Below are 67,148 nucleotides of genomic sequence, written 5' to 3' on the forward strand. Positions count from 1 at the left end.
GACAGTGGCCAGCTCTGCGGCCAAGTGGGACCCAGAAGCTGGGGCCAGGAGCCCAGGCCCAGCCTCCTGGCTTCCCGGGAGGCTTGGTGGAGGCAGCTGCTAAGCTAAGAACGACCTCAGGGTGTTGTCAGGTCAGGCCCAGCATGGCTGAGACCAGAGTGGGCCCAGGCGAGCCCTCTGGGCCTGGCGGGGTGAGCTGGGCAGCAGACCCGGGAACACCTGGGCCCGGGGTGGAAGGCAGCCAGGGTTAATCATTTCCAGGTGGCCTTGACCCCACCTGCTCTGGCCACTCTGCTCCTGACTTCTGCTGCCCCTCGGACCAGGTCAGGAGGAACCATGGGGCGCTGGGCCTGGGTCCCCAGCCCCTTCCCCCTGCCTGGGCTGTTCTTGCTCCTGCTGCTGCTGGCACCTCTCACGGCCCAACCCCAGGGGGGCAGGGTGAGCACTGACCCCATCTCAGTGACCTTGGCTCCCGGTGCCCCCTCTGGGTCCTGCAGCCGAGGCCAGGGCAGGGTGTGGAGGGGCGAGGGGCCCACTGCGGTGACAGCTGGCCTTTGGGGGTGAGATGGACATGCTGGGCCGGCCCGGGGGCGGGTCGCCTGGGGGTCCAGTTTAAGGGCTCGCACCCAGCGGCCGGGGGGCCCCTCCCCTCTCTTAGGCCCTCTGCTGGGTCTGAGCGTTGGAGGTGGGGTGAGGGGTGGGGAATGGAGGCCTCTGAGGGCCTCCACGCTGCTCCCGTCCGGGGACCGAGCTGGGGGCGCTGTGCCCTGCCGGGCGTACCCTGAACCAACTCTAACCCCTGGGCTCAGCGGGCGGAGGTCGGGACAGGCCTAGCTGAAGCTTCAGAATATTCAGGGTCCCCTGGTCCCTACTGCAAAAATGGAGGGCCCAAGTATGGAATCTGAGGCCCAGGGCTGCAACCAGCCACCCAGTGGGGCCCCAGAGTGAGGGGTCACAGCCCCCTCGGCTCCTCCTAGAACCATACGAAGCCCCCAGAACCTAATGCCACAGTGACCTCTGGGACCCCTACGGTTCTGGTAACCTCAGTGACCTCCATGACTTCACCCACGAGGGCTCCCGAGACAGAGGATCCCCGTGGTGGGGGGCTCACCTCCCCACCCAGAGCGACCCCCTCCAGCAGCAGCCCTGGCGGCTCAGGTCAGTCAGGGAGGGCTTCCTGGAAGAGGTGGCGAACTGCCCCTGGGCAGTGGGGGGCCCGGGATGGGGGCAGCACGGGAGTCCTGTGACGCCGGCTGCCTCCCCGGCAGTACTCACCGAGAGCGGGCAGCCCTGCCGGTTCCCCTTCCGCTTTGGCGGCCGTCTGCTCCACTCCTGCACTTCGGAGGGAAGCGCACAGAGGAAGTGGTGGGTGCTGGCTGGGGCCCGTCTCCCCTCCCCTGGCCTCCACGCCCCTCCCACCCTGCTCCGGGCACAGCTGGCACTCGGCAGGTGTAGTGAATAGATGAATGAATGATTGAGCGGTGAGTGGGTGAGTGAAACGGAGAGGACTCAGCAACCCCGGGGCTGGGATGGCCGGGTCTCCGGTCTGGGACCCCTCACGTCACCGCACACTTCACCCTAGGTGTGCCACGACTCACAACTATGACCGTGACCGGGCCTGGGGCTACTGCATGCAGGCCTCCGAGTCCCGGGAGGGTCCAGGTAGGTACCTAGGGGCTTGGGAGGCGGGAGCCAAGGCGAGGAGGGTTCCGGGGTTGATTCCACTGTAGGCCTGGGGGCCAGGTGGGGGCGCCCACTGCAGGGTCCACCCCTCCGCGGCAGGCCCCTGCTCTTGGGGGCGCCCACTCCAGGATCCCCCGGAATGCAGAGGGAAGAATCCCTCCGCGGCAGGCCCCTGTTCTTGGCTGCTTTGGCCATTGCTGGGACATAGGCACCCCCTGGTGGTCAGGCCGGGCCCTGCGGCGACACAGCCAAGCCCTGGATGGGTGAGGGCCGCCCCTCCTACGAGGGTCCCAGAGCCCAAGGGAGGAGACTGTGCTGCCTGACCTGGGAAGGGGGGTGGGGGCCGGGCTTGCAGGGTGCTGGGTGCAGAGCCAGGCACCCACCTGCCCAACGTCTGAGGGTTCAGTGGAGCCGTGGGGAGGAGGAGGAGGCCTGCATCCCCTCCGAGGGTAGCTGCACCCCAGTGACCCCAAAGGGGGCATCTTGAAGGCGGCGGGCCCGACAGAAGCAAGCAGCAAGGCAGCAGAGTTGGGGGGGTAGACTGGCTGGGCTCTCAGACCGCCCCACCCTCCTGCATGCTGCCAGAGGCTCTGGATCCCTGTGCCTCCAGCCCCTGCCTCAACGGGGGCTCCTGCACCAACACCCAGGACCCCGGGTCGTACCACTGCACCTGCCCTGTGGCCTTCACTGGCAAGCACTGTGGAACGGGTGAGCAGGGCTGGGGGCTGGAGGGGCCAGGCCAGGTCCCGGGAGGAGCGGGCGCCTGCCGCATGCCGTGGGGTGGGGGTGGGGGGGACGAGGCGCATGGGGCAGCGGTGTGCAGAGAGCAAGGGACTCACGGTGTGGCCCCCAGAGAAATGCTTTGACGAGACCCGCTACGAGCACCTGGAGGTGGGTGATCGCTGGGCCCGCGTGCACCAGGGCCACGTGGAGCAGTGCGAGTGTTCGGGGGGCCGGGTCCAGTGTGAGGACACACGCCATACAGGTACACCATGCTGGGCGGGGCGGGGGGCCTGTCAGGAGCCTCCCCGCTGGCTGTCCCCACCCCCAGTTCCCACCCAGCCGTGGGCACCTGGCCCCACCCATGCGTCCAGACCCTTGCGGCCCGAGACCTAGCTTCTGAGCCTTCCCCCAGCTTGCCTGAGCAGCCCGTGCCTGAATGGGGGCACCTGCCACCTGATTGTGGCCACGGGGACCACCGTGTGCGCCTGTCCCCCGGGCCACGCCGGCAGGCTCTGCAACATCGGTGAGTCGCTGGGCGGTGAGCCGCGTGGGCTGGCCTCCTGGACCTGGGTCGGGCGGATGCCGCCATGAGCCCAGGCTCAGCGCCCGCTGCTGCCCACAGAGCCAGCCCAGAGCTGCTTCCTGGGGAACGGCACCGAGTACCGGGGTGTGGCCAGCACGGCGGCCTCGGGCCTCAGCTGCCTGGCCTGGAACTCCGACCTGCTGTACCAGGAGCTGCACGTGGACTCGGTGGGCGCCGCGGCCCTGCTTGGCCTCGGCCCCCATGCCTACTGCCGGTCAGCACTGGCCTGCCCCGCCCAAGGCCGCCTCCTCCATGTTGGACAGGGTCTGTCCCGGGGGAAGTCTTCCTGACCTGGCCTGCCCCGAGGGCTCCTGACCCCCCTGCCTGGGAGGCTGCCCCAGTGAGAAGAGCCGGCACAGGGGTCCAGCCCGCAGGCCCAAGGCCACTGTGTCCATCAGCAGACTGAGCAGAGGCTGCTCTAGGGGTCCCACTCTGCTAGGTGTCCCCATGTTCTTCTCCCCGCTTCCCTCCCTGAGGGGCCGGATGACTCCCTCCCACCGGCCCCCCTGCACGCCAGGAACCCGGACAAGGACGAGAGGCCCTGGTGCTACGTGGTGAAGGACCAAGCCCTCTCCTGGGAGTACTGCCACCTGGTGGCCTGCGAGGCACAAGGCTCGTGGTGGGGTGGGGAGAAGCGGGGTGGGTGGTGCCTGCCCCACTCTAGGGCAGAGATGGTCCAAGGCCATGCAGTGGGTTGGTACCAGTGCTCAGAGCAGGAAGGCCAGTCGTCAGGTCCTCTGGTTGGCTCTTGCCCACCTGAACCATGCAGGGAGGGCCCCCAGAGGTGAGGATGTGTCAGTGAGGTGGACAGCATGGGTGAGGCCCAGCAGGTGCCCCCAGAGGTGAGGATGTGTCAGTGAGGTGGACAGCATGGGTGAGGCCCAGCAGGGGCCCCCAGAGGTGAGGATGTGTCAGTGAGGTGGACAGCATGGGTGAGGCCCAGCAGGTGCCCCCAGAGGCAGATGCTGGGGGTGGGCAGCTCCAGGAGGCCAGCTCCCTCTCTGGCCCCTGTGCCAGTGCTCTCTGACCATCCTGGGCTTGCCTTTGGGGTCTCAGGCCGCTGGGAGGGGCGTGCACACCTGCCAGGTGTGCCAGGTCACTTTGGTTCCCCCAAAGCCTGTGACTCAGTTCTCCTTCTACAGATGAAACAGGTTCAGAGAGTAAATCCAGGGCCCAGGAGGGCAGAGCTGGGCCAGAGCCCTGTGCCCTTTTCCAGAGGGGCTGCCGGGCGTGGGGGTGGGAGGCAGGTGAACCTCCAGAGGGCCTGAGGGCAGTGAAAGTGGGTGCAGCCGGGGGCCTGTGTAACCAGCCATCTGTGCCTCCAGAATCCCTCGCCAGAATCGAGCCACGCACCCAGGCCCTGCAGACCCTGTCCGATCCCGCCCCAGCTGGACGCCAGACCTGCGGCCGGCGGCACAAGAAGAGGAGCTTCCTCCGGCCACGCATCATTGGGGGTTCCTCCTCGCTGCCTGGCTCCCACCCCTGGCTGGCCGCCATCTACATCGGGAACAGCTTCTGTGCCGGGAGCCTTGTCCACACCTGCTGGGTGGTGTCTGCCGCCCACTGCTTCTCCAACAGGTGGGCGGCTCTGGCCCCAGCCCCTGACCCCTCACATCCCTCAAACCACCCATGCGTCCACCCCCACCCCCCACGCAGGCACACACCCACCCGAACACCTGTCCCCTACCCGTCTCCCCACCTCTGCCTGTTCACACACCCTACCGAACCATCACCCACGTATCCACACGTGTCCCACCTACCCGTGTGACCTCCACCCTTTGGTCCCCGTTCCCCGTCGCCCTTCTGACTCGGGTGGGACTGGCGCTCAGCCAGACGCTGGGCCCAGGGGCCGCAGAGACCCGTCTCGTCCCTGCCCTGATGGTTGTCCCTGCACGGTCCCAGACCCGGGATCTGGACCGTCTGACGCTCTGCCAAGGGCGGGGCGGGAGCTAGCCCGCATGCGCAGTAGGGGTGGTAGGCGGGGCCGGGCCACCCAGTGGGCGGGGCCACCCAGTGCAGACTCCACCTGGGCCCCGCCTCCCTCCGGGGCTGCGTCGGTGGCACCGGGTGGCGCTGCGACTCCACAGCCCCCGCACTGGTCACCTCACGGGACTTGGTAGGGCGGGCGGGCTGGGGCTGGCCGCTGGAGGTGGGAGGCTCAGGGGTGCAGAGGACCCACCACCACACCCTCAGCGAGCTCAGACCGGGAAAGGTCAGCTCCGCCCCTGCTCCAACTGCCGTGATGGGGACAGAGCCTGCCATGGGGCGCTGGGGTCTGGGGGTTCAGGTGGAAGGGGCTTGGCCTGACGGTGGCGACTCGGGCTGGATCAGGGGCTGGGGGGAGGTCTAGGGGGCTTGGCAGTGAGCCCCCCAGGGACTTCAGTGAGAGGGGACAGCACGCACAAGTCACACACGTCGTGGGCTGACGGCTGCTTTGCCTCAGTAGGCTGGCTGCCTGCTGGGCCTGTGCAGTGGGACCCCTGCTGGGCCTGTGCACCTCCCCAGGATGGAATGGGGGTGGTTAACAGGCCGCAGAAGGGGAGCAGGCCTCTACTCTCACATCCAGGGAGGTGCTGGGAGGGGTTGAGTGGGGACCCCAGCATACTGGTCACAGGTCTGGGCCCAGCAGGACTAGTGGACAGAAAAGGACAAATGTGGCCAGGACGGAAGGAGGTTGAGGGGGTGGCCCGGACCCCTGGCCCCAACATGGTCTCACAGGAAGAGCCTGCTTCTTAGCAGACACAAAAGGCAGATCTGGGGATCCCCTATGTCCTCAAGGCCTGAGTGTGTCCAGCTCTGAGCTTACTGGCCACCCATCCTGAGAGGCTACCTGAGCAAGACCATGAGCCCCCAGCTCTGGCCCTGGACTGATGTTGCAGGCCTGCTCAGGGCACGGGGTCACTGAGCCAGACCGTGTGCTGGGCATTGGCTGCCCTCAACCTGGGACCCCGTTTTCCAGAAGGGCCTAAGGCCTGGGAGGGCTGCGTGGCCGAGGTCCCTCCGTAGCCTAGAGGTGGAGTCCAAAGCAGGAGGGCCGAGCCAGGGTGGGAGGGACCCCCATACATGGCAGAGGGTGGGAGGGACCCCCATACACGGCCGATGGGCAAACGGAGGCTCTGTTGTGGGACAGAGGGGTGGGCTGAGGGGGCTGGACCTGTGCCCAGCAGTAGTCCCTCACGGTGTTGCCGCTGGAGCTGTCCCTGTCTCTGGGATGCTTGGCCTCCGTGGGTGGGGGCAGAGCCCACCTCAGTGGCCTGAGGGAAGGCTATGGTCCTGCCGCCACCAGCCCCCCCACCCCAATCCCTGCACAGTCCCTCCAGGGAAAGTATCTCAGTGGTCCTGGGCCAGCACTTCTTCAACCTCACGACGGATGTGACGCAGACATTTCTCATCGAGAAGTACATCCCGTACCCCCTGTACTCGGTGTTCAATCCCAGTGACCATGACCTCGGTGAGGCTCAGGGCAGGCTGGGGTGTAGCAGGGCGAAGGATGCGTGCTCTGGCTCCCTGGGCCTGGGCCCAGAGGGGGCCGGGGGTGGGCACCAAAGGATCCTGGGAGAGCCCTCAGGTAGGTGAGCGTGAGGTGAAGTCGACAGGAGGGACAGAGGGGAGGAGGAGGGAGGGGGGAGGGGGCCGGTCTAGGGCAGGGCGGCAGGGTGCCTGGCCTGCACCTGGTATAACTCTGGCCCCACCCTATCCATCATGGACCCTGCACTGCGGGCTGACCCCTGGCCTCTCTCCCACCCAGTACTGATCCGGCTAAAAAAGAAGGGGGACCGCTGTGCCGTCCGCTCCCAGTTCGTCCAGCCCATCTGCCTGCCCGAGCCCGGCAGCCCCTTCCCCACTGGACACAAGTGCCAGATCGCAGGCTGGGGCCACCAGGATGAGAGTGAGTGGCCGTGGGGGCAGCCGGCCAGGGTGGTGCTGGGAAGCGGTGTCCCCCCTGACAATGCCGTCCCTGTCGGCAGACGAGAGTGGCTACTCGAGCACCTTGCGGGAGGCGCTGGTGCCGCTGGTGGCCGACCACAAGTGCAGCAGCCCCGAGGTCTACGGGGCTGATATCAGCCCCAACATGCTGTGTGCTGGCTACTTCGACTGCAAGTCGGATGCCTGCCAGGTGAGCCCAGCCCCAGACCCGCCGCCTCGGGGAAAGGGACCCCGACCCCCAGGGCCAGCAGGGCGCCAGGGCAGACAGTGTACCCCCCTCCCCCGCCACCGCTGCAAGTCCCCGGCATGAGGCAGAGACACCCTCCTCACACAGACGGGGAAACTGAGGCCCAGGGAGGGGCTGGATCACAACGCCTGACACGTCCTGGTTGTTCAAGGGCACGGTTGTCCGTGTGACCCCAAAGGCCAAACCTTTCTTATCCAGAGTTCTTCCCGTGGGCTCAGGCCGTCAGCCGGTCCCAACAGCTCACGGCCAGCCAGGGCTCCACAGACAGGGCCTTGTTTAGGCATCCCTGAGGTGAAAGGGCTGCTTCTTCCCCATGTTAGAGTTGGGGAGACTGCAGCCCAGAGAGGTCCAGCCACGCAGGTAGGGCAGGGGTAGGGCTTGACACTGGACCCTTGAGGGAAATCAAGGGTAGCTTCATGGAGGAGGAGGCATTTCCACTGGTCCTGAGGGGTGAATAGGAGTTTGCCAGGAGGGGAGGAGAGTCAAGTTGGACCTGTGCCCAGCAGTAGTCCCTCACGGTGTTGCCGCTGGGGCTGTCCCTGTCTCTGGGATGCTTGGCCTCCGTGGGTGGGGGCAGAGCCCACCTCAGTGGCCTGAGGGAAGGCTATGGTCCTGCCGCCACCAGCCCCCCACCCCAATCCCTGCACAGTCCCTCCAGGGAAAGTATCTCAGTGGTCCTGGGCCAGCACTTCTTCAACCTCACGACGGATGTGACGCAGGCAGTAGTCCAGAGTGGGGGTTGGGGGAGCCAGAACTCAGGGGCGGCTGCTCCCCGTGGGCCTTGCTGGTGGGGGGGGGGGGGCAGACAGAGAAGCGCATTGCTGTCCGTGGAGGAGAGAGGCAGCCCGGGCAGGATTTCACAGACCAGGATGACTGGCCAGACCCTGTCACAGCAGCTGGGAATGGGAGGACTTCCTGTCATGAGGTTCAGGGAAAGTTGGACAACATGCTTACTTGGAAACAAATATCATCGCCATCTGTGCCCACACTGTCAGGAAGTCCTCCGAGAGGCCCCAGGGGGTTCTGCATCACGGGGGGGCATCGGGGATACGCTTAGGGCTGTCCTCAGGTTGGGGTGAGGGAGGCCAGGGGACAGAGGGGGTGGTTGGGCTGTTTCCAGGGTGCTGCCGAGCTGAGCCAGGGGGTGGCCCGAGCTGGCTTCCGGCTCCGACAGGCGGCTCTGCTTCAGGGGGATTCGGGCGGGCCCCTGGTCTGTGAGAAGAACGGTGTGGCCTACCTGTACGGCATCATCAGCTGGGGCGACGGCTGTGGGCGGCTCAACAAGCCCGGTGTCTACACTCGCGTGGCCAATTACGTGGACTGGATCAACGACCGGATTCGGCCCCCTAAGCGGCCTGCGAAAGCTTCCTGAGAAGACCTGGGAGCGTGCCCCCCACCCCCACCCCCACCCCCACTGCCACCATCACCATTCCCTGCCTGTTGGCAATAAAGATGTTCCCAAGAACCCAACCCGCCCTGCCTGTCCCACTGCCCCCAGCCCGGCCTTCCCTCCCGGGCACGTACCCAGTCCCGCACACGGCTCCCTGACGCGAGCTCTCTCTGCCCCTCCTGCCCCGGGTGTTGGGCGTGGACCCGTTAAAGAGGTAACTTCCGTGTATAGATGGTCTTGGGTCAAAGCTGGCCTTGCATTCCTGAGTGAACCGGGCCGAGTCAGGGTGTGAGCTGGGAGGCATGTGCCCCCTCACATGTGTTCCCACCCCAGGAGGCTGGCATCGAGGGGGCCCCGCCGGTGCCCGCTGAGTTCTTGTTGGGCCACCAGAGAGACCCGGCAGGAGGTCAGAGAAGGAAGAGAATAAGGCTTGGGTATTGATTTTTCTGGCTTCCTCCTTTTGGGGTCAACTCAGGGTTACAGGTTGTCTCCACCTAAAATCCATAGGTTGAAGTCCTAAGACACCCCCCCCCCCGGGACCCTACAACGTGACCTTATTCAGAGAGAGGACCTTTAACGGAGGTGATCAGGTTCACACGAGGTCACGAGGGTGGGTCCTGATTCCATACAACTGTGCCCTTATAAGAAGGGGAAAGTTGGACACAGACACACACACCAGGAAGACAATGTGAAGTGTCCCCTGGGGAAGATGGTCATCACGAGTCAAGGCCGGGCCTGGACCAGCGGCTCCCTCCCTGTGGACGTCTCGCTCCGGGACTTCTGGCATGCAGCTCGGTGAGACCCTTGGTGTCTCTCAGGTCCCGGTCTGTGGTGCTTTGTGATGGTGGCCGAGCAAACCAGTGTACCCAGATCCCTTCGCTGAAGGTCACTGTGCCTCCCGAGACACAGGAATAGATGGCCCTGCTGGGTGGTCCCGGTGGCGTGTCCTTCCCTGGCTCCCTGGCTGGAGGAGGTGCTCACTCCTGCTCTGCGCCCCTGGCGGTCCCTCCACGATGACAGTCTCCGTTCGCAATCGCGCCCTGACCTGTCCTGACGTCAGGACCCTGTGAGGACCCTGGCTACTGGAAACACGCTGAACCACTTTTCATAAGCTTTTCCAGATTTACTTGTATCTGTTCAGGATTTTACTTTTATGTGTCTGAGCGAGACTGGCCTATAATTTTCCTTTCTTATACTGTTTTTTAAAGATTTTATTGATTTTCTTTTAGACAGAAGAGAGAGAGAAATGGCATGAGGGGGGAGGAGCAGGAAGCATCCACTCATAGCAGTGGCTTCTCGTAGGTGCCTCAACGGGGCACGCCCAGGGTCTCAAACTGCTGACCTCAGCGTTCTAGGTGGACGCTTTACCCACTGTGCCACCGTGGGACTTCCTTATACTCGCTGTGTGAGCCTGTCGTAGGATGTTTCGGAAGTTATCTGTCTAAACTGTCATACTTACTGCTCGAAAGCTGTCCACGGCGGTCTCTTGTCGTTGCATCTCCGGTGTGTCCGGTACCTTCTGCGGCACGTGGAGGGTGACCCACTGTCTTCTGGTTTTCCTTGCCCCGGTGGGGAAGCTGGCCGCAAATCTAGTCATTCTTTTGTAAGTAACTTTTTTCCTCTGGTGACGTGTACGATGGTTTTGTCCTGGATGTGCTGGGGGCGGGGGGGTCACCATCGTGTGGTTTCTCCCCTCTCTCTTAGCCTGCTGGCTGGGGGTCGGATTTCTTGCTCTGCTTGGATGTTTACTGGTGCCCTTCTCCGTGGTGGCTCAGGGACCCAGGCTCCTTCTACCTCGTGCTGCCGTGCCCCGTGAGGCTCGTAGTCTAACACCAGACACTCCACATCAGAACGCTTTTCCCCCCTGTATTTTCTGAAGTGAGAGGCAGGGTGGGGGGGGAGTGAAGGCAGACAGACTTCTGCATGCGCCCGACCGGGATCCACCTGGCATGCCCACCAGGGGGCGATGCTCTGCCCATCTGGGGCGTCGCTCTGTTGCAACCGGAGCCATTCTAGTACCTGAGGCAGAGGCCACAGAGCCATCCTCAGCGCCTGGGCCAACTCTGCTCCAATGGAGCCTTGGCTGCGGGAGGGGAAGAGAGAGACAGAGAGGAAGGAGAGGGGGAGGGGTGGAGAAGCAGATGGGCGCTTCTCCTGTGTGCCCTGGCCGGGAATTGAACCCAGGACTCCCACATGCCGGGCTGACACTCCACCACTGAGCCAACCAGCCAGGCAGAATGCATTTTGCATCGCAGATGACCTCAAGACTCAGTTGATGTAGAAACAGCGGGCGTGTGTCCAGCTCCCAGTTCTGTGGGTCGGCAGTTTGGGCCGGGCAGGCTCCTTGACCCAGCACGGTCATCAGTGGGGCATAGGCTATTCTGCTCTGGGGGCCAGGCGGCTGCTGGCTGGTGCCCTGGGGTGGCCAGCCCACATCTCTTTGGTCATCCAGCCGGTGCGCCGGGGCTTAGTCACGTGATGGAGGCTGGGCTCCAAAAGAGTGGAGGTGAGCGCTTTCATTGCACAGCCGGACTCCAGGGTAGCGAGAGAGCCTCCATCTCTCGGGGAGGAGGAGGCGTTCCGTCACATTTCCAGGGGTGTGGGCATATTTGCAGCCATTTTCCCAAGGCATCTGCCCCACTCTGTACCAGTCGGCACGGGCCGCCGTAGCGGAACACCGCCCACTGGGGCCTCACCGTCCGGAGGCTGAAGTCCCAGATCAGGGTGCCCCGGCGTTGGCTTCTGGTGAGAAGCTCCCCCTTGCTGGTAGAGGGCGCCTTCCCTCCGTGTCTTCCGTGGCCTTTCTCTGTTGTTTCTCCCTTTGCTAACAAGGCCACAGTCCTATGGGATTAGGGCTCTGCCCTCTGACCTCCTTTAACCTTAGTCACCTCCTTAAGGACCCCCATCTCCAAATAGAGTCATGTGGCTCATGTTTCAACATATGAATGTGGGGGGACACAACAATTTCGCCCATAGGCGCAGGCATCGTGTGGTGGGTGGCCCCTTCCGCCCGCAGGCCGCTGGCCCGAGCTCCCTCGCCCAGCAGAGGGGTTCTGGGAAATGCAGGTGGGTGAACGGGTTGGGTAGACACGGGGCGCCGTCCTTTCTGTGGTTGGTGTCCCGTGTTTTTGTCCAGCCACTCTGAGTCCCTGGCAGTGGAAGACGAGGCTGCCCATCCCTGGTCCTGGTCACCTCCTTGTAAAACCCACAAGCATTTTGAAAGGCCCTCCTGCGGGGCTCACCGTGATCATTTCAAGGCGGAGGGAAACTGAGCTTAAAGTTCATTTGGGAGGCGAGGGGCAGGTGCCGTGTCCAACACACCAGGTCCTGCGGGCGCCCTGGGGCCATGGCATCTGGTGGGGGCATCGTGGCAGTGTCCCCAGCCACGCTGTCCAGCGACAGCACCCATAGCTGTGTGGTCAGTCAGTGGAGCAGCTGTGACCCACCACTACTTGGAAGGTGGCAGCGATGTCCCCTGGCTATGGAGTCCGGTTGTGTGGTGGTGCCAGGCCGGGAACATGGCTGCCACCTCCCCCCTTAAAGCTCCTGGTGGTGCTGTGGCCTCCCGGGCTGTCCTGCAGGCACCAGCGGGTGTCCCCCTGCCCCTCACAGCCCCCACACCTGGCGGCAACAGCTGGGGAGACTGCCAGCTCTGGCTGCTGTGACAGAGCACCAGAGGCTGGGTGGCCGACACAACAGACGTCTGTTTCTCACGGGTCCACAGGCCGGAAGTCAAGGGTCAGACTCTGAGGAGAACGCTCTTCCCAGAGTGCAGACAGCCACCGTCCTCCTCCTGCTGTGTCCTCAGGTGTCTCTACTGACAGGGTCACTAATCCCGTCATGGGGGCCCACCCTCATGACCCGGTCACCTTCCCAGAGGCCCCTCCTCCCAACACCATCACAGGAAGGGTTGGGCTTCAACCCATGACCTAAGGAGACACAGAAACATGGGGGTCTGCAGCAGAAACTGGTGAGCCTCCGAGGCCAGGAGCGACCCAGCGTCCGGAGTGGGAGCCGGGCAGGAAGCTCGCCCTCTTTCAGCAGCCGGGGTGGATGTGTGTGTGTGGGTGGGGGGGGAGCTGTCTGTCCATGCTGCGGCCCAAATTTTCTGGGGCCAGAGTGGGAGCAGGTGCAGCTGCCAGGCGTGGCAGGAGCCTGGGTCAGGGCCAGCCCTCAGGAATGCAGCAGGCACTGTCCCTCCCAGCAGGCATGAGCAAGTGCCAGGCGCCTGAGGTGGCGGATGTAGTGGACGTGTCCGTGGCTACAGCCCCCAGCCCCCAGCAAGCTCCGGGCCGGCTGGCTGTCTGTCGGCTGCCCGGGGCCAGGCCCGGGGCCTGCGGGGCATGAATGAGTCTCTGTGGCTGGACAACTGCTCGGGGGAGGCGGCTGGTGGCTCCACAGGTGTTTCGGGGGTGGGGAGGGCTCAGGGGACACAGGGCTGCTCTCTGGACCTAGTGTGACCCTGCTCCGCCTCAGGCTCCAGCAGGACGTCCCAGAGGTCAGAGTCAGCGTGTGGCCCACCAGGGACCTCCCTCTCGGATCCCTAGGGTCAGTGGGGAGGGGCCCCCAGGGGTGGATCTGGCTCTGTACGGGGCACGGAGGGTGACTGCTGAGCTGGGCCCTCTGCCCCCAGTCAGGCTCAGCTTACAGGGTCGGTCGGGGCAGTGAGGCCTGACACCTGTGGCTCTGCATGTCCTTCCCGCCTCTGTGAGTGGCAGGACCCAACCCTAGAGACCCAGATGGTGAAGACTCACACGCGTGGCCCGGGAACGGCAGGCTTCCTCACACGTGGCCCGGGAACGGCAGCCTCCCTCACGCGTGGCCCGGGGACGGCGGGCGCCCTCACGCGTGTGGCCCGGGAACGGCAGCCTCCCTCACGCGTGTGGCCCGGGAACGGCAGGCTCCCTCACGCGTGGCCCGGAGACGGCGGGCTCCCTCACGCGTGGCCCGGGAACGGCAGGCTCCGTCACGCGTGGCCTGGGGACGGCGGGCGCCCTCACGCGTGTGGCCCAGGAACGGCGGCCTCCCTCACGCGTGTGGCCCGGGAACGGCGGCCTCCCTCACGCGTGGCCCGGGAACGGCAGGCTCCCTCACGTGTGGCCCGGGAACGGCAGGCTCCCTCACGCGTGGCCCGGGAACGGCAGGCTCCGTCACGCGTGGCCCGGGAACGGCGGCCTCCCTCACGCGTGGCCCGGGAACGGCAGGCTCCGTCACGCGTGGCCCGGGGACGGCGGGCGCCCTCACGCGTGTGGCCCGGGAACGGCGGCCTCCCTCACGCGTGGCCCGGGGACGGCAGCCTCCCTGCCTGTGGATTTCAGGGTAATGGGCACTTGATTTCTTCCCTGTTACATCCCAGAACAGAAGCCCCTGGAGGAGGGGACCCTGAGTGGGCTCACGGCTTCTCGTGGCGTTTCTGGGCTGCTGCCCCACTTCTGTGCCGTCCACTTCCCTGGGATGCTCCTGGGGTCTTAGAGATGGAAGCCAACTGACATCTAAGGTGTGGCCCCGAGAGGTCCCCAGACCACCTGGGTTCCTGGAGAACTGGGACATCTGAACTAGAGCTCCAGGGTGGAGGGGAACTCCAGCTCCAATCTCCCCACCGCACTGCGGAGGGGCCTCCTCCTGGGCTCCACGGAGCAGCACAGCGGCTCTGGGGCTCTGGGCCGCAGCTGCCCATGCCCCCTTCAGAGGAACAGTGCTCAGAGGGGCTGGAGGAGCCCAGGCACGGAGCCCTGGGACACTCTGTGCACAGTGGGTCTTGGTCCCACCACCACCCGGCAGCAACCTGAACGGGGGTCCCTGCCGCAGGGGACACGAATAGACTCCCCCTCCATCACCCTGCCTTGGGAGGTGGGGCAGCCTTGGGGGAGAAACGGGGATGGGGCCGTGGGGGGGGGGGACTGGAAGACTGGGGGCTTAGTCGTCCCAAAGTCAATCTCCCAGAGGGTGAAGCCGGGTTGGTTGAAGATGAACTTGGCAGACAGGGACGCAGGAGTTCCCCTTTTTGTTGGGTTGCTTGCTTTGCTGCGGAAGACAGGCCCCCCCCCCCCCAGTCGCCACACCCTCACCCCAGGCCCCAGCTTGAGCCGCGCCTGGACCCGGACGGAGCGCCGCGCTGTGCTGTGCTGTGCGCCCCGCCGGCGCTGCAGGGGTGGAGGGGCGCGGCGCGGTGGGAAGCGCGCACACCTCGCGGGGACGCCCCGCCCGCGGCCCGCCCTCGCTGGCCCAGCCCAAGGCCCTCCTGAAGCTATTTTGAAAGTGACCCTGGGCTGGGGCGGCCGCGGGGCGGCGGGGAGAGGCGCGGCGGGCGCACGGGAATCATGACAGAAGATGACCGAGGCGGCGCTGGTGGAGGGCCAGGTCAAACTGCGGGACGGCAAGAAGGTGGGGGCGCGCGGCGGGCGCGGGGCGGGCGCGGGGCGCGGACGGCCGCTCACGCTCCCCCTGTCCCCGCAGTGGAAGAGTAGGTGGCTGGTGCTGCGCAAGCCGTCGCCGGTGGCAGGTGAGCGGGGCGCGGGTCAGGGCCGCGCGGGGCGCGGGCTTGCGGGGTTGTGGGCGCCGGTAGCCTCCTGCGCCGGGCCGCCGGAGCGCGGCCAGCTCGCCCGAAATAGCTGGCGGCGCCGGGGCTGAGGGCTGTAACCGGAGAGCGCTCCAGCCTCGGCCTCCTCCTGCCGGGACGCCGGGACCCTCTGGCCGACTGAGCGCAGGGCCAGGAGCCGTCACCGCAGACCCCGGCCCTGGGCGAGAGCCCCCACTTTCCAGAAGGGCAGACCGCGGCCGGACGGGGTGGCAGGGCCCGAGGGGCGCAGGTGCAGGAGCCCGGGCTACCCTTCCCCCCTCCCGTGCGGGGAACCAGAAAATTACGCCCTGTGTGCCTGGGGCATTGCGCTCTGTCCCCGAACCCAAACGGCTGCGGCACTGCCCTGGAGGTGGCACCAGCCGCCCTCCCACCTCACACAGGTGGGGTAGGTAGAATCAGGCGTGCTTCTGTGCCCGAGAAAAATGAAGTTTACCTCGTGTGGGGGCCACAGCCCTCCGGGAGGAGAGAATGGCACCGCCAGCCGGCACCCCCGCGTGGGAGGGGGCGGGTGGAGAGCCTGAAGTTGGGCATCTTCCTCTTCGGCAGTGATTGGGTGCAGTTGGGAGGCTGGGCGCCGTGGGGCTGCAGCTGCTTCGGGAGACAGGTGCCCTGGAGCCGGCCCAGGCCCGGGGGTCTGTGTGGGATGCTGGGGGTGTGGGCGCACGTGTGGGCCTGCCAGAGAGTCTTCCTGGACGCCGGGGTGGCTGTCGTTTCCCAGGGAGGATGGGGCGGGGGTGCACGCCTGGTCTCTCCCTGGCTCTGCATCCCTCCCACTGAGCCTGCTCCGAGGTTTCAGCACAAGGACCTGCTCTGGGCCGCTGACACACTCACTTCCAGCCCTGCCCCGGCCGGCTTTCTTCTCCGTCCCCCCTCGGTGGGGGCCCAGCCCCCTGCGCAGTTCATTCACCATCTTTCATGCACAGACTCTGTGTCTGTGCCCTGTCCCAGGGAACTCCAGAGAGGCCCTGCAGAGGGGGCTGGGGGCCGGGGAGGCTCAGGGGCCCTGGCAGGCGGGGAGTGGAGAGCACGAGACAGGCTGGGGGCAGGGGCAGGGGCAGGGCAGGGGGACAAAGGCCCACAGGGATGGCGAAGGGCTCTTCTCAGCTGTGGCTGGAGCAGGGCTGGCTGCGGGTTGGGGACCCCTTGGTGGGGCCTGTGGGGACCTCTGGGTCTGCTCTCGCGCGTGAAGAGCAGCCCTGGAGGTGTTCTTTGCCTTTTGGGGGGCGTGTGGTTTGCAGCCTAGTGGTGGATTTCATGGCAGTATCCGAGCTGAGAGGGGAGCTCCCGCCCTCCATGAGGGCTGCAGGGGCCCTTCTGTTCCGGGGAGCGGAGTGTACAGTGGGCTCCCAGCATTGCACAAACATCAAGCGTCCCAGGGTCTCCCATGTGCCCAGGGACAGCAGAGAGAGCTGTCACAGTGGGAGGGCGCTCCAGAGTCAGGGGAAGGGCCTCCCCCAAGGGCACGGGAGCTGGGTGTGAGGGGAGCTGGGTGTGAGGGGAGCTGGGAGGGAGGGGAGCTGGGAGGGAGGGGAGCTGGGAGAGAGGGGAGCTGGGAGAGAGGGGAGCTGGGAGAGAGGGGAGGGCTGGGAGGGAGGGGAGAGCTGGACACTCAGGCTGGGCCTTGCCTTTTCAACGTGGTCACCAGGCCAGGGACAGGGTGAGGGTGTCAGGGGAGTGGGGGCACGTTGTCCCCTCTGGGTGATGTCCACTCTGAGTCCACACACTCTCAGGATGTGAGGACTGCGGGCATCTTACAGATGCTTGACCCGAGGCAGAGATTCGAGGCTGAGCCCGCTGCCCCGCGGTCCTGGCCACCCGACACGTGCCCGGTGCTGGGGGCCACGCTCCCATCCGAGGCAGCTCCTCCTGCCCCTGTCCTGAAGGCCAGCTGCCCCAGGTGGACTCAGGTGTGGGGGGAGCAGATCCCGTCCTTGAAGGCCTCACAACAAAGACCCCCTCCGCAGGTCCTGGGTGAGTCAAAGAGGGGAGCCTGTGAAGGAGGGGGAGAGTCCGCCTGCCCTCTTGTCAAGGAAAACCCAGGACTCTTGTTTTTAAAAGTTGTTGATTCCCGGGAGGGCCCACAGGGACAGTTAAGAGGCACCGTGGCTCGGTGGGCACGAGGGCACCTGGACACTTGTCCCCTTTCTGCTACTAGGAGCACTTTCTAGAGTCAAGCTTAATGAAAGAAAGAAAACGCCTTCTATAAAAACAGTGACACAGCTCCAGAGAAGGTGGTATACTTCCGAGGGCTTGTGTCCCTCGGGGTTTCAACCTCTGTCCTGGCCAAGGAAGTCGTGTCTGGGTCCCCAGTCTGGTCCGGCCCACGTTTGGTGACCTTGGGCAGCCTCCCTCTTCCTTCTGGATGGAGGCTTAGGGTGGTGGGAGGGGGTGTCATGCGTGCCCAGCCTGGAGGGTGTCGCCAGGGGCTGAGGCGTCCAGAGGCACTTAGGGAACGTTGAGCGGCTCCCCAGCCCCCCACACTCAGGGGGTCCCACTTCACCTCATCCTGTGTGGGTTCCCTAAGGCCTTCATCTGGCCCAGAAAAGCCCCCAGGAGGGACCCCGAGTGCTGGAGATGTTGGATCTCTCAGAGGCATTATCGGCAGAGGGCTGACACCCAGAGGCCCTGGACAGCTGGGGCCTTGCTTTTTGCCCCCAGCCCCCAGCCCCGGCCGTCCCAGGGCCGGCTGGAGGGTCAGCCCAGGACAGTGCTGAGGGTGGGGGACCTCCAGAGCGGCATTGCCCCTGGCAGGCAGGGTGGGGACTCGCTGGGTGAGGTGCTGGGACCCCAGCTGCTCTCGGGAACCCCTGAGGTTGCATGAGTCCTCCGTGTGGTCGTTAGCTCCGCCGAGGTGGACCCGTCCCCAGAGGACGGGGGTCCCCTCCGGGTTGTACCTCCTGCCTGGCCTTGGATGATCCGAGTCCCGTGTGAATGGGCGTGGCGCCTGAGTCCTGGGCGGGGCAGGCGGCCTGTGCACGGGGTGAGGACGCAGCCAGCCCTCCCGTCCCCGTGGAGCCCCTTGGCTCGTGTCTCGGCGCTGTGCGTGGACCGTGTGACCTGGACCAGTACCCGCCGGGCTCTCCCGGTGGCCCCTGCCCAGGTGGCCGGGCACCTGGAGACCGTGTGTTCCCGCCGATCCCCGTGTGAACCCACACGGCCCTCCACCCGCGCCCAGTGCGCACCGTGAACATCCGTCCCTCCTGAGTCAGACGCTGAGCCAGCCTGGGCTCCTGCGTCAGACGGGCGCCTCCTGGCCGCGGCCTGAGACACCTGCTGACCGGCCTGGCCAGCGGCTTCCCAACCCCAGCTGCTGGGGGCTGCCCCCCAGGCCGCCTGCAGCATCAGCAGGGTCCCCTCGGCTCCAGCCGGCCGCTCTCCTGAAGACACTACCTCAAGGTCACTGTGACCTCTTCGGGCCATGTCCAGCTGGCCTCGGTCACAGGCTCTGGCTGCGTGCACGGGGGTGTGGACCTCCACTCTCTGCAGCTGGCTCTCCATCTTCACTGTGGGGTCCCCCCCGGAGCCCGGAGCTTGCCTGTTCCCAGTCCCCCGCCCCCAGCCCTGGCTGTAAGCTCCTTTGAGTGCTCATGACTCCACGGTTATTTTTACTTCCAGCGACGTGTGCGCCCGCTGCCCGTATCCTGCAGGCCTCCCAAGCTCACATGTCCAGGACAGCACCCCACTCCGGGCCCCTCCCCCAGCCAGCTCCTGCACCCCTCCCTCTTCCTTTCCCCCATCCCTTCCACACCCCCCAGGAGGTCCTGTGAGTGAGGCTCTCTCCAGACGGTCACCATGGTGACTGCAGCCCGGCCCAGACCAGCAGCACCTCTCCCCTGAAAAGCTGCAAGAGGCTGGGGGCCCTGCTGTCACCAGGTCCCTCCACGTGCAGCCAGGCCGGGCCCCTTCGCGTAGAGCCCTCAGGGCTCCTTGGTGCGTTGCAATGAGGCTTTTGGCCTGGCTCTCCAGGCCCACCTGACCTAACCACCTAATCTGGGACCACTCTTACCCTCCCCCTGCTGCCAGCCCAGCCCTCTGGGCCCCTGCCTCTGGGCCTTTGCACTGGCTGTTCCCTCTAGCACAGTGCTGTTCCCTGCGGGGCTGCTGGGCTGGCTGCGTACATCATGTGGGAAGTTGAAGTCTGTTTTTTGGTCCTGAGCTCAGGCGGATCCCCCATCACTGTCACCAGTGCCTGTCTCCACCCTCCGCATGACACTTTCTCAAGGTTTCTCCTCTGTTGTCCCGCTTTAGTGTCTGATTGCTGGGCTGTGTCCCCTGGGTCCCCAGGTGGCAGAATGAGGGCCGCGGGGAGGCCGGGGAGGCTGCAGGGCAGCGTGGGAGGGGCCTCGCGAGGGGTCTTCAGTGGTCCTTGGAGGGACAGGAGCCTATGCAGGGCATCTGTCCTCCCTACCCTGAGTGCCAGCCCTCCTGCAGGGCCGGGTGGGGGTAACCTGTGGCCAAGTTGCATCCTTCCCTGTGTTTGGTGACCTGAAGCCTCCTGCTAGTCCCACATGCTCGCTGGCGGTATGGCATTTGCCGAGGGCGTCTGGGTGTCAGGCTGGCCACATCGGCGCCTGACTGGGTGGGGTGGGTGTGTCCATTGCTCAGACGGACAGCAGGGGCTCCCGGGGCTGAGGGACATGTGGCTGGAACCTGCTGGGCAGTGTGTGTGCACGCCCCCTTGGTCCTCACTGCCTGGGGGCCTCCTCGTCATTGTCATCTGTGCCTTTTTTCTCCATGACACTCCCAGTCCCCTCTACCTCGCCATGTGCTGACCACCCAGACCTCCCCTCAGGCCCTGTCCACACTCCATCCACTGGGCCCGGGCCAGGTTGTGGCCTTCTGTGCCCCTCAGTCCTGGGCTTCGGTGAACAGGCTAGGCTGTGAGCGTGGCCCGCTGGTCCCCCTCAGGGTCCAGGGCCTGCCTGGCTAGCAGAGGGGCCCCCAGGCCATCCGAGTGGGGTGTCTGGTGTGCTGGTGGCAGGTCAGCGGTGACCAGGAGACCCGGTCAAGTGACCGGTCCCTCTGGGCTTCCTGTGACGGCTGCTGTCCCGGGCTGCTCCTAGCCGGGTCCCTGAGGAGCTGGCCGGCTGGTGTGACTCCAGTGTCCCTCTCCCTGCCCGTCTGCTGCCTGCTCCGTCTCAGGCCCCTGGCTGAGAACTCCCGTGTCTCTGCTGCTGGTTGTTGGAGCAGTTCTGCCCTGAACAGCCCCCTCCCCCCACAAGCCAGAATGGGTTTTAAAAATAGGATCCATTTATTGTCCGAGGTGATGGGGAGAGGACAGGGGTTGGAGCAGCTGTGGGACACTGGGCCCCACACCGCGATGAACCGGCCCCTGCCCTCCTCCCGCTTCTAATGGAGCCCCCAGGGGATGCTGAGTGGAGGCGGATGTCGACTGCTCCAGGAACTGCCGCGGGCCGTGACCCCTGACCTCACTCATGTTTGTTCGAGATCAAGCCTGACCTGTGGTGGCGTAGTGGATAAAGTGTCGACCTGGAAATACTGAGGTCGCCGGTTCGAAACCCTGGGCTTGCCTGGTCAAGGCACATATGGGAGTTGATGCTTCCAGCTCCTCCCCCCTTCTCGCTCTCTGTCTCTCTCTCTCCTCTCTCTCTCCTCTCTAAAAATAAATAAAACAAACAAACAAACAAACAAAAAAACGAGATCAAGGCCCTGGCCGGTTGGCTCAGTGGTAGAGCGTCGGCCTGGCGTGCAGGAGTCCCGGGTTCGATTCCCAGCCAGGGCACACAGGAGAAGCGCCCATCTGCTTCTCCACCCCTCCCCCCCTCCTTCCTCTCTGTCTCTCTCTTCTCCTCCCGCAGCCAAGGCTCCATTGGAGCAAAGATGGCCTCTGCCTCAGGCGCTAGAATGGCTCTGGTTCCAGCGGAGCAATAGCCCCAGATGGGCAGAGCATCGCCCCCTGGTGGGCATGTCGGGTGGATCCCGGTCAGGCACATGCGGGAGTCTGTCTGACTGCCTCCCCATTTCCAACCTCAGAAAAATACAAAACAAAACAAAACAAAAAACGAGAACAGCGCCATGAACGAGGTACTAGTTTCCTGGGCACTTATAACAGATTAGCACAAACCGGGGGCTTGAAAACAACCGAGACCAAGGAGGTGGGAGTCCCACACCAAAGTGTCACCGGGCCCCGCTCCCTTGCTGAAGTCGTCACAGGGCCCCGCTCCCTTGCTGAAGTTGTCACAGGGCCCCGCTCCCTTGCTGAAGTCGTCACAGGGCCCCGCTCCCTTGCTGAAGTTGTCACCGGGCCCCGCTCCCTTGCTGAAGTTGTCACCGGGCCCCGCTCCCTTGCTGAAGTTGTCACAGGGCCCCGCTCCCTTGCTGAAGTTGTCACCGGGCCCCGCTCCCTTGCTGAAGTTGTCACCGGGCCCCGCTCCCTTGCTGAAGTTGTCACAGGGCCCCGCTCCCTTGCTGAAGTTGTCACCGGGCCCCGCTCCCTTGCTGAAGTTGTCACAGGGCCCCGCTCCCTTGCTGAAGTTGTCACCGGGCCCCGCTCCCTTGCTGAAGTTGTCACCGGGCCCCGCTCCCTTGCTGAAGTCGCCAGGGGGGCTCCCGTGGCTCCCAGGTTCTGGGCTAGCTGCTGCGTCCTTTCCCGACTCCCCTTCACACGGCCGCTCCCGGCACGCCTGTCTTCTCTTCTGTCTCTGATGAGGGCACTTGTCACTGGATAGCCCAGGATGAGGTCACGCTGAGTTCCTTAACTTGATCACATCTGCAAAGACCTTTCTCCAAACAAGGTCACATTTTGGGTTTCTGGGGGTCAGGAGTCAGCATTGAGTTGGGGGTCCCCATTCAGCCCACTGCAGACGGGCACAGGTGGGCGTGGCTTCTTCTCCTCAAGGAGTCCTGTGTAAGCTGCACTTGGGACACAGTCAGGATTCAGAAGATGGGGCGGCCCCGGGGACAGGGCCCAGGGACACGCACACGGACCCCCTAAGCCAGGTTTGCAAGTGCAGACATCCAGGATGGGGGACCTGCCGGGCAGCAGGAGGCATCCAGAAGGCCTGAGGAGCCCTGGGCCAACGCCGTGGCCGCTGTCACCACTCGACTCTGCCCAGGCACGGCACCCTGTGTCCCTGAGCCAGACCTGCCGCCCCTTGTGCCTGGAGTCAAGTTTTACCGGGACACAGCCTTTCGTGTGTGGGGGTTGGCCACTTTCATGGTCAGGCAGCTACTTTTTACAGGAAGGACTGTCAACCTTGCTCTTGGCTGTATTACTGGGAGCGTAACTCCCAGAGCAAAGGAGGTGACAGTCACGCTCTGCTGTGCCAGTCAGGGATGTTCCTGCCCTCTACTGTGCCAGGCCCTGGGGCTGTCACTGTGCAAAGCAGAAGTGTACCTGTCTTTTTAAGAGCTCACCTTTTGGTGGGAGGGGGAGAGAGCAAATAAGCAGGGTAGCCAGCCCAGCAGAAGGACGTCCTGAGGGCACAGGGCCTGCTGGAGGAGGGGCACAGGAGGAGGTCGCTGTGTGGGTGTGGGTGGGCCATCCCAGGCCGGGGTGGCAGGGCTGCAGCCCCCTGCTTACCTGCCCCCGCCCCTGGTGGCCTCTTTCTGTCCCGTGAGGAGGCCCTTTACCTCGGGACTTTTACTGAGAACTGTCCTGTGATCACGCTTCCCTCATCTTAGCTTCTTGGCCTCTGTGACACCGTGGGGGACATTCTCCTTTCCTTACGTTTTTTGGGAGGGAGGCATTTTCCTATGACACATGCCCTGTATGTTGCTGCCTGTGTGACGGACTTCTCACCGGTCCAGCCGGGCGGCCTCTGCTGGGCCGCGCTCGAGACAGAACACGCCGGACCCCTCAGGCAGGCAGATGGGTTTCGGACTTTTCTTTTCCCCTGAAAATGGGAACATCTCTGCTTTTCTCCTGACACAAGCATTTCAAACACGAGGGGCAGGTTGTGACATAGGAGCCCTGTCCCCCAAGTCTGTGAACGTGGGTTTGCTGGGACACAGTCACCTGCTGTCACCCCACAGGGCAGGGGGTGAGCGGCAGGTTGGGAGTTCGTGGATGGACGGTGGCCTCGGTGTGGCCCAGGGCCCCCTCGCTCTGAGGCTGCGAGGGCCAGGCTGGGCAGGGAGCCGACCGCCACGCCGAGGCCACCGTCCATCCACGGACTCCCATCCGGGGGCAGAGTCAGCTTTTGCGTCCAGTTCGCTCGGGACGGGCTTTCGCCAGGCTTGCTGGGCCTGCTTGTCAACAGAGGAGCCACACTGCTCCGCGCTCCCCGGGGCCTGTGGCCGGTGTCTCCAGGTTGCCTGCAGGATCTGGGGTGTCCTGCACTTAAATGTGTTTCAGTGTGTCATGTTAGGCCCCCCAACACTGAGCTGGCAACAAAGACTGGGCCGGGGCCGGGGGTCGGGGGGAGGCGCTCAGCTGCAGGGTCCGCCCCCGGGGCCACACAGGTGGAGGACAAACCCCCACCTTGCACCCACCAAGGGGCTGCTCGCTGTGCCTCTGGGATGACAGGGATGGCAATCGTGGTGTTGGATTTGAGGACAGAGACAGTCACCAGACTCAGGCACAGCCCTGCCTCTGGGGAAGAGACCAGGACTGTGTGTGGGTCTCGGGGGTTAATGTGGCCCCCAGTCTGTCTCCTCCACAGGGCTGGAGTCCAGGAGGGGACATGACGTGGGTGTGGCAGGAAGGGACCCAGGGCTGAGGGAAGCCCCAGACAGCCTCGGTGCTTGTCCCCTAAGCCACCCGCCACACCCCCTGTAGCCCCTGCAGCCCTGAGACGGACCCCCCGTGGGCTGCAGGGCTGGGGCGGGGTGATGTGCTGGTGGGGACCAGGACCCGGCCATGAAGTGTTTGGGGTCCTCTGCCCGTGGGTCGCACAGGGTGGGGGTGACAGTCTGTACTGGAGGAAACAGAGACTCAGAGCAGCCGGGTGGCTTACTCAGGTCACCCCTCGAACCCAGGACTCTCTGGGGGTGGAGGCTGTGCTGGCCGGTGCCCCTGACAGCCCCCGTGTCCTGTCCCCTCCGCAGACTGCCTGCTCATGCTGGCCTACAAGGACCGGGCCGAGCGGGCCAAGGGCCTCCGGGAACGCAGCAGCCTGATGCTGGAGGACATCTGCGGCCTGGAGCCCGGCCTGCCCTACGAGGGCCTGGCCCACACGCTGGCCATCGTCTGCCTGTCGCAGGCCGTCATGCTGGGCTTCGACAGCCGGGAGGCCATGTGCGCCTGGGACGCCCGGATCCGCTACGCGCTCGGCGAGGGTGAGTGGTGCCGGGGACGGGGGTCTGGGGCGCCGGCTCTGTTCTTATTGTATTTAGTGAGAGGCAGGGAGGCAGAGAGACAGACTCCTGCATGCGCCCCAACCAGGATCCACCAGGCATGCCCACCAGGGGGCGATGTTCTACCCATCTGGGGCGTTGCTCCATTGCTCAGCAACTGAGCTTTTCTTAGTGCCTGAGGCAGAGGCCATGGAGCCGTCCTCAGAGCCTGGGGCCAGCTCACTCCAATTGAGCCATGGCTGTGGGAGGGGAGGAGGGGGTGGGGAGGGGTGGAGAAGCAGAGGGGCACTTCTCCTGTGTGCTGTGGGACAGCCTCCACTCTTAAGTACCCTGGGTCCTCATGCACTGGCCGCAGGAGCTGTGACCCCACGGCAGGGCACAGGACAGAATGCACTGAGCCCCTGGCCCGGGGTCTGCGCTAAGGGCCTGCACTTCAGGAGTGCAAGGCTGGGGTCAGGGAGTGGGTGTGGGCTGAGGCCTTTTGAGCTGCCTGAGTTGACCTTGTTAGTTAGGACGAGGGCCTTTCTCCAAGCAGATGGCTGTCTTGGCAGCATGACTCCCCCAAAGAGCTGCCCTTTGCTCGTTACCCTGGCCACCAGAGCCCAGAGCCAGGGCGAAGGGGAGAGGATGTCACAGGCTCAGGGTCAGGGAGGCCAAAGAGGGGCGGAGTGGGCCCAGCCTCACTTCCTTCACGCCAGTCCAGCTGGGAAGAGCAGCCCCCAGACCAGGCACTCAGGTGGGGTGCCTAGGGAAGGCCCCGCAGGCGGGCGCAGGGGCGAAAGGGAAGTCCTCCGGCCGGGGGTCCCGCCAGCTCGCCTGGCTCAGACCCTGGGCTCCCCTTTCTCTCCTGGGTGGGCGCGGGGTCCTCACACAGATGCAGCTGTTGAGCTGTCTTAGCACCTTGATAGGAACCACGCTGAGGACACGGGGGGGGAGCCGAGGACACGGGGGGGGGAGCCGAGGACACTGGGGGGGAGCCGAGGACACGGGGGGGGGAGCCGAGGACACGGGGGGGGGGGGAAGCCGAGGACACGGGGGGGAGCCGAGGACACGGGGGGGGGGAGCCGAGGACACTGGGGGGGGAGCCGAGGACACGGGGGGGGGAGCCGAGGACACTGGGGGGGAGCCGAGGACACGGGGGGGGGGAGCCGAGGACACGGGGGGGGAAGCCGAGGACACGGGGGGGGAGCCGAGGACACGGGGGGGGGAGCCGAGGACACTGGGGGGGAGCCGAGGACACGGGGGGGGGGAGCCGAGGACACGGGGGGGAGCCGAGGACACGGGGGGGGGAGCCGAGGACACTGGGGGGGAGCCGAGGACACGGGGGGGGGGAGCCGAGGACACGGGGGGGGAAGCCGAGGACACTGGGGGGGAAGCCGAGGACACTGGGGGGGGAGCCGAGGACACTGGGGGGGAGCAGAGGACACGGGGGGGGGAAGCAGAGGACACGGGGGGGGAGCCGAGGACACTGGGGGGGAGCAGAGGACACTGGGGGGGGAGCCGAGGACACGGGGGGGGGAGCCGAGGACACTGGGGGGGGGAGCCGAGGACACGGGGGGGGAAGCCGAGGACACGGGGGGGGAAGCAGAGGACACGGGGGGGAAGCCGAGGACACGGGGGGGGGAAGCCGAGGACACGGGGGGGGGAAGCAGAGGACACGGGGGGGAAGCCGAGGACACTGGGGGGGAGCAGAGGACACTGGGGGGGGGAGCCGAGGACACGGGGGGGGGAGCCGAGGACATGGGGGGGGAGCAGAGGACACGGGGGGGGGGAGCCGAGGACACGGGGGGGGGAGCAGAGGACACGGGGGGGGGAGCCGAGGACACGGGGGGGGGGGAGCAGAGGACACGGGGGGGGAGCAGAGGACACGGGGGGGGGGAGCCGAGGACACGGGGGGGGGAGCAGAGGACACGGGGGGGGGAGCAGAGGACACGGGGGGGGGAGCAGAGGACACGGGGGGGGGAGCAGAGGACACGGGGGGGGGGAGCCGAGGACACGGGGGGGGAGCAGAGGACACGGGGGGGGGGAGCCGAGGACACGGGGGGGGGAGCAGAGGACACGGGGGGGGGGAGCCGAGGACACGGGGGGGGAGCCGAGGATATGGGGGGGATTTCAAGGAGCACGTTGTTGTGCCCAACACCAGGGAGACCCCTGGCCAGGGAGAGGAGGGCCCGTGGTTTCCTGCGCGTCCCTGTAGCCAGGCCGGGTTGTGAGGTGGACCCCAGACACTGGCCACAGGCTGGGCCACCCTCAGCCTCGGTCTCCTTGCCTGTGCAATGGGCCACACCAGCTGCCATGGTGGGTCGTTTCCCGAGGGGAGGTGGTCGTAAGCGGGGGTCTCCACACAGGGCATCCTCCCCAGCGACCTCAGATGAGGTGCTGTCTCCAGAGCTCACTGGGGCCAAGTCTTGCTGTTGGGGTGGGGAGGTGTGGTCAGAGGAGCCCCTGTGAGGACTGGCCCATCCCACAGGGGTGGTCAAGGTGAGTGCAGCCACCACGGCTGGGTGGAGGTGCAGGACAGCCCCGCCTCCGGGGCCGAGGCCTGGGTGCTGCCCCTCCGTGGCCCTGCCCCTGCCCCTGGTGATGCCCCTTGCCCCTGCCCGGCCCTCAGTGCACAGGTTCCACGTGACGGTGGCTCCAGGCACCAAGCTGGAGAGCGGCCCTGCCACCCTCCACCTCTGCAACGATGTCCTCGTCGTGGCCAGGGACGTCCCTCCGGCCGTCATGGGGCAGTGGAAGCTGTCTGACCTCCGGCGCTATGGGGCTGTGCCCAACGGATTCATCTTTGAAGGCGGGACCAGGTGTGGGTACTGTAAGTACGCAGCCGCTGCCGCTGGGCGACCCCGGGCCACCGGAGGGTACCCCGGGCACCGGTGCCCCTCTCGCTGCCCTGGCCGACCTTGACCCCAGTGGCATCCCTGCTCTGCTGGTGTCTGGGCCTCTGGGGACGCGTGGAGTGGGTGCCGTCTCTCAAAACAGGCGCTTCATGCGGAGCCCAGCCCCTTGGCTGTCCCCCTCTGAGGAGGGGGCTCCAGGGGCAGGGGGAGGGTGAGAGGAGGGCCCCCCGGGCATGGAGGTGCCCGGTGTCTGCGTGAGGCCTTCATGTCACAGTTCACGGCCCTGCGATCTGAGGCCGCAGAGCACCAGGCTTCCGGTCATAGAGATGTCTGTGGAGGGTGTGCGGAGAAACCTGGTCACACGCGTGGACCAAGGACGCCGGTGGGATCTCCGCACCCAGGCAGGGAGGGCAGGACCGGCCAGCAGCACAGAGGGGGGCCGGCCTGGGGCCCTGGCTGGGAGGGCGGCTGTCCGGGAGGGGGCGCGTTCGGAAAGGGCGTGAGGCCAGCTGCGGGCGGCGGGCTGGCCTCGGGGTGGGGAGATGCACGGGGCCCCTTGCTCGGGGAACTTGGGGCCGCTGGCGGGCGGGGCTGCCCCAGTGCCCCTGCCCTCTGTTCTCCATGAGAGACTGAGCACACGCCTGGGCTGACACCAGTGTGGGTGGCAGCCATGTGTGTGGGGGGGCCCAGGATGTGGCCCCGCAGCCGTTGCAGGGGCCCGAAGCCCTTTCTCTGCCCAGGGCTCAGGGTCGGGCTAGGCGGCCTCCTGTGGTCGTGATGACCGCATCAGAGTGCTGGGTCGGTGGGCAGGGCTGGGTGGGCCATGCACTGTGCACCCCCATCTCTGTTCAGCCGGCCTCGACAGCCGGGGGTCCTTGCCCCCTCCCTCGTGCAGAGGTGGAGATGGAGGGCCCATCTCCCTTCACCCCCGGTCCCCAGAGGCCAGAATCCTGGGCAGCAGCCTCCTGTGAGGACACAGCCGCTGAGGGCTCAGCAAGGGTCTGCACACAATGTGTGCAGCCGGGCTGGGGGGTCTGCCAGGCTCAAGACCTCGGTCCCGCCTTGGTTTCTCTGGGCAGAGCCAGGGCAGCAAGGACTGGGTTCTGCTGGCCACTGACCCCTTGTCCTCAAGGGCGTGGCGTGGTAGGACAGGCTGTTTGGGTGCCGCAGAGGAGCAAACCCATGGGCGTGCAGTGGGAGGCTGCCCTGGGGGCGACCAAGGACTTGTGTCTGACCAGACAGACGTGGTCTGGGCCAGCTGACCCCCGTGATGGCCCAGGCCCGGCCTTGGGGCGGTCAAGACTTTGTAGGCGCAAAGGGAGATGGGCGGGCCGTTTGGGGCAGTGGCTCCGGAGCTGGCAGGGTGACCACAGCCAGAGTCCAAAGGGTCTCTGACCACAGCCCGGCCCGTGTGTCCCCCAACCCTGGGGCTTCAGAGGGAGATGAGCTCAGAGTCCTCTTCATGACACAGGCCCCTGGGCCTCCTTGTCTTTGTCACGTTAGAGGTCACAGCACTGGGTGTCCAGAGTGGTGGGCAGGGGCAGCGACCCTCACTGTGGGCAGTCAGGAGCCACAGGCCTCAGCACGCTCTACACGGCGCATGCTGCCCCCCCCCCCCACCGTCCACTCAGCCCCTGGAGGTGGGTCTGTACCCTCTCTGCTCTGTGCGCCCCTGGAGGTGGGTCTGTACCCTCTCCTCTCTGTGCGCCCCTGGAGGTGGGTCTGTACCCTCTCTGCTCTGTGCGCCCCTGGAGGTGGGTCTGTACCCTCTCCTCTCTGTGCGCCCCTGGAGGTGGGTCTGTACCCTCTCTGCTCTGTGTGCCCCTGGAGGTGGGTCTGTACCCTCTCTTCTCTGCGCGTCCCTGGAGCTGGGTCTGTACCCTCTCTGCTCTGTGCGCCCCTGGAGGTGGGTCTGTACCCTCTCTGCTCTGTGCGCCCCTGGAGGTGGGTCTGTACCCTCTCTGCTCTGTGCGCCCCTGGAGGTGGGTCTGTCTGTACCCTCTCCTCTCTGTGCGCCCCTGGAGGTGGGTCTGTACCCTCTCTTCTCTGCGCGTCCCTGGAGGTGGGTCTGTACCCTCTCTGCTCTGTGCGCCCCTGGAGGTGGGTCTGTACCCTCTCTGCTCTGTGCGCCCCTGGAGGTGGGTCTGTACCCTCTCTGCTCTGCGCGTCCCTGGAGCTGGGGTGCTCCGGGCGGCTGCTGCAAGGACGGAGGTGCCAGCGCCCGTGGGTGGCACTGGCCTGTGCCCTGCTGGGGCTGGGGGATGGGCCAGGAGAGCCTTTTTATTTGCCCCGGATGTAACAGAACAGAGCTCCCTGGGTATTTTCCCTCTGAGGCCCCAGAGTTTAAAATTCCAACTCGTGCCCTGGCGGGTTGGCTCGGCGGTAGAGCGTCGGCCTAGCGTGCGGAGGACCCGGGTTCGATTCCCGGCCAGGGCACACAGGAGAAGCGCCCATTTGCTTCTCCACCCCTCCGCCGCACTTTCCTCTCTGTCTCTCTCTTCCCCTCCCGCAGCCAAGGCTCCATTGGAGCAAAGATGGCCCGGGCGCTGGGGATGGCTCTGTGGCCTCTGCCCCAGGCGCTAGAGTGGCTCTGGTCGCAATATGGCGACGCCCAGGATGGGCAGAGCATCGCCCCCTGGTGGGCAGAGCATCGCCCCCTGGTGGGCGTGCCGGGTGGATCCTGGTCGGGCGCATGCGGGAGTCTGTCTGACTGTCTCTCCCCGTTTCCAGCTTCAGAAAAATGAAAAAAAAAAAAAAAAAAAAAAAAAAAAAATTCCAACTCGTGGTGTGAGTGGACTCCTCTGCGTGGAAACAGTCGGGGTATCGGAGCAGGGATGCCCGGGGACCGAAAAACAGTGACCGCTACAGGGCTGCCCGCCTCTCCTGGGCAGGGCTCCATTTAGCTCTGCCCGCACCCCTGGGCCATCTCCACCCCGGCCGGCCATTCTGGGCCCCACTGTGGCGTGCTGACCCTCGCCCCGGCTGGTCCTCCTGTCGAGGGCGTTTCCAGGGCGTTTGCACATCCGTCTGCGCCAGCTGCATTCACAAGGGGCCGGGTGCTCGGATGCTGAGGAACGCAGCAGGTGGTGGAGAGCGTGGCTGGGGGCTGGTCCCGTCTGGGGTCTGGGGCCGCTCCTCCCACCCCTGGAGTCCTCCAGGCGGTCCATTTCCTCACCTCGTGGGGCACGGGAGCACTGGAGGTGGGTTTTCGAGCGAGCGCAGCACGAAGCCCCCCGGAGAGCCTGTCGCTGGCTGAGCACTTGGCTGAGTGAGCACGTGTTTGTCCAGCTGAGCCAAGTCCTCGGGGGTCTCGCCCACGTGCTGGGTGGTCTCGCAGCGGGATTCCCACCCCAGGAATCTGGTGCCGGGGGGGGGGGGGTGGGGGGGCAGGGAATGTGCTCGGGCCCTGGGTGCAGGGCTGGGAAGACCCCAGCCTGCGTGGGGGCCTGAGACATCTAGTGGTCAGAGCGCAGGGGCCGGGGAGGGGCACAGACACCGGTCTGCGGGTGTCGAACGCTCTCGGGAGGTGAGCCTGAGTAGTGGGCCCTCTGCAGGGTGGACAGGAGCTAGCCCAGCCGTCCAAGGGTCGGAGGAGGGGAAAGGGGCCTCCAGCGTGTGTCAAGCATGGATGGATGACCCGCGCTGCACGGGGTGTGCAGGAGCCCTGTTAGGTGGGGCTGGCCGAGCAAGGCCGGAGAGGGAGGTGGCTGTGTGGGTTATGAAGGGCCCAGCACACGGGGCCAAGGCTGCTCTGTGTACTGAGCGGCAGGGAGCCACAGAAGGCCCTGGAGCAGGAGAGGGCTGCCCACCTCTCTCCTGCCTGCCCTGTGTTTAGGACGATAACTTTGGCCCCAGGGTGCAGATGGGGTTGCGGTTCTGGGTGTGGTCCAGCCGAGGGGGGCCTGAGTTCACAGCAGCTGTGTGGGTGGGAAGGACGGGGAGCTCGAGCCCCCCTTGGGTCTGGGACCACCTGTCCCCCCCTTGGGTCTGGGACCACCTGTCCCCTTTCTGACAGGCTAGTGGTCAGTTTCACTGCTCCGCTCAGAAGTTTCCGCTCGGGGTGGGAGTGAGTGTCTGGGCAGATGGCGGAGACACCCAGCCAGGCCGGGAGAGATGGGACAGGGCGAGCCACCCACCCTGCAGGGGTCCCACCTTCCTGGGACTTTGGGCGCTAGGTCCTCGGTCCTCATGCCAGCCCTGCGAGGTATGTGCATCGCCCCCGCTTTACAAACAAGGAAACCGAGGTGCGGAGCTGCCGTTCTGCGCGTGGAGGCCCGGTGGCCTGCCGCTCGGGGAGGCGGGGGCAGGACTGGTGAGGTGATGCCCCTGGACCTGCTCCCAGCAGCCTGCTTCCCTCTGGGGCATCGGCCCGTCTCTTTCCTCCCGGACAGAGGCAGTCCGAGGGGCAGGCACGCTGTCCCCTGCACTGTGGCCTTGTGAGGGACGTGACAACATGGGAGCCTCATCCCGTGTCTCCAAATTTGAGGAGTTCTGTCCTGGGGCATAAAAGCCCCCTTCGCCCCGGGATCTCAGAGACAGTGTGAAGCTATCTGCAAATTCCTCAGACCCCAGCCACGCCTACTCGTCTCTCCGAGCCTCAGTTTCCCCTTCCACACCACGGCGCTCCCTGTGCCCGAGCGTGGGTGCCAGCAGGACTCGGCCTCGTGCAGCCCACACCTTGGCACGCTCGACCCCGCCTCCGGGGTGGATGGGGAAGCCTCAGACAGGCTGCTCCTCCTTCCAGGAGCTGCTGTGGGTCAGACACGCCCCCCGCCCCTGGGAGCCTGTGGACGTTGCTGGGCCTGGGCCTGCAGAGGGCCCGCGAGGGGCTGGCGAGAGGTCAGGGAGCCGGGCCCTGGGTGGCCTCGTCACGGGGCTCAGGCAGCTCCGGCCCTCCACGGGGAGTGCCCTCCTCCAGGGAGCCCCTGACGACGGCTGGGCCAGGGTGGCTGCTGTCCCGCGTCCCCAGGCCTCAGCAGCCGCCGCGTCTTGGGGAGCGTGAGGCCCGGCAGACGCCCCGGTGGAATGCCGCCGGCGGGCTCCACTCCCCTCGTAATGTGGTTTTTTATAGTCGGGGGACTGATTGTGCCGTGGCCTCTGCCAGCTGACTTGTGAGCTCGGGATTAGAGGCTTGGCCTTTTGTGAGAGCCGGTGGGGTGGGGCGGTGGTGTGATGGGCCTTCCCTGGCCGGCCGAGGTGGGCACGGGACCCCGCCAGCGGACCCTGGCTCGGAGGGCTGCACGATGGGGTATCCGGCCCGAGTCCTCCTCTGAGCCCCTCCTGGGCCTCACTTCCTCATCTCTGCAGCAGGAAGGTCACTGTTTGGGGGCTCTGTGTGGGTGACACGCCAACAGCCAGAGGGTGCTGCACCCCCCCCATGCCTGGGTGCCACTGAGGGGCACGGTGGCATTGCCAGGTGTGGGGGGCGGCCCGAGTCCCGGGACCCGTGGGGTGGAGACCACGATGGCAGCAGGAGCTGAGCTGTCCCACCCGTCGCTGCCGCAGCGTCCAGGGACCTTCCCCTGGAGAGCGTGTGCCTTTCTTTGGGCAGGCGGCAGAGGGCAGGCGCCCAGGCATTCCTGGGCGGTGAGGCCACGCTGACCCCTGGGGCCCACGTGACCGGCGTCCCCATTCACTCGTGGGGAGGGATTTCATTCACTCTGGCGGGGCCGCGGGCCCAGCGGGAGGGCGGCTGGAATGTCCTGCTGACTCACCCCACCTGCCCTCTGCTCCAGCCCTTCCTCCCCCGGGTCCCCCCTCTGCCCCGGGTCCCCGGGGGCTGGGATCCCACACCTGGCCTGCCCTCTGCTGGAAGGAAGCCCACTGGCATGGTCTCAGCCTGCACCTTTGCACCGTGGGCTCGTGTCCCACCAGAAAATGCCAGGGGAGGGGCACCATGAGGTGGCCAGGATGCTGGCTGGCCCCAGCAGGGCGGCCACTTCTTTGTGGGGCAGGTGTCCTGGCTCATGCTCTGCCAGCACCCCTGTTTAACACTCAGGACGTCCCTGAGTAAGGCAGCCAGGTGTGGGGTCCCCAATATGGCTCAGGGCCCAAAGCCCCCCTTCCAGATGTGAACCCCTCTGGGTGGCCGTTTCCTGACCCCTGTAATGAACTTGGAGATGTGACAGGGCTGCTGGTGTCTCCAGTACGCTCCTCCCTTGGCCACCAGCCTCCAGGAGCCCTTGGGTCCCCGTCCTGGCCAGGGGGACAGGAGGCAGCCAGGCAGCCGACCAGGAAGGCGGGGGCGGGGCGGGGGAGCTGGGCGGGACTTCCTCCCCCCACTGCGCTCCTGCCGCGCACTGAAGTGGGGCGGCGGCTGGGCTGGCGTGCGCTGGCGTGGGGCAACGCCAGGGCAGGGGTGTGTGTGCAGGCTGGGCAGGGTGCCCGGGCAGCAAGAGCCTCATCCAGGCACCCCGGCTGGGGGCACCTCCTGACGAGGTCTCATGGCTTTGCTCGGGTTTCCCTTGTTCCCGACCCTGCGGGCCCCCTACCCCTGTGCGGGGGCTGGGCTGACCCGCTGTCCCCCGCAGGGGCCGGAGTCTTCTTCCTGTCCTCGGCGGAGGGAGAGCAGATCAGCTTCCTGTTCGACTGCATCGTCAGGGGCATCTCCCCAACCAAGGGCCCCTTCGGGCTGCGGCCGGTTCTCCCAGGTGTGTGTGGGGCGTGGCCTGGCGGGAGGTCCCTTGGCCTCTGCCCAGCTTTCCACGTGCGCGTAGCAGAGAAGCCGGGGCCGCAGCAGCTGCACGGCTGGGCTCCTGGGGACACAAGCCTTCCTTCATGGGTCTGAGCTGTTGGGACCCTCGGGCCGCCACTTCTGAAGGTTGGGTCAGTTGTGCCACCCAGGAGCGGACAGCCAGAGGCCTCAGACCCGGGTGAGGCTCCTGGAGACCTTCTGGGCAGCCCCGGCCCCAGGACTGAGGTCACAGGGACTGGGCTGGGCTGGGGCCGGGGCCGCACGCAGTGTGCTTCGTTCTTGTGTCTCGTTCCCTCTTTGTGGCTGGGTTCCATTTTTTCCCGCGTCCTGGGACCCCGGCCCCCGAGTCCGGGCTCTGCCTGGCGGTACAGCGGCGCCCTCTGCTGGCGCTTCCCTGCCTTGCAGCCCAGGTGTGGTGTGGACAGTGGGCTCCCAGGGCCCCGCTGTGGGGTTTGGGCTGTCAGGGTGAACGTGGTCCTTCTTGGACAGTGCTGGGCTCACCGTGACACCCTGCATAGCGTGTGGACTGTGGCCAAGGGTCCTGCGGGGAGACAGCTGGGGCAACCTCTTCTGATTCTTCTCTGCTGCAGACCCCAGCCCTGGGGGACCGGCCGCCCCGGAGGAGCGAGTGGCCCAGGAGGCCCTGGAGACCTTGCAGCTGGAGAAGCGGCTCAGCCTCCTCTCCCACTGTGGCCGGCCAGGCAGTGGAGGTAGGGCCGCGGCCGGGCGGTGGGGAAGGGGCAGCGAGCGGGGGCCCAGGCTGACCTGCCGGCCTCCAGCCCTCTCCCGTGGCCCTGCACTCACCCCTCCCCACCCCGCTTATTCGTCCGTTCCTGGACTCATAAGGCCGCAGACACTCGGGGCTGCCTGGGCGCGGCCGCGGAGCCCGGGCGGCCGGCTAGTGGGTGCAGTTTGGGTTCTTTCCCACGCACCTGGGCACGGCTGCGGGCCCTGCGAGCGGGCTTCCCCTTCTGTGCCCAGACGGGAAAAGCCCGGGTGCAGGCTGAGAGCTGGCCCCTGGCCGGCGTTGGGGCGGGGAGCGGGTTTGGGGGAGGCACAGACGCCAGCCCCCAGGAGCCCCGCCACAGCCTCCGTGCCCCCTCTCCGTCTCAGGGGACGACCGCAGCCTGTCCAGCTCGTCCTCAGAGGCCAGCCACTCGGACGTCAGCGCCGGCAGCCGGCTGACCGCGTGGCCGGAGCCGTCGTCCTCCGCCAGCACGTCGCAGGAGGGGCCTGGGCTGGCGGCCGCCCAGGCCCCCGGGGAGGCCGCGCTGGGCGCCTCCAGGCCGCCGCCCAAGCCGCTGAGGCCGCGGCAGCTGCAGGAGGTGGGCCGCCAGAGCTCCTCGGACAGCGGCATCGCCACGGGCAGCCACTCCTCCTATTCCGGCAGCTTCTCCTCCTGCGCCGGGAGCAGCCTGGACGTGTGGCGCGCGGGGGACGAGTTCGGCTCGCTGCTCAGCCTGCCGCTGGCGGCGGGGGCGCCTGAGCCCAGCCTGTGTGCCTGCCCGCCGGGAACAGCGGAGTACCACGTGCCCAGCGCCCCGCGGCCCCACTACGACACGCCCCGCAGCCTGCGCCAGGCCCCCCGGGACCAGACCCCAGCTGCGCAGGGCGGCCCCGACGACGGTGCGGCCGGGGACCCGGGTGGCCCGACGCCCACGGGCTGTCCCTCTGGCTGGCTGGGCGCGAGACGGCGGGCACAGGAGACCGAGGCCACGGGCACCGAGGGGACACTGCCCAGCCCGGCCCCCCGCGTGTCCTGGGAAGCAGGCGGCCCCCACGTGGGGCCCCCTCTGGCTTTCTTTTCCACGTGTCCGGTCTGTGGAGGACTCAAGGTAAACCCCCCTCCCTGAGGCCAGGGCGGCCCCTCTGGACAGGAGAGGAGGGGCGCTGGCCCCTGCGGAAGGGGGGGGTCCTTTTGCCATTTCGTGACACTGTGCGGCTCCGTGAGGAGGGCGGGGTGGGGCAGCCACCCAGGGGCCAGCCCTCCTGGGGAGCAGAGTCCGCAGAGGGTGTGGCCACCGTAGATCCGCAGGACTGGGAGAGGCCCCGCTCCGCGCAGCTCTGGGTGGGGCGGGCGAGGTCAGCAGAGCCCCAGCCCCAGGGTCAGGTGCTGGGCACAGGTGAGTGCAGCTAGCTCCTGCCAGGGCCTGGGGTGCTCAGGGCCCTGAGGCTCCTCCCCTCCTGCCAATCACCCGTCTCCAGGACAGCTGGTCCCTAATCGCAGCCCGGGCCCCACCCTCCCTCCTGCGTGCACAGAGGTGCAGGCGCTGCAAGTTAAACCTTCCGCAGCAGAAAGGGAGCCTGAGAGTGACTTCCAGTGGGGAGGAAACTGAGGCTTGGGAGGCCCAGGGGCTTGTGGGGTGGGTCTCGTGACTTTGAGACCGCCTTCTTGGTTCACTCCACACCGGCCTTTTTCTGGACGGAGGGGATCCCGGGGAGGGCTAGGCAGGGAGCAGGGCCTAACGGCCTTCCATGTGGCCAGCGTGGCCAGAGGCCCCAGCTGCAGTCGGGCTGGAAGGTTGGTGGTCAGAAACGGTGTGCCCGGCTCCAGGCCTGTCCCCTTTCATTCGGAGGGCCCCAGGCCCTGCCCGTGGGCGACCCCGTGGCCCCGCGCTCCTGCCAGCGCCCTCTGGGGCCAGTCTGCTCGCTGCATGGAGTGCGGCTGCGTGGCCTGGTTTTGTGCATTCGTGCTGCGGTTTCAGCAGCCCCCCGAGCGGCGTGGCCTGCGGCCGTGGGTTCCGGACTCTGGCTGGCTTCCTCCTGCGCTCTGGAATCAGCCCCGCCCGGCAAGCGGCCGCCTGTCTGATCCGCTTCACACCTTCACTGTTGGCTGGAGACATTTGTAGCTCTTTTCCACTTTTAAGAAACCTGACCGTTTGTAATAAATTCTTAGACTGGAAATAAAACGCTGTTTTCTTATCATCTTGTCCTTTTCCGTTTGGCTCTCCAGCCCCTGCCCTGGCCCTGCCCGCGGGGGCCGCAGTGTGCTGCGGGTGCCGAGATGAGTGGCAGCTTCAGACAGCCCCCAGGACTCGAGTGTGTGCACGTGTGCATTCATCTGTGTTGTGTGCATGCGTGTGCATTGTTTGCACGTACATGTGTGTTGTGTGCATGCGTGTAGATGCATGCATCTGTGTGCATGGTGTGTACACGAGTGTTGCACATGTGTGCATGTGGTCTGCGTGGGGTGTGCGCACACGTGAGGCGTGTTCAGACCACGATGAGGTCCTCAGTGGCCCCTAGGGCTCGGGCAGGTGGCTGCCTGTGTACAGGTTAGCGGGACATTTGCTTTCTGGGCTCATGAGGGTGCTGGCTCAGAGCCTGGTGGCCCCTCACTCCTGTCTCCCTTCCATGGGTGGCAGAGCCCCAGGGATCCCACCTGCCCCCCCTGCACATCCTGGGGCTACCCCTTGTCCTGCCCCTCTCATGTTCACCGTTGTTTATGCCCCTGTGGGGTGGGGAGTGGCGGGTAGGGCCCTGCAGCACCACAGGTGGGGAAGGCAGGCTTTGGGAGCTGAGCTCGGCACGCCTGCCGGCAGGGTGGCCCCAGAACGCCACTCCACCTGTCTGAGCCTCAGTTTCCTTCTCCACAGTTGGGTGCACAGAGAGGGTCAAAAGAGATAGCATACGTTAAGTGCTCCCTAGAGGCCATTATCACCTCCACCCCAGAGGGACCCCGCCAGTCTCAGTGCAAAAGAGATAGGGCTGTGAGCTGCGGCCTGCGGTGAGCGGGGGTGACCCCCGAGGGCGCGGCCCCTGGACGGCAGCGGTGGCCAGGCGTCCCTCCAGCCAGAGCAGACCAAGGCCCCGGCGGCCGAGTGACCTACCTGCCCCCTGCCCCACGAAGGAGGAAGGGTGGCGCCGCCCCTCCTGCTGGCCGCTGCTCCGTGTGGCCGTCCTGGCTGTGGACTCACGTCTCTGACCGAGGCGGGTGGCTTGAGGGGAGGAGGGCCCTGTGGGGACTGAGGCAAGGTGGCAGCCAGGTGCCCGGGGCCTTCCAGCCTCAGTCCTGGGCAGGAGGAGGCCCCCCGGGGACCTGGAGAGCGGGGGCTGGGCTGCTGGCCTCACGCCCGCACCTAGTGGAGAGAGGGGTCCTTCATGGGAGTGCCCACTCAGCACTGTGGCCCTCTGGGGACTCCTGGGGTGATGGGGTCCCTCAGGAGGAGGAAGACCCGGTCCCCACAGTGAGAGTGCTTCAGGATAGCAGGATGGCCCGGGGGCTGGGGGTCACCAAGGCCATCAGGACAGACTTCTAGCCCGGGGGTGTGACAGATGGCACTCAGCTTCCTCTGTTCTCTTCCCAGTGTGCTCACGGGGCCTCTCTCCTGCTCCTGCTCCTCCTGGGGTGGGTGGGCAGAGTGGGGGCTTCTCAGGTGCCCTGGGGCTTCCTGCTGGGTGCCGGGGCTGGGGGCAGCCAGAGGGGGCAGCCGCTCCCTGTGAGCCCAGGTTCACCTGCGGGGGCCTGCCTGTCCCTGCCCGGGGCCTGGCCCCCAAGGGGGACGCATGGTGTCTCTGCACTCGCTCACTTCCACGGCAGCTGTGCGCCCCGCCCACACCTGATGGTGGGTTTGATACCGCGCCTGTAGGGGGGGCCCTGAAGCAGGTGCTGTCTGTGGCGGGGGGCTCCCAGAGCAGGTGGCCGACCCTCTGCATCTGAGGCCTGTGCGTGAGTGACCAGTGTCTGAAGGGCAGTGGCCTTTCGTCCTGGGTGCTGAAGGTCAGGCGTGCCCTGGCCAAGGCCCCAAGTATGCCTGGGGCTCCTTTACACAAGGCCCCAGGTTAGAGCAGCCTGGAGCTCAGGAGCCTGGCCCAGGACCAGGGTCGGGGGACTGTGTCTTGAGTCTGGCAGCAGCTACGGGCTCCCAGAAAGCCCATTCCAGCCCCCAGCCCCACCACGAGGCCCCACGGCTGGGCCGTCCTCCCCAGGACCCTTTCCGGGCACCTGTCCTGTTCCGATGGGTTTGGGAGACTGAGGCCCCAGGGGCAGCACACATGCCAGCCATGGGCCACTGTCCCTCCATCTGGAACTGCTGGCCACCACAGAGCCCCCAGCTCCGAGGCCACCAAATCCCCTTCCTCTCTGGGCCTATCGGGGGAGGCACCGGGATCAGGCCACTGGGCAGGCCCATGCCAGGGGGTGGATGCCACGGCCTCCCATCTCCCTGCGGCAGCAGTGACCGGCTGTGAGCCACTAAACCACATACAATCACAGACAGGGCCAGCCTCGGCCTGGGCCCTGAGCTGCCAGCTCCTCTCCCCCGATGGGGTCAGGGACAGGTGTGAGTCCTGGGGTGTGCAGTGAGGGGACTCAGGCTGGTCTCTCCTGTGGCCTGGCTCCCTGTCCCTGTGTCACTCTCGGGGTCAGCGTCCCGGCTCCCTGTCCCTGTCCCGGGTCACTCTCGGGGTCAGCGTCCCGGCTCCCTGTCCCTGTCCCGGGTCACTCTCGGGGTCAGCGTCCCGGCTCCCTGTCCCTGTGTCACTCTCGGAGTCAGCGTCCCGGCTCCCTGTCCCTGTCCCGGGTCACTCTCGGGGTCAGCGTCCCGGCTCCCTGTCCCTGTCCCGGGTCACTCTCGGGGTCAGCGTCCCGGCTCCCTGTCCCTGTCCCGGGTCACTCTCGGGGTCAGCGTCCCGGCTCCCTGTCCCTGTCCTGGGTCACTCTCGGGGTCAGCGTCCCGGCTCCCTGTCCTGGGTCACTCTCGGGGTCAGCGTCCCGGCTCCCTGTCCCTGTCCCTGTGTCACTCTCGGGGTCAGCGTCCCAGCTCCCTGTCCCTGTCCTGGGTCACTCTCGGGGTCAGCGTCCCGGCTCCCTGTCCTGGGTCACTCTTGGGGTCAGCGTCCCAGCTCCCTGTCCCTGTCCTGGGTCACTCTCGGGGTCAGCGTCCCAGCTCCCTGTCCCTGTCCTGGGTCACTCTCGGGGTCAGCGTCCCGGCTCCCTGTCCCTGTCCTGGGTCACTCTCGGGGTCAGCGTCCCGGCTCCCTGTCCTGGGTCACTCTCGGGGTCAGCGTCCCGGCTCCCTGTCCCTGTCCTGGGTCACTCTCGGGGTCAGCGTCCCGGCTCCCTGTCCTGTGTCACTCTCGGGGTCAGCGTCCCAGCTCTCCGCCCGGGCAGGGGCAGGGGCAGGGTCAGTGGGAGCTGGGTGGACAGCTGACCTGAGCTCTCTCTGGTTTAGGGAGCAGCCGCCTCACCCTCTGGGCTTCTGACGCATCCAGGTAAGCTCAGCGCGGGGACCGGGCCCTGCATAGCCACGGGACAGGGCAAGTGGGGGTCACAGTGGCCACAGGGACGGCCCAGCCAGGAAATCTGTACCAGATAGGGCAGCGGGCAGTGCCCCCTGGTGGGGGTGGCCGCTGGAGAAGGCTGGGTGGGCCCTGCACCCAGCCAGGGGGGAGGGTGGGTTGGCATGCAGGAGGTGCATCTGGCAGTCTGCTTTGTGGGGCCCTACCTTAAACCCCACCAAAGCCGTTTCTTGGATTGGGGAGGGGACTTGTTTCCTGGGGCATTCTGGAGGGGGTGTCACTGTGGATGGCAGTGTGAGTCTGTGCCCAGGCGAGGGGGTCCCTGAAACTTGGAGGAGGTGGTGACCCAGGACAGCCGAGGGGAAGGGTTGGGGTGTGGACAGGGTGGGGGTGTCCTGTCTGGGAGGAGCAGGGCACTGGGGACCTGAGGAGGAAGTGGCCAGGAGGTGTGGTCAGGGGTGTGGGGACCAGCGTGGAGAGGGCAGCGGGCAGCGGTGGAAGGTAGAAGAGTGTGTTCGCTGGACTTCTGTGGGCCTGGGGGGTGAGCCCGCTGGAGCAGGCAGAGGCGTGCCCTGCAGGGCGGGCTGGTGCAGGGGAGAGGCAGGAGGGTGCCCGGTCAGGGAGGGGCGTATGGGGTCTCGGGACAGAGGACAGTTTGGCACAATTGAGGAGGCCTGGGCCCTGGAGAGGTGGGAGGTGGGAGGTGTGGGGCAGTGGGGGTGGGAAGCTCTTTGCTGCAGTCTTGGGGGTCGGCTCAGCCTTCGCCACCCTGGGGGCTGACCCACCGCCCGCTCTTGCAGGAGCCCCGGGGCCCGAGAGGCCGGGCAGCGAGGCGCCCACCTATGTGAACATCCCCGCCAGCCCCTCCTCCAAGAAGCAGCTGCACTACCTGGGCCTGGAGCTCCAGGAGGCCGGCACCGGGGTCCGAGGTGGGTGCACGCAGGGGCCGACAGGACGGGGGCCGCAGCCCAGTGAGCTCTGGGGGGCCCTAACCCTCCCGGGCACCTCAGCCCCCAGCCAGGGGCCCTTCCTCCCCTTCAGGTCCTGCTGGGTGAAACAGGGTGGGTGGGACCCCAGCCTCAGCCCCCTGTCCAGGCCTGAGGCCTCTGCGGGGGGGCGGGGGCTTCCCAGGGTCACTGGGGCAGTGTCATGGGAACCAGCTCACCCGTGGCTGCTTTCAGGGGCCACCACCTCCCGCTACGCACAGATCGACCTCTCGGCCACAGTGGCGGCCCGCAGGGCGGGGTCCCAGCACGCACAAGCCCGTGAGGAGCGTCTGGTGGAGCTGGAGCCCAGGAGGAAGGGGGCCCCTCGCTGAGTGGCCCTCGCCTCCCACGGTGGACAGCCACGTGGCTGGACAGTGGCGACAGTGGGTCCAGAAGTCAGCTTCCCAGCACGCACCTGCGCTGCCTCCTAAGGTCTGGGCTCTGTGGTCTGTGGCCTCCTGGTCACAGGGTGGGTGTGGCCGGTCCCCGGTGCCTAGAGCTGCCCCTTCCTTTGGTCTTAACGAGTAAGTTCCTCTGGGCCTCAAGCAGGGAGGCAGCAGTGTGTGGCCCTGGATGCACACTGCCCTTCTCTGCCCTGAGGGGGTGGCAGCCCACGCGATGACAGTGAAATGCGTGTCCCCACACCACGCAGGCTGGGCAGGCCCTGCCCATGCTGAATGGACGTCCTGCACCCCTGAGCTTGGGGACGGAGCCGCAGGCCAAACCCTGCACGTGGGAGGACTGTCCCACGCTCTGACCGGCGGGCCACCTGCACGGTCCCCTACGCACTGACTGCCTCCCTTCCCGGGACCCGTTACACTTAGTCATGTAAATAGTGTAAAATCGCTCATGTTCTATTTTTGATAATGGACGTTACTTCCCGGAGGACTGGCAGCTTGCTTTCTTGTGCTGTGTCTGCGGTGGGCAGAGGCTTCGCCTGGCGGCCCCTGGGCAGCTTGAGCATCTTGACATGGCCGAGGACTCAAGGCCGGGCTTAGCCCCCCTCTGGAGGGACCGGCGGGGGCTCCCGTCTCCTCCCAATGGTGCTCACGGCTTTGGAGGACCACTGAGCACTTTCATGACTCAAGTGACCGAGGGCTGGCTCTGGCCCCGCTGGCCCTCGGGGGTCTGCACACTGCTGGGAGGTTTCCAGAGTGGTGGTGGGCTTCCTGCCCTTCCTCCTGAGGCCTGGGGCATGAGAGGGCAGCCCTGGCTGGACCCTCCTACCATGCTATCGGAGAGGAGGTGGGGTTCCACTCTGCCTGGGGGGTGCTCCAGCCACAGCCCCCGAGACCCACCCTTCCCTTCTCCCCTCCCATCCCTCCATCACCCACCCGTATCCCTCCTTCCCACCCACGCCCAGCCCACCGAGACACAGCGAGACCTTGGGAGCCTGCCCGCCCACGGGGAGTGCCAGGGGCTGGTGCTCGGGCGTCCTCCCCTCAGCTCCTCAGCGGGGCCTCTCGGGGTGCCAGTCTCCGGGGCACAGCCTCCTGGGAGCCAGGGTGGTGGAAGCAGGCTCGGCCCGGAGCCCTGGGGCGGGCTGCAGTCAGGCTCCGTGCTGAGCAGCCTCTGCCCTGGACCTGGGACAGGGTTCTAAGGGGGCAGGACTCGCCTTTTGAGCTGCAAATGGGGGGGGGGCAGGCACCCTGCTGCAGGGCTCTACCGGTGCTGGGGTCCCCTCTGGTGGGGGACGCTTATGCTGGCCTCAGGAAAGAAAATGGGGCATCTGCCAGAGTTGCCAGACACCAGCAAGAGAAGAGGTCGGGGCTACGACCTCATGCCACTTATTCTGACAACGTCAAGGGTATTCCCTGACAAACACTTTTAAAAAAAGACACAAGGATGAGAAAATCTAAACAGCCCCATATCTATTTTTTTTAAAAATTAACTTCTTAATCAAAAGACTCAGCACAAGGAAAGTTCTAGGCCGAGGTGGCGTCAGCACACATTCGACCACACGCTCAAGAAACAACCCAACGGCAGCAGGGCGCAGGGACCGGCAGGTTTCCCCTCGGTCTGGCCAGCCTGCCGCCCACACTGCACGTGACGAGGCACGGAGAAGGGCGGGGCCGCGGGCGGTCCCCAGAGGACACAGCCACGCCCCTGAGCGACGCGTGCACGTCCGACCCACTCACAGGAACGCACAGGTCACTGCGTGTTCTGCACGGAGCGTCCGTGTGAGCTGCTGCAGCGACTCCGTGAGGAGCAAGCCTCATCGGGCAGGTGCTTGAGCGGCACCGCCAGCCCGTGGCCCACATTTGTGAGGAGCTCAGCGACGCGGGAGGGGATGTCCTCCCTTTCCGCGGCCCATGAGAACCTCACTGCCCGCTGCGTCTGGCTGAAGGGCCACCGCAGCGACTCCACCGCAGGAAGACGCGCTGTCCTCTTGGCCCCTGCTGCCCACGGGGACGGGCGAGGTGAGCACCGCTCACACCGATGGAGGGACCACCGCCTGTGAACTGAGGGGACAGGGAGGAAGGTCCTCCCGGGGAACAGACCACTCAGACATGAACTGAAAGCACTCCTCACAACAGATATCTGACAGCGGGAGTGAAGCCGGTGAGGGCACGAAGGCCCGTGGACAGGAAACAGCACTTTGTGGCCAAGAACGAAGGAGCCCGTACAGCGTCCGAGGCTGGGGAGGCCCAGCGCCACCACGACGTCAGCCTCCCCGAGTGGACGACGTCAGCAAGGCATTCCGACCAGAACTCTAGTAGGCTTTTCCGTAAAAACTCAGCTGATTCTAAAACGCCCGAGCATGTGAGGAGACTGCGCACTCCCTGCTCTCACGACGCACCACAGAGCGGCCGTGGCCGAGGGGACGGGACCGCTAGGGACACGCACCTGCACGCCCGCCCACTTGACTCCTGACAAAGGCGCCAAACCCCACCAGTGGACAGAGGAAACGTCTGCGTAACAGCTGGGGCTGCAGCGTAAGGATGACGTGAGCTGGACCTCCCACGAGATCTGGGCATGATTTCTTCACAACAGGGGACACCTGTGTGCCCGGACTGAGTCAGCAACCAAAAGGAGCCTGTCCCCAAGGGCCCAGCAGCCGGGTGAGCTCAGACGCTGGTGGGAGCGAGCAGACAGACACCCTGACGGTCTACTCCACCGACAGGGCACGCAGAACAGGCACTGTGACCAGCCTCAGAGAGGACGGCTTTCTGTCTGGTACTGCTGATGGCTGTTGGGTCATTAGTCGTCGGCCTGAGACCGAGGGTGTTTTTGTGTGTAACCCCCCCCCCCATCTTCTCTCTCACAAAATAACCTAAAATACCACACAAAACAACTCCAGTTAGAGGCCACTAAACACCTACAACTGGGGAGCACCCACTAGGCAGCAGCTAGTACCCTCACGCCACCTGCCAACAGGAACGAGGGCGGCCCCTTTGCACGTCAGTCTAATGCACATGGGGGATCCGCCCACACTACACCCGGGAGCCAGAAAATGTGCTCGGGCACACGCACACACTCAGAGCACGCCCACCACAGCCATCTCCAACCGGCAGTACCGTCCCAAACTGGAAACACCAATATTCACCCACAGCGGGAAGACTGAGACCCGAGTGGCAGCTGTGTGTGGACTAGACAGCCGTGAAAAGGAGCCCCTCCCAGCACACTCCCCCCTCATGTCCGTTTAGTTCAAACAGGGAAATACAACCACCTCACTGGGGCCAAGACTGGCTTCTTCGTCCATCTGGGATGTCTTAATAGATTAAACTGGTGGCCTAAGCGCTTATTTCTACCCTGGTGGGAATCCAAGATGGAGGACTGGCAGATTGGGTGTCTGACGAGAACCCCCTGCCCGGCAGACTTGACTCCCGTCATCTTACATGGCAGGATGGTGACGGAGCTCCTGGGGTCTCTTTTACTAAGGGTGCTAACCCCACCCATGGGGGCCCCACCCTCATGACCCAGTCACCTCCCACAGGTCCCATCTATGAATACCATCACCGGGGTGGACGTTTGCGGGGGGGGGGACGATGATGACACAGCCACGTGCTTAGCTGTAGGGAGGAGTGTTGGATGGGGTCTTTGGATTCTGGTGTCCTCTCCTGGGGTGGGCTCCCCAGCACTCATGTGGGAGGACTCCCTGAGCTGCAGGTGGGCGTGTGCACTCCTGTGAAAGGCAAAAGCAATGTGCCCCCCACCCCCGCTCCCATCTCGGCCACTTCCTCCAGAGCAGGGGCCGTGACAGACCACAGCACGTGTCCTCCTCTACTCACCGCCATGCCCTGGGCCCCAGAACCCAAGTGTGTGGCCTGGTGAGGCCACGAGGGACACATCAGCTGACCCAGCCAATGGCAGACGTGACAGAGGCCAGGGCTGCACTGAGACACCTGTTGGGGACACCTCCCTTCTCTTGTCACAGCAGCCCGACCAAGTCCTAGTGTTCCGCCCTTGATTTCTCAGAATAGACGTTTCATGGACCTCAGTGTTGTTGCTGGGTTCAGAAGGGTCAAGACTCTTCCAGGTGCAAACTTGGGAACCGCGGAGCCCCACCTCCCAGACCTCTGCCCTGGCGAGAGCTGGGCATGTCTGTCGGACACGCAGGCCTTGCAGGCTTTTCCCACAGGGGTGGGCAAAAACCGCCCAGAGCCAGCCGGGCTGTGAGCCCAGCCTGACCAGAGCCCGCCGGCCCTCCCCTCCCCTTGACCGACAGAAGAACAGGGAATGGGGCGTGGGGGTGACGCGGGGGCATTCAGGCTGGCAGTGACCCAGAGCCACTGACCACGCCCAGGGCTGAGGTCAAGACGGGCTAGCCAAGGCTGGGCAGCAGACACAGTGACAGCCAGGGACACATCAGATCGCTGACACGTTAGTTGTCGACAGGACGTCTGTATTCGGTCTTCTCAACGGCAGGTCCCCAAGGTCGATGCACAGTGACACTGCACCCGAGGACGCCTCAGCGGGCAGCTGCAACCCGCCCCGGGCACAGGGGCAGCGGCACTGCCGGGGTCGGCGGGGGCAGCTCGCAGGCCCTCGCTGAGCACCCCCCCCCAGGCCACGCCGCCCCGAGGGCTTGTTCACGCGGACACCGCCCACAGCACCCGCCCGTGTCAGGGAGTCCAGAGCTGGCCGCTCTCGGGCCCTCAGAGCTCGTTGTGGCGTGCTCTCGAGATCCGGCTGGACAGGTCCTGGAGGTGCTTCTTCACCTGCAAGGAGCAGCTTGGTGAGACGGGCCCCGGGGGGGGGGACACAGCCTGACAGGGTCCCGCTCAGCCTTGCCCCTCACTCACCACCCAGAAACCCTCACAGATAAGCCACGGCAGCAGCGCAATGGTCACTACCAACTAGGAGAAAACCGGAGCTGGGGGCCCAGCACCCCACCAGCCGGGACTTGCTCGAGAGGCGGCCTTCCAACCCGTCGCCACGCAGGGCCTGTCTGGGGCCAGTCAGGGAGCCCGCTGGGCTGGGCGGCCTGGCCTCACCCTACAGCGCTGGCCGGCTGGCTGGGAGGCACGGCTCTCATGCGCCCCAGTTCCCCCGAGTGCGAGTCCGTCCCACACGCATCCCTCCCCATCTGCCACAGGTCACGGGTCAGTTTGCGAGCCGACTGCCCACGCGTCGTGGCACTGGGAGTCTCCCTCACGCTGCCAGGTGCAGGCACAGGCCCACAGTCCTCTTTCGGGGAACCTGGTCTCTATCCTGCCGTCCGGCTGGGGCACAGGCACGGGCTCCCCTGCCCCGGCCCCCTGTGCCCCCCTCTTCCCTGAAGCCACACCAGAGGTTCTCTGGGTAAAGGCCCCTTCGTGTTTCAGTACCTGGAAGATGCCCACAAGTGAGCTAAACAGCAACCCTGCTGGGAGGGCCGCTTGAATGTTCACAGAGCCCCGGGCAATGGCTGGTCTGGGGCCACTGGCTCCCACCTTCAGAGGGCCCGTTTCCTGAGGGGCCAAGCATGGCCCCCCATGTACGGAGGAATTCTCAGGACACAGCTGCCTCCGTGCGTGCTCAGGAGATGCCACAGCCACCGCAGGCCCCTCGTTCAGGACCTTCAGAACCACTGACCGGCCACCCACTTCCGGGGCAGGAAGCTAGTTGTGCGGCTGGAAGAGCCCCAGCCCCAGCCCCACCCTGCCCACCGGCCCTGGGTGTGTGCCCACAACCCCTGTCCGTCCCCTGGGGAAGAGCACAGTGGACACGGGCCCAGCGCAGAGGGCCCAGCGGGTGCGCAGGCAGAGCCAGGAAGTGTCAGCCTCCTGTCCCCTGGGGAAGAGCAGAGTGGAACACGGGCCCAGCGGGTGCGCAGGCAGAGCCAGGAAGTGCCAGCCTCCTGTCCCCTGGGGAAGAGCAGAGTGGAACACGGGCCCAGCGCAGAGGGCCCAGCGTGTGCGCAGGCAGAGCCAGGAAGTGCCGGCCTCCTGCCCCCTGGGGAAGAGCAGAGTGGAACACAGGCCCAGCGCAGAGGGCCCAGCGGGTGCGCAGGCAGAGCCAGGAAGTGCCGGCCTCCTGTCCCCTCAGGGCCACGGGGCTGCTTCCAGCACGCTCTAGCGGGGCAGAGGGGAGCCCCCCCAGGAGGCTGGAGCCTGGCCGCCCACCTTGTAGCCCAGCTCCTTGGTCCTCTCCTCCAGCATGGCGTAGCGCTCCTTGTTGCGGCTCACGTGCTCGTGGTCCCCAAAACGCTCCACGTGCTGCAGCTTCTGATGGGAGATCTCCAGCTGCTTCCGGTAGTGGTTGTGCTTCTCGATCTTCACCTCAAAGTGCTTCAGCTCCTCCTGGAAGGACGTCTAAGCAACTGAGCTTCCCCAACACTCTTCCTGTCCAGAGCCCGCCCTGCCGGCCAGCACCAGGGCCCCGTGCAGCCCGCGGCTCAGCCAGCACACCAGGCTCACCAGGCCCAGCCGGCCCCGCCCCGGCAGCACACGGCGGTCCACACAGCCACCCGACAGAGGGACGCGGAGGGCGGGAGAAGGCCCCTGCGCGGTGGTGACCGCTCCCACTGAAGAGCAAGCAGCAGACGAGCTGAGCGAGCGCCAGCACCTCCCCCACGCCCCTGCCCGCGCCCCTCACCCGAAAGGACTCCAGCTCCTTCTCCGTGAAGTTGGCCGACCGCGCCAGGTCCCACAGGTCAATCACCCGCGGCTCCTCGAACTCTGCGGGGAGCAAGGCAACCTCAGTGAGGCGCACGGCGGCCTCCTGCGAGGCCCAGGCCACGCCCCCACCCAGCCGCCAGCAGTGTGTGTGCAGGTGTGAGCATGTGCCGTGCCACCTGGGTGCAGGTGTGTGCCGCGCCCTTGGAAGCAAACGGGCAGCCTGCAGGCGCTCAGCCCATGGCTTGCAGGACCGGCCGGCACATGGCCAACTTCTCGCCTCGCCCTCCCACCCGCAGCCTCCTGCAGCCTGGCCACTGTGAGCCGCGGACGGGGAGCTCAGGAGAGCGCTGGTGCAAACAGGCCTCCACACGAGACGGTCACTGCAGCTAAGCAGCTCCTGACACGAGGGCTCAGGGGACGTGATGAACGGGAAGGGGACGGCCGAGGGAGAGCCACCCAGCGTGCCCGCGCTCACCAGCCTCGGAGCCGTAGCCCTGGTGGCTGACCTTCCGCAGCCGGTCGTAGCCCTGGCTGATGCCCCGCAGCCGGTCCTTGAGCTCCGCGTGCCTGCTCTGCAGCACGGCCTCCTCCTGCACGCGGCTCATGTCCGAGGGGCTGATGGCGTTCTCGTGAACCTCTGCGGGGCGCGGCGGCGGGGGGAGGCCGGTGAGGACCCGGGCCTGGGGCCAGCAGCCGCCACGCCAGCCCTGCGCCACTGGGGGAGTCGCGTTCTGGGGGGTCTCTCCTCTGCAGGCTCTGTGGCTCCTAAGCAGCCCGACCCTTCCCGTGAGATGTGTGGACACTAGAACCCCGCTCCACGAGGCCCCTTCAGAAGGACAGTCCGCTCACCAGGTTCCCCGAAGCCAGCAGTCCCCCAGCGTGCTGACTTTTTGACCGCGGCAGCCCACGCGTTTGGGGGGACTGAGACTCAACAACAGAGGGAACACAGAGATCACCCTGCGAAAACTACGTGTCTGTGGGAGAGGTGGCCAGTGGTGCCCTGAGTTACTACAGTCTGCACCTGAGCACATGTCCCTGCCGCTGTCAGGGGCGCCCTGATGGGTTCCCAGGCAGCGATTCCTACTCAGGAAACTGGATGGACAGCCCCAGCCGGCTGGCTCAGCAGATGGACATCCCGGGTTCGATTCCCGGCCAGGGCACACAGGAGAAGCGCCCACCTGCTTCTCCACCCTCCCCCTCTCCTTCCTCTCTGTCTCTCTCTTCCCCTCCTGCAGCCAAGGCTCCACTAGAGTTGGCCCGGGCGCTGGGGATGGCTCCATGGCCTCTGCCTCGGGCGCTAGAATGGCTCTGGATGCAACAGAGCATTGCCCCTGGTGGGCGTGCCAGGTGGATCCCAGTCGGGAGCTGTGCTCCTCTCACTAAATAAACAGAATAAAAACCTGGGTGGACGAGGGAGCAGCAGCATCCCCCTCTCCCCAGCTCCCCAGAGCGCCAGGAACTGGGCACCCACGGGGCAGGGCAGGCGCACCTTCTGTCCGGCTCAGGGCCTCCAGCAGGATGTTGTACTCGCGGACCTTCTCTCTGTGGTGCTGGAACTCCCGCCAGAGCTTGTCTAGCTCCTCCCTGGAGAACTTCCCAGAGGTCTTCGCCTGGAAGAGAGCCCCGGGCCATGCTCACCACCCACACCTCAGCACCGTCCCCCTGCCCCAGGGCCGTGGGCCACAGGGTCACACAGGTCTGGGCTCCAGAGACCCCCCCCCCCGCTCTAGCTCGTGACTGGGTAGAGCTGATGGATAAAGGGGTGTGAAGTAAGTGCCCAGGCCACCACCGTGCAACATCGAGGTTTGCACCCCCAGGGAGGGCACCTCTCAGTGTCCCGGACGCCACCTGCAGGATCCAACCCCACTGAACACAGGCAGAGTGGAGCTGTGCCGCCCCGTGCACCAGCAGCTCTGTGTGCGGTGAGCTATACCGCCCCGTGCGCCAGCAGCTCTGTGTGCGGTGAGCTATACCGCCCCGGGCACCAGCAGGTGTGTGTGCGGTGAGCTATACCGCCCCGGGCACCAGCAGGTGTGTGTGCGGTGAGCTATACCGCCCCGGGCACCAGCAGGTGTGTGTGCGGTGAGCTATACCGCCCCGTGCACCAGCAGCCGTGTGTGTGGTGAGCTATACCGCCCCGGGCACCAGCAGCCGTGTGTGTGGTGAGCCGTGCCGCCCCGTGCACCAGCAGCCGTGTGTGTGGTGAGCTATACCGTCCCGGGCACCAGCAGCCGTGTGTGTGTTGAGCCGTGCCGCCCCGTGCACCAGCAGCCGTGTGTGTGGTGAGCTGTACCGCCCCGGGCACCAGCAGCCGTGTGTGTGGTGAGCCGTGCCGCCCCGGGCACCAGCAGCCGTGTGTGTGGTGAGCCGTGCCGCCCCGTGCACCAGCAGCCGTGTGTGTGGTGAGCCGTGCCGCCCCGTGCACCAGCAGCCGTGTGTGTGGTGAGCCGTGCCGCCCCGTGCACCAGCAGCCGTGTGTGTGGTGAGCCGTGCCGCCCCGGGCACCAGCAGGTGTGTGTGTGGTGAGCTATACCGCCCCGGGCACCAGCAGCCGTGTGCGCGGTGAGCTATACCGCCCCGGGCACCAGCAGCTGTGTGTGTGGTGAGCTATACCGCCCCGGGCACCAGCAGCTGTGTGTGCCCTCCCTACCCAGCTCCGCCACAGAGCCCCAGCTCCAGCTGGGCCAGCACGGGGACAGGGACGGGGAGACGGGACCAAGAGACACAGCAGTCTCCCGGAGACCCCGCCAGAGCAGAGGCTGCACGCTCCACACACTATGAACGGTGGCGCAGGGCCCAGCAGCCCGATTCTCGCAGGGAGGGCACCCGTGTTGGGTCCACAGGAAGCGCGGGGTACCTTGTGCCACAGCTTCTCCAGCCTGGGGTCCTCCAGGCTGTCCTGCTCGGTGCCATCGCTGAGCGAGTTTCCACTGAGCGCCTGGGCGTCCTTCCTCCCGTCCAGACGGTACTTGGCCAGGATGACTAGGGCAGGAGTGGGGTCAGGTGAGGCAGGTCCTGGGCCAGAGGGGCAGTCGGAGCAGCTGGGCCCTGCCAGCTAGCCAGATCTGCCTCCATGTCCCACAGGCTCCCTCTGCCCATGAGGCTTCTGGTAACCACCCAGGACCCAGCAGAACAAAGACAAACCTGGGGCCCCGCCCCCGCCAGCGTGTCCAGTGGCTGAGGAGACCCACTTCCCCCCTGACACTGGCTACTTACTTCCTGGCTCCCCTCACATCTGGTTGGAACAGGAGTTGTTACCAGTGGGGCCATTTTTACAGATCAATATCACAGATTTTCAAAACCAAAATGTGCAGCCCACTCTGGTGCGTGCAGGAGCGATCGCAGCGCAGAGTGGAGGGTGTAGCCGGGGGTGGGGGCTTTCCTGTCACCATGTCACACTTCTGTCTGGAAGGAGAGGTTTTTTACAGAAGAAACCTCGGTGGCAGCAACTTCCAACAAAAGGTTGGTGGAGACTGACCAGGTGGTGGCGCAGTGGATAGAGCGTCAGACTGGGATGCGGAGGACCCAGGTTCGAGACCCCGAGGTCGCCAGCTTGAGTGAGGGCTCATCTGGTTTGAGCAAAAGCTCACCAGCTTGAGCCCAAGGCCGCTGGCTTGAGCAAGGGGTTACTCGGTCTGCTAAAGGCCCACGGTCAAGGCACATATGAGAAAGCAATCAATGAACTATGGTGTCGCAACAAAAAACTAATGATTGATGCTTCTCATCTCTCTCAGTTCTTGTCTGTCTGTCCCTGTCTATCCCTCTCTCTGACTCTTTAAAAAAAAAAAAAAGGCTGGTGGAGGCCAAGAGGGAGGGCGGGCCACCAACCTGCAATGTCCCCGTCAAGGTGGGGACGCGACCAGGCCGCTCCTCAGTCCTGCAGGCACCGCGCCGGCCCCAGCCCTCCGCTCCTCGCGGGGCCCCATCACTCGTGCTGGGCCTCTCAGCCCACCCTGGCCGCTGGCACCACACGGGGCAGGTGCCCAGCGGGGCCCCAGAAAGCAGCTAGCTCTCCAGGTGGGTCTCCCCGGGAATTCAGGGCCAGGCCAGGCGTCCCTGCCCGTCCAGCCTTTCCCCCCCCTCCGCTGGCAGTGGGGGTGCCTGGTCCTCCTTGCTCCGAGGGCTGGGGTCCTCCCGGGCGGCTGACTCTGGCTCCGCCGTGCCTTCCAGGACATCAACTGGGCCTCCCCCGACCCCTGGTCTGGTCTTCCTCAGAAACCAGTGCCGGGCTTCCCTTCCCCCGCACTCCGTTCTTGCCACCCCAAACCCAACTCCTGGTGGGGTCACATGCCGGACAGGGAGGCCAAGGCCACGCCCCCCGCACCCGCTCCTTGCCCCGGGGCCCGCCCTGGGCGGTGCCAGCCTGCTCTCGGCTCCTAGGGGCCTGCTTCCCCGTCTCAGACCTCACTCCTAAGCTCAGCTCCCCGAGGACTCGAGGCCGAGCCATGCGGAGGGTCCACTCCTGGTGCTCCTGTGAGCTCCGGGCTTTCCTAGCGCCCCACACCTGTCCAGTCCCCTTCCTCAACTGCAGGAGGCCCGCCACAGAGCCACCGGGAGCTGCCCCCGCCACGCGACCCTGGCCAGTGGGGACACACAAGCGCATACACTTATCGACTCCTCAAACCACGTCACCAAGACCTATATTCAACATGTCATCTACTCCTGAAAGGAGCAAGAAAGAGGCTGCTTGGCGCTCCTGACACGCGGGGCCCGTGCGCACCCCACCCGCAAACTGCGCCCCGGCGAGCAGCCGGCCAGGGGGGCTGGCAGCAAGGACGATACCGTTCAGGTTGCGTATAAGCTTTGCTTCTCTCTCCCCGTCTTCATCCAAGCCTTCGGCCTTCAGCTTCTTCCAGGCGAACTCGTCCCTTTCTTGTATCTTCAGGTCGGCGTGGAGCTCGGACAGTTCCACAGGAGAAAGCTGCAGCTGGGGGCAGGGACAGCGGACACCCGACAGTCAGCCGCAGGATGACCCAACGACAGAGCCCGGGAGAGAGGCGACCGGGAGCCGAGCCAGGGTCCCAGCCCTTCCACCGTGCACACGTTCCTGCGGAGCGCGTCAGAGGGACAGCGGCCGCCCTGTGAGGACCCCTGGCCTAGCCTGAACCGTCCACAGCACAGCCCGGTCTAGACATCCCAGGTCCCCAGGGGGTCACCTGCTGTCAGGGGCTGGAGCCTGAGGGCAAAGGAGGGGAGCTGGCTGCAGAGGGTGGCTCCTGTCAGTGGACACCCCAGCTGCACTCCCTGGACCCTGGGGACAGTCACCTGGGTCAACAGGGTGGGAGGACGCAGGGGCATGAATGCGGGGCTTGGTGAAGACACCAGTCCTTGCATCATGAAACTGCAACTATTGGAAGGGACAGAAAGCTAAATTTATAGAAGACATCCCCAAAACCTCCCCCACGGTTCCCAGGGACACTGGCGGGAGGCACTCCCCTGTGGGCGGGGCGCCACGCTGGGAGCCCGCTGACGAAGGGGCTGAGTGTGGCGGGACCTCTACTTCCTGAGAGATCCTGCCCCCTGCTTGGCCCATGAGGACCCCTCCAAGTCTGGGCCACCACCATCTCACCTGGCTGAAATGACATGTGACGATTTGTGCCAGTTCCACTGAACTGGCGGCTTTAAAAACCAATCAGTACACATGCATGAAAGATGGCCCGCCTCCAAGGAACTCGCTAGGGACTCCCAATGTCAGACCAGGGCCGGGGTGTGGGGCCCCCTCAGGGTCTGGTGCCACCCAGCCGCCGGCTGTCCTGTGGAAAGAGCCCCTTCCTGGGCAAGCTTGAGCTGGACGCATGTGCCCATTTACAGGAGGAGGGAGGGAAGCCCCCCCTCCCCCCATGCTGGAACCTTTGATGAGCTTTAGGTCTGGGCAGGAAGCCACTGGGCAGACCTCACACAGGACCTCACCACCAAGGTGGGCAAAGCTGGGCATCTCAGGCCTCCGCGGGCCAGAGGTCACTGGAAATGGGTCTGAATTGTGGTCCCAGACAGAGTGGAGATAAAGAACAGAGGCCCTTAAAGACCGTAATCTCAGACCAGTTACCTCCCCTGACGACCTGCACTCTCAGGCAGTTCTGGAGTGGAGGGTGGCGGAGGCCAGCCGGGGTCTGAGCTGGGGCTGGTCCCCAGCAGGACCTCTGTGGTGCGAGGAGGGACCCCCGGCCCCCAGACCTCTGCTGCAGATTCTGTGCGAACACCCGGCACCCACTCTCTGGATTCTTTTTAATAGCTCTTTAAATTACAGTTAAACGTTAATGCCTCTTGCGAAAAGAACTAGTTAACAGAAGCCAGATGCAAAGCAGACTCTGTCCAATGTTAAACAGTGGAGTAAATCATCAACAACACTGGGACAAGCGGTACACCGGAACAAAGCCACTCGGCAGGAACAAGAAGGTATGCGTGCGGTGTAGACTGTGGTGACGGTCCCTCAGGTGCACTAAACACGCACAGCCAGTCACCTCTGGACAACGGGATTAAAAAGAAACTACTGAGAACTGGTGTCCACCAAGCCTCTCCTCCAGCCATGGCTCTGGTCTACGGCTAAGGTGGTGAGCAGGAATTGAAGGAGGCCGGGGGGTGTGCTGGCTGCCAGGCTGTGCCAGCCCCCCCCCATGCAGATCTGGGAACCCTCACAGGCCTCCAGCACCCCCCCCCCAGCTCACTGCCCTCCCCCACCTCCTGGTATGCTGGGGAGGCTGCTCCCCAGCCTGTCCTTCCAGAACCCCTCCTGGACCAGAGGGACGCAGTGCCCCAGAGGGACAGGCCACAGGTGGCACAGGGACAGAGAGGGGTTCGGACACAATCTCCCCCCCCTCCCTGGGCCTCCCTCCTGGGAGGACAAACTCTTCAACAGTTGTGATCACAAAGTGAGAACAGAACCCTTGGCAGGACCTGGAGCTCAGGACAGGGGAACGCAAGCGTTCAGCTTGAGTGGTGACGGCTTCGGTTACGGTCACTGGGCTTAATGGCTGACCAGGTAAAAGCTTGTTCCAGGACCTGGGATAGCTGAACGGGCCCACACGACTTCAGGAGACCCGCGAGTGACCTACCTTAGTGCCCCAGGGGGTTGCAAGCATGGACGGGGCTGAAAACGCTCGCTGGCTAGGATCCCGTTAGCTTTGACTATCATGAGACTGACTCTTCCCAGAGATTCTAAAACCCTTCCCACCCCGTTCTTCCCCTTAAAGAAAGGCTGCCTGCGGATATAAGGGGTTGGGATGATTTGGGAATGTCACCCCCGTCTGCCCAGATCGCCGGTCACCTGAACACAGCGCCCACGAGGATTCAAGCCCCCGTCTCTACTTCTTGGGCTGGACTGGTGACAGGCCGCCCGGGCTCCCCTATTCTGGGTTCACTCCCAGGACCTTGACCCTGACTGGGCCCGGGGGGCGACCCCCACCTGACACGCCGCCCCCGGAGGCCCGTGGGGCCAGCCCCGAGGTCAGGGGCAGCCCCGCCCGCAGCGCCCCAAGCACCGGCAACCCGGAGGAGCCGGACCGCTTCCCGAGTCGAGGCTGCAAGGCCGGACGAGGAAGCGGCGCCCGCAGCCCCTGCCTGGAGGCGCCTCCCCAGCCCGGGACCGCCGCTCACCCGCTGCGCCTTCTCCCACAGCTGGTTCAGCTTCTCCATGCGGAACTCGCCGCTGGGCTCGCGCCGCGCGGGCCGCTCGGGTTCGTTCTCCTCCCGCGAGTACTTGCCGCCATGGCCCGCCGCCGGCCAGGGCCGCAGCAGCAGCAGCAGCAGCAGCAGCAATGGCGGGGATGCCAGGAACCCCCGAGAACCAGGTGCGACCCTCCGCGACGCCATCTTCCTCCGCCGGCCGCGGAGACCCCGTAGGGCGCGTCCAGGACAACCCACTGGGCCCCGCCCCTGGCCTCGCTCCACCCCCGCCGCGCTGCCTCCTGGGAATTGTAGTCTATCCCTTGTGCAGGTGGCCCACTCGAAGCCTCCGAGGGACTACAACGTCCGGAAGCCCTGCGGAGGCACGTGGGCGTTTCCTAGGCAACCATGCCGCGGCCTGGTGACTACGCTAGGGCTGCGTGAACTGAGATGCGCGCTTGCCAAGAGCCTTGCTTGCTTGCGAGCGGAGGAGCCCACCTTGATCGCGGAAACCGAATGGTCGCCGGCCCGGTCCTCTCTACTCCTTAGAACTAGTGAATGGGAAAAAATCGGGACCGTGTCTTCCTGTGTCTGAGATCGTTCCTGCGTCACCTGATGTTGCATCTTCCTGGTCATGATGGGTTTGGGGGGAGGTGGTCCCTGCTCGTGGGCGCCCAGGTGTGCCTGTCGCTGCAGTAAGGAACCTGAGGACCCCCTGGTCCACTCCTTCCCTTAATAGAGGAAGAAAAGCGGAGGCCGGGGCTCTGGGCATCCTCTCCCTGTCCCCGCGGGACGTTCCCCCCTGTGGCGCACGCGCCCCAACACTGTCCGAACTGCGTCAGACACGTCCTCTGTACATTTGTTCTGTGTTAGAGAAATCTGGGTACTTGTCTCATTTCTTCCCACCTGAACCTTTTACTAAATCAGCAAAAGTCAACACGGGCCATGTGTTGGGGGCTGGGCAGTGTCCTGGAGGTAGACGGGCAAACAAAGCTTAAGGAGCGAGACACAGATGGTTGCCTCCAAGTCGCTCGATAGACAAGTGGCCTGAGATGTCCGGTCGGGTGGAGGAGGCCCCAGTGAGGTGCTCTGGGGCTTGGAGAAGGGGCAGGGTGAGCCCATCTGGCACAACTGACCTGAAGGGCGGCTGAAGGTGGTATAGCTTGTGCCTGCGAGGGAGACACTCCTAGTTTGAGGGACGCTGCTGAGGACAAAGGCAGGGGGTGGAGAAAACCTGGGCATCTTGGGAGGAAATCAGTATTGAGTTATTTTTAAATTGTGCTCTGTGTTGTTCCAGACAGGGTTTAAGGTGCCGGGAACCAAGGACTGATTTGCTGTATGTCGACTGAAAAATAATATTGACTTGGTATTTTGTCACCAAAAAAAGGATTTAATTGGGAAAAAGAAAGGGCTGCAACCCAGGGCATGCAGACTCTGGCAACATACATACTCTAGCCGGAGCTCCAAGATGGAGAGGAGCTTATGGAAGAAAAGAGGAAGTTAAGGGAAGGGAAAGTTAGGACCATAGAGCTTTATTATAAAAACATGGAGTTCTTAAAAAAAAACAACAAAAAACAAAAAACAAAAAAAACCCCATGGAGTTCTTTCTGTAGGGTTCTCACCATCAGGGCAGGAACTTCCACGAGCCTTAGTTCCTCCCATGGAATCCTCCCAATGGATTATGTCTGCTTCAAGTTCCAGCTAGTCCTTATCAGGTCCTTCCTGCCTGGTGTCCAACTTCCTGAGAGCCACTGTTTCATATATTTTGTCCAGTCATTTAGTTTTTTTTTTTTTTTTTCAGGCAAAAGGTAAATTTAGTCCCTGTGACTCCATTCTAGCCAGATCACAAGTTCCTAGGTGCTTGGCTGTTAGTGTTCAATGCCCTTACCCTGGTTCTTAGCTAGGTTAGGCTAACCACCAAGGGGACGGATGTGTTCTCTTACCTCCGTCCAGGTCTGAAAGGAAGACGCTCTGGGATCAGCAGGCAGCGGTGCTGCAGGCGGTGACTTGGGGGTTCAGCCTGCCCCATCTTCATTCAACACAGGACTTCCAGCTTCCCACAGGTGGGGGCTGAGAGGGCAGAGCAGGGAGGATCTCACAGGTGAGGGGTTGAAAAGTCAGGCTTTTCACTTCTGCTCACGTTCTACTGCCCGGAAGCCACCATACGGCCACATCTGACTGCGAGGGAGGCTGGGAAATGTGGTCCAGCTGTGCACCCAGGTGGAAGAGATGGCAGCTGTGCACCCAGGTGGAAGAGATGGCAGCTGTGCACCCAGGTGGAAGAGATGGCAGCTGTGCACCCAGGTGGAAGAGATGGCAGCTGTGCACCCAGGTGGAAGAGATGGCAGCTGTGCACCCAGGTGGAAGAGATGGCGAGTGCTGTGCACCCAGGTGGAAGAGATGGCAGCTGTGCACCCAGGTGGAAGAGATGGCGAGTGCTGTGGGCCAGCGTTGTTCTTCGATTGCCTGAGTGAAGGGCTACTCCAGGGCCACCCTGGTTACTTCCTCCTTCTTGGGCTCTGATGGAGGTCGTGGACTGCAGACCTCAAGGGCAGTGACTTTCCAGGTCTGGGTGGGGATCATGAAGCCGGAAGTTCACAGACCAGAACTGCATCAGAGCTGTAAGGGTGCGTAATGACCGTCTAGCTGTACATCTCCATTTCACAGACTGACCGTTGGAGGCCACGACCAATGGGGGTGGACTGACCCACAGTCACACAATTCCCGAGTGCCGGTTGTCTGGGTCACTCTATTATCTCCCTATTGGCCTCTCTACTTCTAAACCTGCTTCCCGGGGAGTCCCTTCTCTATGCAGCAAGCCGGACCTAGCCTTTTGAAACATAAGTCAGGTCAAGGAAATGGCAGACCGACATTCTTCATGATCACAGACACCAAGACCCTCCACAAAATGTTGGCAAGTCGAACCCAGCACTGTGTAAATGTGTAAATAACTTTGGCTTCGTGTTTGAAAATGGATCAATATCATTCTCTTCATTAGTAGAATAAAGGAGAAGAAAAGCACACGATAGTCTCAGTAGGTGTAGCAGCACCCGCTTGTGACAAGATCAACTCAGGGAAGGAGCAGGAGAGGGTGCTTTCTCGGTTGGATGAGAGTCATCTGCGCAAAACGCACCACGCACATCACGCTCAGCAGCGAAACGCCGAGCACCTTTGCCTGAAAGTTTGAAAGCATACAAGGACGTTCACTGTCGTCACTGGTAGTCAGCACGCTGCTTCGCGCCCACCAGAAGAGCTGAAATGAAAGAGATCCCCTAAACCCTCAGACATTCCTGGTGGGAGTGGAAAACTGTCAGTTTCTTACACAATTAAAAACAAACACTTATTTTTCTGACAGAATTCGATGGATTCCATTCTACGAACCCGGCAATTTAACTCCCAGGTTGCCCAAGAGAAATTAAAATGTCTGTCTAGAAAAAGACTTGCATAAAAGCATGGTTTTGACAGCTTTATTCATAACAAAGATTGGGAGCAACCCAAAAACCCATCGCCAGGAAACTGGATAAACAAATTGTAATATATGCATCTAAAGGAACGCTAATTAGCAAAAAACAAACAAACAAACAAAAAAAACACCTGCTACTGCCCCATGCAACAACATGCACAAGTCTGATCATTATGAGGAGTGAACCAGAAACAAAAGCGTGCAAGTGTACAGAGTTTCCTATCAGCTCTTCCTTCTGCCCTGCCTTATCATGAGTGGTCAGCTAAGGATGCCTAAAAATTTAAGGGAAGCTTCTAATGTGGAAGAGAGAATGGGAGATACTAAAGCAAATAGACAATAATAACAACAACAACAAAAAAGTATGACTGTGTTTTCTGAAGGTCAGGATCAGGTGAATGTAACCTATGATACTGGGCAACAGAACAGTGGTTGTCTGTGGTGAGGGTGGGAGGAATTGGTGATTAACCAAAGGGAAGCACAAGAGAACTTTCTGCAGCAATGAAAATGTTTGCTGTCTTGATTGAAGTGTTGGTTAGATGGGAGGGTATATTTGTGAAAAGTCATTTAATTGTATGCATTAAGATTGTGACTATCACTACATGGGAAGTTTGTCTTACGACCACACACACACACACACACACACACACCCTGAATGCTAACTGCAGAGACACCCCCCCCCCCCCCGAGTCTTCTTTCTCTGCTCCGCTCTCAGACCCAGATGGCTGGGTCTTCAGCCTCCAGACAGGAGACTAGAAGAAGCATTTCTGTTGATCCAACCATCTCCGTAGGAAAGAAACAAAGATATGGACAGCAGGGGTAACCTTTAGAGCCCACTAAGGTCACCCAAGGTGAAGCTCTAAGTCAACAAATCCGTGCAAGTGTACAGAGTTTTCTATCAGCTCTTCCTTCTGCCCTGCCTTATCATGAGTGGTCAGCTAAGGATGCCTAAAAATTTAAGGGAAGCTTCTAATGTGGAAGAGAGAATGGGAGATACTAAAGCAAATAGACAATAATAACAACAACAACAACAAAAAAGCAACTATGAGAAAACACAAACCGAGCAGGGAAAAGAAAAAGGGAAGTAATGACTATTCTTATCCTCACAGAGATAGAAGTTGTTATATCCATGGACCATTAATGCACACATAGTTATAGAATTATGTATAATACTATATCTAATGTAATAGAAGGAAAATACATTAATCAGGTAACAAAAAAGGAGCTACTGGAAACTTTAAACAATGATAGCAGAAATGAAGAAAACCAAATAGAATATAGGAAGATAACACTAAAGAAATCTCTGAGAAAGCAGAGGGATGCAATAGAGAGAGAAAAAATATGGAAGAATAGATAAGAAAATAATTAGATTTCCAATTCCAGAGACCTAGTATTTGATTAATAGGAGTTTCAGGAAGAAAAGACAAAGAAAAAGAGGACTGAGAGAATGACCAAAAAAGAAAAAAAAAAAAATCTAAGACAGTTTTCCAGATCTAACAGCATAAGTTGCCAGGTTGAAAAGACGTACCAAGTGATTCTTGCCATGACAGAAAATAGACCCACACAAAGGCAGAGCACTGTGAAATCTCAGAACACTGGAGGCAAAACTAAGGTTTCACAGCTTATCAGGAGAAATTAATAAATAGAAAAGGTGTAACCTGCCTTCAGATTCACAGCAACACTTAAAGTAGGAAGTCAGTGCAGCAGTAGCTTCAGAATTCTGAAAGAAAATGACTTCCAACCTAGAATTCTATACCCAGCCAAACGATCAGGAAAGTACATAAGTATCTAATGAGCGAGTCTCTTAATAAAGACATTTCAGACTCCACCAAATAAGAAAACAAAGCAAGAAGAGCAGACAAGGACATTACAGCCAATATGGAGTGTGTGTGGAAGGGAAGGAGGAATAAGACTCCCCCAAGAGGGTGGGAAAGGTGGGAGATGGCCAGACACGGAGGGAAACAGGTTCCCATCGACTCAAGACACGGTTAAATGCTGTCATCATTATTTTGTATTTTAAAATCTACCGACAGAATGCCCAGGTGAGCCTGGTGAAATGATCACGGGGGCTTGTCTTCCCCATATGTTTCCCAATTCCTGCTCTTTTCAACGTGTCCCGATGTGCTGGAGCACAGAAGCCACGCGTTTCCCCTCTGTCCTGCTCCTGAGAGCTGCAGGGGGGCTTTGAATGTGACCGTACAGACGGCCTCGCTGCCAAGAGCAGCTGCTTTGGTCACCAGGCGCCTGGTCTTCACCAGACCCTGCAGATGCCACAGTTCTGATAAACCCCGTTTCTCCCTTGTTCCCCCTCCTAGTGCCCCCACAAAGGGTGGTGGGGACACAGGCGTGTGTTGTCGTTCTTCAGTTGGGCATACACATTCTATACACACTGTGAGGTCGTTGGGCAATGGGGGAAGGTCACGTGAGGCACCACTAGGGGCACTAGGGGCACTAGGTGGGGACACAGGCGTGTGTTGTCGTTCTCCAGTTGGGCATACACATTCTATACACACTGTGAGGTCGTTGGGCAATGGGGGAAGGTCACGTGAGGCACCACTAGGGGCACTAGGTGGGGACACAGGCGTGTGTTGTCGTTCTTCAGTTGGGCATACACATTCTATACACACTGTGAGGTCGTTGGGCAATGGGGGAAGGTCACGTGAGGAACCACTAGGGGCACTGGGTGAGGACACAGGCATGTGTTGTCTTTCTCCAGTTGGGCATACACATTCTATACACACTGTGAGGTCGTTGGGCAATGGGGGAAGGTCACGTGAGGAACCACTAGGGGCACTAGGTGGGGACACAGGCGTGTGTTGTCGTTCTCCAGTTGGGCATACACATTTTATACACATCGTGAGGTCGGTGGGCAATGGGGGAAGGCCACGTGAGGCACCAGGCCCGGGGACTCTGGCTGGGACCGCCCACACCCCTGCGCACCAAAAGAAGCTTCCCAGGAGCCCTTTGGAAAGGAACAACTGTCTGTCAGCCAGTGAGATTTCGCCACGTCATAGCAACTCACCTTCACCCTGCCAACCCTATAAATTACCCCCAAATGGGAGAATCTCTGTGACTTCTCTGGCCCCCATCTTGTCCGGGAAGCGCTCTACTAAATAAAGCTTTGGCTATTCCACACTTGGTGGCTACACCCTTCTTTCTTCCTCGGCGGGGAAGATACCTTACACACACCTCCGTGCGCATTATGTATTTCAAGAAAAGAAACCTTCCTTTTAGTGAGTGAAGGCACTCGGTGCAGGGCCCAGCACACCGCAGGTGTTTGGGTCTAAGGGTCCTCAGGTCCCTGCTGCCCTGGGCTTCTCCTTCAGAGCTGGACAGTGTTCGCAGCAACGGCCCAGTTTTTCCTCCACAATTGAGAGGCCCCGCCCCGGCACCCAGGCCTGGCCCGGGCTCCACATTGAGCAGGAGCCCCTCCCTGCCTGGGGTGAGGGTGCAGGTGTATGAACAGAGACAGACCTGGCACCGGGAGCCTGGACCTTCACGAGGATGGACGGCAGGGCTTTCCGGTGTTGCAGGCGGGGGCCGCGCCCAGGCTGACGTCGTTATCTGCAGAGTGGGGGGGAGGATGTGCTCGGCGGACGTTTCTCTGAGCAGAGCAGGTGGCTGGTCTTGGGAGGTGTGGAGTTCAGACTGGCCCCCTTTCAGGAGCGAGCGAGAGAGAGAGAGAGAGAGAGAGAGAGAGAGAGAGAGTTCAGGGATTGGTCAGACTCAGCCGTTGGAGATGGAGGGGCCACATGTAGGAAGGAGGGGTGGTGACGTTGGGGCAAAGGCATGGCGGTGAATGTCTCAAACCCCCTTCAGATCTAGAACCAGCTGAGGGGAGACAGGCCATCTGCTGGTGGGTGAAAGGACCCACTTTTCCCCGCTCCAGACAGCACCCCCACCTCTCCCCACCCCCTCCACGTTTCGGCAGACTCAAGCGTCGTGGTCCCAAGGGGATGGGGGCCCACCCGAGTCTCTTCCCCCGGTTGTGCAGCTGTGATGGGAACATGGGGACCCCTCCCGTGCCTTCTGCCACCCCTGGCTCGGGTGCCGGGCTTCCCCTGGGGCCTCCTCCCTGGGGCCTCCTGTGCTGGCTGACCCGGAGGCGCTTGGCTCAAGCACCCAAGTCATCACTGAGCACCTCCCCCACCCAGGGCGATGGACTTGTCTGTTAGCAGCTCCTACTTCACAATTCTGGCAGGAAACTTCCACCAGGCTGCTGACACTTGGCGCAGAGAAGCAGTTACTGAAAACACACCTGATGACAAGTGGTCATTCTGGATGAGTTCACCCCCCTCCATGCTCCAGCCTCCCCCAAAGGAGGACCTGCACTGTGCACTGAGGTGTTTTCTGTGTGACTTTGACCTTGGGAGGCCGAGGAGCAATTCCGTGGGCTTGCCCAGCCCCTGCGGGGGGGGGGGGGGGAGCGGGAGGGGGCGGGGGGACGGGAAAGGGGGGCCCCCCCGGCACCAAGTCTCTGCAGACTGTGTGTGCGGAGCCCACGGGTGCTGCCCCTCCGGCACCTGACCGCTTTGTGAAACAGTCCCATTCCTGTGGCCCCCGGGCCCGTGAGGTGTTGAACTTTGAGGCTGATGACATGAGTGGCCCCATTTCTGATGACAACAGTGACAGGTACATGACTCCAGGAAAGTCACACTACTTCCCAGAACTTAACAATCATCTTCCACTGAATGGGGACGGGACACTGGGGATTCCTGCTCATGGGAGTGGGGCAGGGGGGTTGATAACTGCTGAGCTAATTGGGTGGGGTGGGTGCCTGGCATTCTGCTAAGGAAGCATTCGGAGACGGAGGGACTAGATTCCCCGCTTACAGAGGAGGAAGTGAAGGTTTAGAGGGGTGAGGTCATTTGTCCAAGGTTAAACAGCTTAGACCGGGGCAGACCAGGACTTGAACCCATGTTACCTGATCTTCCCCAAGACACAGGGCTGCTGCAAGGTGATGGTCCTTCATCTCATCCTGCCCCCCATTACAAAGGTTGGTTTCTATGGTATTTGCCAAAAGACCTGGGCTTTGTTCATTCACTGAACAAATGAGTGCTGGGCACTGGCTGGGTGTCAGTCTTTAAGGTCTGGGGATGCAGTGGTGAGGAACCAGTCTCTGCCCCTTGAATTGTTGGTGCTTCTTGTGTCTTTCTTTCTTTCTTTTTTTTTTTTTTTTGTATTTTTCTGAAGCTGGAAATGGGGAGAGACAGTCAGACAGACTCCCGCATGCGCCCGACCGGGATCCACCCGGCACGCCCACCAGGGGGCGATGCTCTGCCCCTCCGGGGGCGATGCTGTGCCGTGACCAGAGCCACTCTAGTGCCTGGGGCAGAGGCCAAGGAGCCATCCCCAGCGCCCGGGCCATCTTTGCTCGGGCCATCTTTGCTCCAGTGGGGCCTCGGCTGCGGGAGGGGAAGAGAGAGACAGAGAGGAAGGAGGGGGTGGTGGAGAAGCAAATGGGTGCTTCTCCTATGTGCCCTGGCCGGGAATCGAACCCGGGTCCCCCGCACGCCAGGCCGACGCTCTACCACTGAGCCAACCGGCCAGGGCCTCTTGTGTCTTTCTTAAGAAATCCTTGCCTACTTCCAGATCATGGATACACGCTTGCTTCTGTATTGTCTGCTGGTGTTTCCTGGCTTGGCCTTGCCCATTTGCATCCAATCCACCCGGAGTTGATCTCTGAGGATGGAAACAAGGTTACATTTCTCTTTGTAGAAATGGCCTGTTGTCCAGCACCACTTGTCAAAAAGTCCATTTCTCCCCCCACTCCCAGACCATGCCACTTTTGTCTCAAATTCGGTGTCCCTACGGACGAGGGTCAGTTTCTGAGCGAGCCGTTCTGTTCCACTTGTTAATTAGTGTACCCTGCACTGACCCGCACTGTCTTAACGACGAAGGTTCACCAGGATGCCCGGATGTCCTGTGGGGCCCGTCTTCCCCCTTTGATCACTTGATATTTCAGCTGTTCATGTGTGTCTTGCAGATGTCACCTTCAAGGCACCCATCCTGGCTGTGTACCAATTCTGCAAACTGCCGCCAGCAGCCCCAGCCCGGCCCTCACCTGCCTCGCCCCTCAGTTTCCCAGAAGCGGCTGTTACTTTCTGCCTCCTGGGAAGTCACTAATTCTGCTCAGTGTTTTCTGTGCGTCACCCCCCCCCCCCCGCCGGATTAAAACCGGGCCAGACAGTCATGGTGGCTTTTATTCCCTTGTGCACCCCAGTACCGGGGGGGGGCATAGGTGTGGAATTGAATTTGTATTCCCATATACATCTTGGAATCAGCATTTTACGTGCCACACACACTTGGTTGAGGGATTTGGGTAGAAATTTCTTTGGCTGTCTACATTAATTTGGAAAGAACTACTAAATTTGGGGGAGAATCTGTATAGTCTTCTAACCCAAGAGCATTGTTCTCCACTTGTTGGGATCTTCTTCAGCGTCTCTGATAATGTTTTCTGATGTTTCTTAACAATGATCGTGTGCATTCTTGCTAGGTTTCTGACGCTGTACACAATGTCTCTTTAGGAAAGCTTATGTTTCCAACAGAGTTGCTAGTGTCAACCTAAGAAATGACGACGTGGAAACCTGTGAGAATTTTCATGAGTTTATTTGAGACAAAACTTTGACCACTGACTGAAAGGAAACCCTCAACGGGTTGAGAAAATGCTCCGGGAAATGGCGGTTTCACCACTTGTTTTATATACACGTCAGAATCGAAAGAGAAGTCATAAAGGGGTCACATGAAACCCGTCGACCATAGATTAAGGAGGCGGCAGAAAGCAAAGCAGGGAAATCTCTGGGGTTGGATACAAAGTAAAATGCATAGGCACATACTTACCTAGGCGGTCCTAGGATAGTTAACAGTTAACAATGAACGTAATAAAATGAAAGGATTTGTGATTTCTGCTCTGGTGGTGGTGGTGGTGGTGGGGGGGCTGGAAAAGAAGATTACTCTTACGTTTCAAAGGTGTGTTATTGTGGGTGCAGAAAAGACAGCAGACAGACTCCATTAAGGTAAGCACGGACCTTTGTTAGAGAAAACTACCCTCTCAGGACCTGACTCGCCACCAGGAACTGCTTTTAGTTAGGAAGTTTGAGTGTCAGACCCTCCTGTGTGGTCACTGTAGGTCCCTGAGGGTGCAAGGCCACCGAGGAGTTTGTCAGGGTCAGCGTGTGGCCCCTTTTGCATCCACAGAAATGCACAGGATTGAAGTTGAGGCTTGCACATAGATTTTGAACCCGACACCTTTGCTCGACTCCCCGTTCGTCACCACCGTTTCTCTGTAGGGTCTCTAGACCTCCTCGCACGTGCGCACACGCACGCCTGGCTGTGTCACCTGTGAATACAGACGGTGTCGTCTCTTTGCAAACAGGACTGGCTTCCTGGGCACATCCACAGGGACTTTGAATAGAAGAGCGGCCAGCCGGCATCTTTGTCTCCCTGCTCCCCTTGGAGGGACAGCTCTCAGCATTTCGCCATCAACCTGATGACTGCTCCAAGGGTTGTTTTTTTTCTTTTTTGATAGAGGCTCTTATCAGATTAACTGTGTTCCCTTCTCTTCCTAAACAGCTAAGATGCTTTCTTAAGAACAGAAATTGAATTTTATGGGCCGTTCTGTGTCTGCTGACACAATCACATGCCTCGTGTTTTTTTTTGTTTGTTTGTTTTTTTTTAACAGGTTAATGTGTGAGTGGTTTTGGGCAGAGGAGCACAGTTTAGGGTGGGCAGGGAGGGGCCAGAGGAATAGCCCTTCCCCCCAACAGCAGCCCCCTCCTGGGTCCTCCCTGTCCTGTGTTTTCTTGGGTTCTGTATTTGTCTCCTGGGCGTCCAAGAGTCATAAGGCCAAACTAACGGCAGCTGTTCTCACATGCCCCTGCCATCCAGAGCCCACA

The 67,148-nt window shown here is 63.4% G+C and overlaps 3 protein-coding genes across 6 annotated transcripts; 2 read left to right on the top strand and 1 right to left on the bottom strand.

The window, feature by feature from the left end:
- The first annotated feature begins 290 nt into the window (after positions 1–290).
- Positions 291–8,755, top strand: HGFAC (HGF activator). 2 transcript variants are annotated; one of them, XM_066386195.1, is made up of 14 exons: positions 291–438; positions 978–1,158; positions 1,269–1,365; positions 1,583–1,662; positions 2,269–2,391; positions 2,537–2,668; positions 2,819–2,929; positions 3,029–3,203; positions 3,507–3,601; positions 4,315–4,567; positions 6,301–6,440; positions 6,738–6,888; positions 6,965–7,106; positions 8,353–8,755. In XM_066386195.1, the coding sequence occupies exons 1-14, from the start codon at positions 337–339 to the stop codon at positions 8,533–8,535; spliced, it is 1,965 nt and encodes a 654-aa protein (XP_066242292.1). In that variant the 5' UTR covers positions 291–336; the 3' UTR covers positions 8,536–8,755. The 2 variants fall into 2 exon arrangements, with proteins under 2 accessions (XP_066242292.1, XP_066242293.1); XM_066386196.1 differs by having other exon boundaries at positions 6,738–6,878; positions 6,958–7,106; positions 8,353–8,753.
- Positions 8,756–14,810: 6,055 nt separating this feature from the next.
- DOK7 (docking protein 7) lies at positions 14,811–41,997 on the top strand. Of its 3 annotated transcripts, none has more exons than XM_066385870.1 (10): positions 14,811–14,937; positions 15,010–15,055; positions 24,143–24,373; positions 27,003–27,203; positions 33,759–33,878; positions 34,513–34,632; positions 35,036–35,757; positions 40,096–40,135; positions 40,963–41,091; positions 41,344–41,995. In XM_066385870.1, exons 1-10 carry the CDS (start codon positions 14,884–14,886, stop codon positions 41,478–41,480), a joined length of 1,800 nt encoding a protein of 599 aa, XP_066241967.1. In that variant the 5' UTR covers positions 14,811–14,883; the 3' UTR covers positions 41,481–41,995. The 3 variants fall into 3 exon arrangements, with proteins under 3 accessions (XP_066241967.1, XP_066241969.1, XP_066241968.1); XM_066385871.1 differs by having other exon boundaries at positions 14,820–14,913; positions 41,344–41,997; XM_066385872.1 differs by lacking the exons at positions 40,096–40,135; positions 40,963–41,091; positions 41,344–41,995 and having other exon boundaries at positions 27,003–27,192; positions 35,036–35,551.
- A 3,982-nt stretch (positions 41,998–45,979) lies between these two features.
- Positions 45,980–56,075, bottom strand: LRPAP1 (LDL receptor related protein associated protein 1). The gene is made up of 8 exons (XM_066385224.1): positions 55,785–56,075; positions 52,974–53,118; positions 51,049–51,173; positions 49,681–49,801; positions 48,667–48,828; positions 48,169–48,251; positions 47,697–47,873; positions 45,980–46,310 (listed from the first exon to the last, which is right to left on the bottom strand). Exons 1-8 carry the CDS (start codon positions 55,998–56,000, stop codon positions 46,248–46,250), a joined length of 1,092 nt encoding a protein of 363 aa, XP_066241321.1. The 5' UTR covers positions 56,001–56,075; the 3' UTR covers positions 45,980–46,247.
- Between the last annotated feature and the right edge of the window lie 11,073 nt (positions 56,076–67,148).

Source organism: Saccopteryx leptura, chromosome 5 (genome assembly GCF_036850995.1).
Source record: "Saccopteryx leptura isolate mSacLep1 chromosome 5, mSacLep1_pri_phased_curated, whole genome shotgun sequence".
Lineage (NCBI taxonomy): Eukaryota > Metazoa > Chordata > Mammalia > Chiroptera > Emballonuridae > Saccopteryx > Saccopteryx leptura.

Coding starts and splice junctions, on each gene's coding strand:
- HGFAC (XM_066386195.1), top strand. CDS start 337: ATGGGGCGCTGGGCCTGGGTCCCCAGCCCCTTCCCCCTGCCTGGGCTG. Junction 3,602..4,314: donor GGTGGCCTGCGAGGCACAAG/GCTCGTGGTGGG, acceptor CTGTGCCTCCAG/AATCCCTCGCCAGAATCGAG. Junction 4,568..6,300: donor GCCCACTGCTTCTCCAACAG/GTGGGCGGCTCT, acceptor ATCCCTGCACAG/TCCCTCCAGGGAAAGTATCT.
- DOK7 (XM_066385870.1), top strand. CDS start 14,884: ATGACCGAGGCGGCGCTGGTGGAGGGCCAGGTCAAACTGCGGGACGGC. Junction 15,056..24,142: donor CAAGCCGTCGCCGGTGGCAG/GTGAGCGGGGCG, acceptor TCCCCTCCGCAG/ACTGCCTGCTCATGCTGGCC. Junction 27,204..33,758: donor CGGGACCAGGTGTGGGTACT/GTAAGTACGCAG, acceptor TGTCCCCCGCAG/GGGCCGGAGTCTTCTTCCTG.
- LRPAP1 (XM_066385224.1), bottom strand. CDS start 56,000: ATGGCGTCGCGGAGGGTCGCACCTGGTTCTCGGGGGTTCCTGGCATCC. Junction 48,252..48,666: donor GGGCTACGGCTCCGAGGCTG/GTGAGCGCGGGC, acceptor TGCTCCCCGCAG/AGTTCGAGGAGCCGCGGGTG. Junction 46,311..47,696: donor CCAAGGAGCTGGGCTACAAG/GTGGGCGGCCAG, acceptor TGCTCCTTGCAG/GTGAAGAAGCACCTCCAGGA.